The sequence below is a fragment of the Lacerta agilis genome, chromosome 6 (genome assembly GCF_009819535.1).
Source record: "Lacerta agilis isolate rLacAgi1 chromosome 6, rLacAgi1.pri, whole genome shotgun sequence".
In the NCBI taxonomy this organism is placed as follows: Eukaryota; Metazoa; Chordata; class Lepidosauria; order Squamata; family Lacertidae; genus Lacerta; species Lacerta agilis.
This window is the reverse complement of record NC_046317.1, coordinates 91,928,136-91,998,516: the sequence shown is the minus strand read 5'-3', so window position 1 is coordinate 91,998,516 and position 70,381 is coordinate 91,928,136. Positions and strand designations below refer to the sequence as shown.

Genomic DNA, 70,381 nt, shown 5'->3' with positions numbered 1-70,381 from the left:
TTACTGGGTTGCTCCAGCCACTCTGAGCAGCTTCCAACAAATATAAAAGCATAATAAAGCATTAAGCGTTTTTAAAAAACCTCTTCCCTATACAGGATTGCCTTCAGACAACTCGGGGGTCAGATAACTCCATACACTCCAACGTTTCTCCAGTGAAAACAGGGACATCCTAAGAAAAAGTGGGATATTCTAGGATCAAATCAGAAACCGGGATGCCTTCTCTAAATCAGGGATGTCCCTAAAAATAGGAACACGTGGAGGGTCTGCTTAAAGTAACTTCCTATAGTGTGTAAACTGACTCCGGAGAGCACTCCTGTCGCTGCCAGGAGGCTTTGTGCTCAGCTTCTGCTTGAGGCCTGATCCTGCAGGCTCTCCAGCAGGTAGAGATCTTGGTCCTGGGGATACACCGTTGTAGCACCACAGCAGCACCACTTGGCAGGTCTCTTGGGCATGTACCGCCTGAAAGGGGCATCAGCTGCTCACGGGCAGCTTCAAGCCGGGAGCAGAGCAGCTCAGCAGCTGCACCACAAACAGCTTCCACGCAGCATGAAAGGCACACAGCTCATCCACTGCCCTCCAACTTTCACGATGGCTTTACCGTCAAATCTCACAGGTTCAGCGATTTGACGGAACCTCTCCAGACTCATGGTTGCACGGAAACAAGGGCACCCCATGTGCCAACCCCACAGTTCCTTTGGCCCTCTCCGACTTCCAGGCACATGCCACTCCAGAGTCGGAGGCCACTGTAGGATTTCAACTCTGTCCCATCCAACTGCTCCCAGTGGCTGGTTTGGGCAGGATTGTTCTCCTTCCATGCCAGGATGTGTTCAGGGAATGCACCGGCGAAGCAAACTCATGCAACCAACAGGGTTGAATCTCTGCCCAACAGGTGGTGAGCAGAGGGTCCCATCCTGCAGGCTGCAGGGCCCCGCATTGCCAGTGCATTCCTTTGCAAGCATCGCACCCTGGGAGACTATGGAGGAAACAGTCCTGCCAGCTTGGAGCCTACCCAGAGCGGGCAAAGGGTGGGCCAAATTCTTACTCGCTGGAGCGGAATCCAGAGTGTAGCCTGCTGATATTTATTGCAAGGTGCCAGGGTGAGTCAGAGGTGACGCACAGGAAATCTTAGGTTTCTTTGCAAAGGAAAGGTGACCTTGCAGCCCCGGGAGAGAAAAGCAGTTACAGGATGTGCAAACGGCCTCTTTCTGTTACCAAGGATACCTGAACAGGTGAGAATGAACTTTGAATAAACCCCAAGCACAGCAGATGAGCTGTATGAGTCCAAGCCTATCAGGCGTGCAGAATACGTAGCTTTGAGGTTAACCACCTATTTTAACAGCTAATATTGGAATGTGTGGGACCCAGGTGGCGCTGTGGGTTAAACCACAGAGTCTAGGGCTTGCTGATCAGAAGGTCGGATCAGAAGGTCGGTGGTTCGAATCCCTGCCACGGGGTGAGCTCCCGTTGCTCGGTCCCAGCTCCTGCCCACCTAGCAGTTCGAAAGCACATCAAAGTGCAAGTAGATAAATAGGGACCGCTCCAGCGGGAAGGTAAACGGCGTTTCCGTGCGCTGCTCTGGTTCGCCAGAAGCGGCTTAGTCATGCTGGCCACATGACCCAGAAGCTGTCTGCGGACAAACGCCGGCTCCCTTGGCCTATAGAGCGAGATGAGCGCCGCAACCCCAGAGTCGGACACGACTGGACCTGATGGTCAGGGGTCCCTTTACCTTTTATTGGAATGTGTGCAGAGGAGGGCAACCAAGTTGTAACTCTGGGACTTTATGGTGAATGGCGGGTCATAAATAAACGCAGAATAAAAAGTCAGGGGGTCGCCTACATCGCCTTGAGACACCTTTGTCAAAGGTGATACACCTCCGTTGGCCTAGGGGTGGAATGGCAAGCTAACAAGAAACAACAAGATTTTAAACGACAGGGAGAAAGGAAGACCTGTCCAGCTAGGCTGGCATAGAACCCAGTAACCAACCTACCTTGGCTTGGCACAGTTCCCAGTGGGCACAGCTGCTTCCCCATTCAGACCTGGCTCAGTCCTGCCCATATCGAATACTGTTAAATACAGTACCAGGCAGTGTGGTGTAGTGGTTAGAAGAATGCTGGGACAGAACGGAGGTGGACCAGGTTGTAACCCTCACCCAGTCCCGGAGCTCAGTGGGCGACAGTGGCCAGTCACCGGACCTCAGCCCCCAAACCTACCACCCAGGTGGGATAAAAACAGATGGCGAGCCACGTACAGCACCTTGCGTTTGTTGAAGGGCAGGTGGGATAGAAATAAAACCTGACCTCCACATATATCGAGTTGTTGGCATCTGTCTGTCTCAAGAGACAAAGGGGGGTGGGGGTGGGGGCTGAAGTCAAACTGCTGTGTTAGCACTTCCCCAGGATGCAAGCCTGGGCAGTGCATATGGAGGTCCTGCGCTGCCCAGAGGACAAGGCCTCGCTGAAGGGGTGCAAAGGAAAGGAAATCGATACTTTTGGCACCTTTTCTTCTCCTGAAATTGTCCCACAAGGCAGCAGCGTTCCGGATTTTTTGTCAGGTTTTACTCCCAAAGTCTTTCTCATGCATCGTTTCGAGACACAGTAATTCATTTTTACTAGCAAACTGGACGTTAAACGAACCCCTTTCCAGTTCTGGTGTGACACACCTACGCACCACAGCAACCTGTCAAGACACACAGTTTGCAAAGCTCTGCTTCACAGCTTGTGCAGAAACTGCCTTCTTGACCATGGGACCCACAATTTGTCTCATCCACTGCATCTGCCAGAGCCTCTCTTTGCACAACCTAAGGGCTTGCACACCCTAAGGCAGGGGTAGGCAACCTAAGGCCCGGTGGCCGGATCTGGCCCAATCTCCTTCTAAATCCAGCCCGCAGACAGTCCGGGAATCAGCGTGTTTTTACATGAGTAGAATGTGTGCTTTTATTTAAAATGCATCTCTGGGTTATTTGTGGGGCACAGGAATTCATTCATTATTATTTCCCCCCCAAAATTTAGTCCGGCCCACCACATGGTCTGAGGGATGGTGGACCGGCCCATGGCTGAAAAAGGTTGCTGACCCCTGCCCTAAGGGCTTGAAACCCATCAGCTACCCTCCCCTGAAGTTGTTCCCGGGGTGTGTCAAATGCTGGCAGCTTCCAGGAGTCACAGGTGAGAGCTGAGGGCAGGGTGGGGACTCCAGGTGGACAAACTACCCTAGAAAAAATATATTAGAGGGTGATGTATTATTTACTGGGAACCTCCCTTCCCAATGGACTGGATGAGAAAGAGCTCTGTGACATTCTAAAGCTGGCATGCTCCTGGCACCAACTGATGTTAGGTGAGAAAAGAGTTCTGTGGCATTCCGAAACTTGCATGCTATCACACCATCTGATGCACTTTGGCTTAAAAAAAGGGGGGGAAGGGAAACGGTCTCTGGTTCTGTTTTGCATCTGTCATTGTCTGGAGCCAAGGGGGCTACAGCTGCTGCAGCCCAAGAGCTGAATTGTCCGGCCAGAGTTTCCTAGTGTTCCTCCCCATTCCCATCGCCCCCCCTTCCTTGCCCACCCCTTGTTCTTTTCAAGGAACTTTCTGAGAAGGCCTTTGAGGGAGGGGGGGGCGTGGAGAGGAGGATGGGTTGCTGGCCAGCTTTGCTCCAGATGGTCTCCCATTCTGCGGGGATCTTGCAGGTCCTTCAAATGCAGATGGCGAGGGTTTTTTTTTGAGCAGGTCCCTCTCTTTAGCATGACAAAGCCACTGCCTTCTGGGACCAGAAGTGGCCAGAAGAGCCTCTGTTCCAAGGAGGAAGGAGGATTAGGTGCTGGCTGAGAAAGGCGGGGAAGTTGTGGGGGATAAGGAAGGGAGGCGGTGCGCGTGTGAAAAACCAGTTCTGTCAAATTTGAACCAGAGACACCCAAGATGAGCATTGCGAAAAGGTTTTTTCCCCTCCCTTTCCTTTCGGCACCAAGGCTCTCTTACTGCAGCCTTGTGCAAATTCACCTGGGAGTTAGGGCGCTTCCAGGGGACCTGTCTATTGAGCACTCATCCCGATTTGTTCGCAGGGAGATCATGGTACCGTGAAACGGGCAGGTCCCAAACCAAGCGCCTGAAGAACAAGCCACGTCATGTCATGTAATGGATGCGCTTTTAAAAGGATGGGGTGCATCTCCCCACAGGCTGTTTAATGAGCGTTCAGCCTGATTTGTTTGCAGAGAGGTTAGATTATGTTGCATAGAATTGTTGAGTCGGAAGGGACCCCCCGGGGTCATCTAGTCCAACCCCCTCCAATGCAGGAATCTCAGCTAAAGCATCCATGACAGAAGGCCATGCAACCTCTGCTTAGAAACCTCCAAGGAAGGAGAGCCCATCACCTCCTGAGGGAGACCATTCTTCCTGATGTTTAGTTGGAATCTCCTTTGCCCCACATTGGGCTTGAACCCGGGACCACGGGTGTTGCTAAGGGGGGCAGGGAGGGGCAGCTGCCCCCCCAATCAATAAAAATAAATAAAAATGTACTGAGGTTCTGCACCCCTCTAACAAAAGCCCTGCCCACCCCCCAAAAAATCCTGGCTATGCCCATGTCCATGACTGAGATTAAGAGTCTCAACCTCTGCTGACTGAGCTGTCTCAGTTCCTGGGATCACAGGCGGAGCTGCATTTACTGCTAATTTACTGGCAATTTTTATTGCCAATCCCCAATATGGATTTACATATAAGCTAAACAAGCTATAGCTTAGGGCCCTAAACTAAAACAACAACAACAACTGGATGTACATTTCCAAAATATAAGATAAAAAATAAAATAAAATAAAACCTACATACAGCAACAGTGTTTTGTGTTGTGTGTAGGCTCCTATGATGTAAGTAATGGACCCCGCCTGCTAGCCTGCTCCCTAAAAGATCACTGGTTTGCTCATTTTGATATATAGGGTTTCTACATTCTGCATGGACTTTTCAACAACTTCTTTGATAAAATACATATTTTGTTATGTGCAAATGGATTTAGAGACCTGTTAGGTCCATAAATTACCATACAGCATATATTCGACACAAAAAACAGTGACAATTTGGACATTACCTTCAGTAGGTTAGGGCCTCATCCAACCTAAATCCGGCCCTGTCCCCACCCCACCCCTACACCCCACTGCACGGTTCAGGTCCCTGTGGGGAGATGCAGGAATCTGGATCAGACCTTCAGCCTGAAACAGCACCCTGGGGTGCTTCCTCTTTTGAAATGGGGGTGTCGTTGCAGACTTCATCCCCCATCCCAAAGACGCAAACCTTCGTTGTCTCCCAAGAAAAGATGGACGCCAAGGACCCCTTCACTAGAAGGGATATCGCCAGACCCCCATCCCTGATCGGCTGGCTGTCTTCCACATCCCAGGGGGGGGGGTTTGATTTAATGACCCTCTGCGTCCCTTCCAATGTGATGATTCTACGATCCTATGCACCAACCCTCCGCAATTGCTCACAGAAACTCCAGGAATGACAGTCCTGGAAACAGCTTCACAGAACCCCCTCTCCCCCGCTTTTTCACATCCCCCCCCCCCATCTGCATTGGCCTAGACCAGCTGGAGCCGAGCGGCCTTTCCTGGGATTTAGTCCAATTTCCTGCCCCTCCTCGCACAAGCCTTCATGCCTGTTTCCGACTCCTGCACCAGGCCCTGGGCGTCATCCGTCCCCTCCAGGGCAAAGCAGAGAGAGGAGCATGGCTGGTGCCCAGCGCAGGGTCCGTCCGCTCCACAGCCCCCCCACCTTTCGCCCCAAGGCCAAGCCACTCCTTTCAGCCAGGGGAGGTGCAGGAGGAAGGAGTTCCGTAGGGAATTTGCCATAGTTAGGGCCAATTCAGAGACGAGAGAGAATGTGGGAACTTAAGAGGAGCCTGCCGGATCGGGGCCATGAACTCATCTAGTCCAGCATTCTGATCTCACCGGCATCTCAGCACGAAAAGTGCAAGAGGCTCTCACCCAACGGGAGACTCTTATCCCTGGGAACGAAAACTTCCCAGTGTGTGGCTGCAGAGCAGAAGCTGCAGGATCTTGACCTTTCTGGGTCTTAGAAGTATTTACTGTTGGGGTTTTTTTCTTTGTAATCTTTGGTATAGACCTTGTTGTGAATATTGTGGAAATTGTTCGGTTTGGTTGAGTATTTGTTTAATATTTTATGTATTGTTTATGGCAAATTTTGTTTTGTTGTAGTTATGTATTTTTTTTCATATTGGAAGCTGCCTTGAGCATGGCAAGAAGTTTGGATTTGATATCCCGCTTTATCACTACCCAAAGGAGTCTCAAAGCGGCTAACATTCTCCTTTCCCTTCCTCCCCCACAACAAACACTCTGTGAGGTGAGTGGGGCTGAGAGACTTCAGAGAAGTGTGACTAGCCCAAGGTCACCCAGCAGCTGCATGTGGAGGAGTGGAGACGCGAACCCGGTTCCCCAGATTACGAGTCTACCGCTCCTAATCACTACACCACACTGGCTCTGAACCCTGAACTGAACCCTGGAAAGGAGGCATACAAATATAATTCTGTCTGTCTGCCTGCCTGTGGGGAACCCGCAACAGAACAATCACAGAATCATAGATTAACAGAACTGGATGGGACCCCAAGGCTCATCCTAGGTGCACTGGGCTCTCCAAATGGCTTTTCACTTTGGCCAGCCTCATTCCTCTCACCTTGAAGTTGGGGGTTCAAAGCGGGAGGGGAGCACAGCTTTCAGGTGTTTGGTAGCCATCTGTCTTGAAGGCTTTAGCTGAGATTCCTGCATTACAGGGAGTTGGGCGAGATGACCCACGGGGTCCCTTTCCAACGCCACGGTTCCATGTGTGTCTTCGGTTGCGATAGGTAAAGGTAAAGGTACCCCTGACCATTAGGTGCAGTCACAGACGTCTCTGGGGTTGCGGTGCTCATCTCGCTCTATAGGCCGAGGGAGCCGGCATACAGCTTCCGGGTCATGTGGCCAGCATGACTAAGCCGCTTCTGGCAAACCAGAGCAGCGCACAGAAACGCCGTTTACCTTCCCGCCACAGCGGTACCTATTTATCTACTTGCACTTTGACGTGCTTTCAAACTGCCAGGTTGGCAGGAGCTGGGACCGAGCAACGGGAGCTCACCCCGTCGCGGGGATTCGAACCACCAACTTTCTGATCGGCAAGCCCTGTGGTTTAACCCACAGCGCCACCCGCGTCCTTTGGTTGCGATGCTCTTGTGAAAAATCTGGGTGCGTGCTTGGTTTATTTTATTTTTTTTAGGCGCTGTGCTGGGGTGGTGGGTGACAGGGAGCCAGAGACCCGTCCTGGACTTTTACGGGAAGTGATAAAAAACTGGGCAGGCTGCATCTTTGCTGTCCAGCTGCCCCTGCTCTGGAAACATTCCTGGGGCTCCTGCAAGACAAACGTAGATTTCCTGCCAGAACAGGCGGCGTTTCCTCTTGCAAGGGAGGAGCAGCCCAAGTTTTCCCCATCTGGAGGGACCCCACCGAGAGAAGGAAGGTGGTCCGAACAGCTGGCCAGACAGAGTGGAGCCAGGCTTGCAGGGGAGTTGCAGAAGTTAAGGGGGGGGGGTGTCGAGCAGCGACCCAGCCTGGGAAGGGCTGTTATTGTAACAACCCAGGTGCTGGCCTGCTCTGGAGCGCAGCCAGTCAGAGGCAAAGGAGCAAGGGGGGGGGGGAGGGAGAGAGTTGCTGTCCTCTTTTGGAGCTTTACGACTCCTGTTCAGGTGGCCCTTTTGTAAAAGAGATCCACTTTTAATTAGGGGAGCCGCTTCCGTTCCCCTCCCTCCTTGCCTCCCTGCCGCCGCCGGCGCAACAGCAGTTTTCAAATTTCACACTCTGGAGCTCCTCGGAAGCAGCTGATCCCGCGGGAATCCCTCGAAATAAAAAGATCATCCCCTGACATATCCCCACTTTGCACAGCCACAGAGGATGCAGAGAAGTGCTCCTGCCCAACCAAGTTCCCATACCCTCCAAAATAGGGATGTAAATAATAATAATAATAATAATAATAATAATAATAATAATAATAATAATAATAATATACTGGCCACCTTACTGGGTTGCCACAGCCACTCTGAGCAGCTTCCAACATATATAAAAACATATATATATATAAAATCCACAAGCAGGATTCGAACACAAGACCCCGCCCTCCTCCTGCCCTTTCCAGCAAATGGTAACGGGAAGCTGCCTCCGACTGTGGAGGAAGAGCACAGCCACCCTGGCGACTGGCCTTCAATAGCCCTCTCCTCCTCCATGAATTTCTTCCATCTTCCTTTAAAGCCATATTTTAATGTTTTTAATGTTTTGCTGTGGTTTTATCATTGGTTGGAAGGCATCCAATGTTGCCAACCTAGTCAGGTGGGCGGCATATTAATAATAATAATAATAATAATAATAATAATAATAATAATAATAATAATAATAATAGTTGGTGGGGGTTGAGTTCTATAGTTTAACTCATGGGTAGGCAACTTAAGGCCCGGGGGCCAGATCCGGCTCAATCACCTTCTAAATCCGGCCCGCGGACGGTCCGGGATTCAGCGTGTTTTTACACGAGTAGAATGTGTCCTTTTATTTAAAATGCGTCTCTGGGTTATTTGTGGGGCATAGGAATTCGTTCATTTATTTATTTTTTCAAAATATAGTCCGGCTCCCCACAAGGTCTGAGGGACAGTGGACCGGCCCCCTGCTGAAAAGGTTTGCTGACCCCTGGGGTTTAACTATGCATCAGATGTCCACATGTTCTAGTGTTATGAGTGAGGGAGAAATACTTCCCCCTGTCCACTGTCTCAATGCCAGGCAATAATAATAATAATAATAATAATAATAATAATAATAATAATACCCTGCCCATCGGGCTGGGTTTCCCCAGCCACTCTGGGCGGCTTACAGAAGTCCGTTCGACTCCCAAAACCGTTCGAAAACCAAGGTGCTGCTTCCGATTGGCTGCAGGAGAGCCAGTGTGGTGTAGTGGTTAAGAGCGGTAGACTCGTAATCTGGGGAACCGGGTTCGCGTCTCCGCTCCTCCACATGCAGCTGCTGGGTGACCCTGGGCTAGTCACACTTCTCTGAAGTCTCTCAGCCCCACTCACCTCACAGAGTGTTTGTTGTGGAGGAGGAAGGGAAAGGAGAATGTTAGCCGCTTTGAGACTCCTTCGGGTAGTGAAAAGCGGGATATCAAATCCAAACTCTTCTTCCTGCATGCAATAGGAAACAGTGTTGGACGTTCGGCTTCCGAAAATGGTTCACAAACCAGAACACTTACTTCTGGGTTTGCGGCGTTCGCAAACCAATTTGTTCAGGAGCCAAGCCGTTCGAGTACCAAGGTAAAAGGACCCCTGACTTTTAGGTCCAGTCGTGAACGACTCTGGGGTTGCAGCGCTCATCTCGCTTTACTGGCCAAGGGAGCCGGCATACAGCTTCTGGGTCATGTGGCCAGCATGACGTAAACCGCTTCTGGCGAACCAGAGCAGCGCACGGAAACGCCGTTTACCTTCCCATCGCAGCCGCACCTATTTATCTACTTGCACGTTGACCTGCTTTCAAGCTGCTAGGTTGGCAGGAGCAGGGACCGAGCAACGGGAGGTCACTCCGTCGCTGGGATTCGAACCGCCGACCTTCTGATCGACAAGCCCTAGGCTCTGTGGTTTACCATTGTATATAAAACATAACTTTACAAGCTTCTACCAGGTCCCTTCTCCCTCTCCTTTCCTCTAAAGTAAGAAGCCCCAAACTCTGCAACCTTTCCTCAAAGTCACCTAGAATCATAGAACTGTTGATTTGGAAGGGACCCCAAGAGTCATCTAACACAACACCCCGCAATGTTGGAACCTTTCTGCCCAATGTGGGGCTCAAACCCACAACCCCTGAGATTAGGATTCTTCTGCTCTACCGACAGCTATCCTAGGAGTTGCTCTGCCTGCTTGATCTTTCTGTGGGCCCTTTCCCGAGCCCTTTCCAACTCCGCAATCTCCCTTTTGAGGAGAGGCGCCCAGAACCCCACCCGGGATTCCACAGATTTGTGTAACACACAGAGGCCTGGTTTGCAAGCTGAACTGCGGCTAGGTGTGGCCAAGCAAGTGTGACGTTGGCAGCTGTTTTTGGTTCCTTTCCCAGGCATCCCTAGCTTGGAGTTTGTCTCCTTCCTGGCCTCTGCAGGGCCCTCAAGGCCCAAGGCAGAGCTGGCCTGGGGGCCACAAGCGGCCAGTGGTCCCAAGGCCCCCACCACCATCCCCCTGATGCGCAGGGGCTCCCTCGGCTCTTGGCCCTGTCCGCCCGGCGAGTGTCGCTCCTGCCTGGGTCGAGCGAGGCCTGGCAAAGGCACATCTGGAGTCTAGACTTGGTGGCTCGGTGGGCCGGGTTTGGCTCCTCGGCGCTGCCCGTTCCCCGCTGCACACTGTTTGCTTAGCTGGAGGTCTTTAATTGGAATTAAAGTGGCCTCTCTTGTTTTTGCGGACACGAGCGCTGGAAAAAGTAGCTGCGAGTCATCGAAAACATCTGCAGGAGACAGTGGAGGGTCATTAGATGGCAGGGCGCGAGGCGCCAGCCTTGCTGCTTGCAGCCGCCGTGGGGGGATAATGGCTCAATACGGCTTTTGTGGACGGGCAGCCCAGCCAGCAAACATGGGCTGTTGATTCTGGCATCGGGCATCGCTGCCGGGATATAGTCCCGAGCGAGCGCCCGGCACTGCCCTGCCAGAGGGAGGGAAGGAGCAACGGAGAGATGCAGAGATACAGCCGGGGGGCCTGGCTCCCCTCTCTCCCCACAAATGTGGGGGGCAGCAGACCCTTGCGATGCTTGGATTCTTGGGGGAATAGGCAGGGGGAGCCCTCATGGCACCCACAGATGCCACGGGCAGCGAAATCACGCCAAGCCCTTTGGAAAACAGTAGCCAAGAAAGGCACCCGCAACGGGAACGGGGCCGGCCTCCCTCTGCCCCCTACATAATTCGAGCCCCATAGCCCAAGGCTAGAGGCTTCGACAACCTGGCGCCCTCCTGCTACTTTGGACTATATCAGAGCCTCCGGTGCAAAACAGCTGGAACACACCTGGTTGGCAAAGACCTGCCTCCTCGGCAAACCTTGCTGCTGAAAATTGCTCTAGCTGGGGCAAGTCAAGCATGGGCATAGCCAGGGTTTATTTTGGGGGGTGGCAGGCTTTATGTCGGGGGCTGGGCAGAACAGAGTTATCTGTGGCACAATTGGTTAGTTTGTTAAGTATGTTTATTTACTTGATTTAGGGGGAGGGTAGCTGTCCCCCTGGCTATGCCCACGATGGCAAGGTCTCTGGGCAGATTCTCCTCCCCGCACCCGGCACTTCACCAAGTGTCTTAGAATCGTAATCCTAGATTTGTAGAGTTGGAAGGGACCCCGAGGGATCATCTAGTCCAACCCCCTGCAACGCAGGAATATGCAGCTGTCCCATATGGAGACTGAACCCGCAACCTTGGCGTTATCAGCAGCGCACTCCAACCAACAGAGCTATCCAGGATCCAGTTATGTTTGTGATTGTGGCTGGGTTTATGCAGTGAAATTCATCTTTGGGGCTGGGTCTGCTGTGTTGGAGAACAGCATGCCTGCCACGTGTGTACTGACACCCGCCACCCCAATCTCTGAGTGGGGAGGGACTCCAGGAACTTAGCCAAGTTCGGTTTCCTTGGAAGGAAGGCCAGCAGAGACTGCAGTGTATTTAAGACATATGGCTTTATTTGCACAAATATACAAGCTGGGCACAGGTTGGAGGGGCTCACAGCACTGACACCCCAACAAATCTTGTTTCGCTGTTAGTCGCAGGTTTGGATCCAGCACAGAGCAAGCAGGTCTCTGTGGACACCCCAAAACTCTGACTATTGTTCTCCTACCTAGCAGCGAGTTTATGGGGCTGGAGGAAAAACAGGATTCTGAAACAAGCAGAGAGTGTCCCCAAGGACAGGAGGCCTCCCCAGATCCAGAAGGAAGCCCTCAAATTCATGGGGGAAATTGGGATGCGGGGATATTAGGATCGCTCTGCACTTTCCTACTCTTTAATACAGCATTAGGAATTAATTAATAGCACCCTCTGCATCATCGGTTGCATTGGTCTGTATACTCTTGCAATTCTGCTGTTATTGTTTTACCATTTTCACCTGCACTCCACCCGGAGACAGGTTGTAATAGGAAGTAAACAAATACTTTTATAAATAGAAGAATAAATGAATTAATAGCAGCCATGGATAGCTCAACTTGTGGAGGATAAGTGATTTTTTTAAAAAAATGGATGTTTGTTATAGAAACCCAATAAAAGCATTTACCGTATAAGGAGAGAGAAGATGAAGGTTAACTGCTGTCAAGTCACTTTGAGAGTCATCCAAAGTGGTGTCTTCCACTAGATCTTGTGGGAGTGAGTTCCACGGTTTAACCATGTGCTGTGCACAGAAATACTTCATTTTGTCTGCTCTCTGAAGCTTCCAATGTTCAGCTTCTCCAGATGTCCCTAGGTTCTAGGATTTTGAGAGGGAGAGCAACACCCCTCCACCCACTTCCACAGGGCCATTTATAATTTTATACGCCTCTTACATACACACACCCCCCCCCAGCTGATTTTCGCTCTCCCCTAAGCTAGAAGCCCCAAATGCTGTAACCTTCCCTCCTGGAAAAGTTTGTGATGACCTCCCAGTTATACCAGAAATAAACAGCATTTTTACCGTTTGGGGTGATGGCCCAGAATGGCAGGAAGTTAGAGGGTGAGTCCAATTCCCCTAATGCAGAGTAAATTTTGCAACAAGAGCCCTTTCCCACTTCCTGACCATTTGACCGTCATTGCAAGGATCAGCCGGAAGCAGCATCCCGCGAACCTATTTTTAGAGGCAGCACTTCCAGGGATGTCAACTTTGAAAGGGCTCTGTGCTCGTTTAACTCCTTGACTTTTTTTTTTTTGCACAGTTGTTTTCAGCGTTTGGTGGCAGAGGGCAGGCAGGTCCGCTTGGCCGCAGGGCACAGCTGGGGTCAGCGGGGCGGACACGTTAAATCTTGGCCCTGCTCGGCCGGAGACCGTCAAAAGATCGCCAGGCTTGGAGGACAGCTGGCCCCCCTCCTTGCGAAAACGGCAGGGGACGGTCCCTTGGAAACAGCCCAGCAACAGAAGGAGCCATTGATCTGAACAGGCCGCAGAGCCTTGTCCAGGGGGCAGAGCAGTTCAATAGGGGGCCAGAAGCAGCCCACCTGCATCAGGATAAACAGAAGGGTCAGTGTGGAGAGAATGAGGGGAAGGAGCTGCAGGAATCCTGCTGAGCCACAATGGGTGGGTGGGGGGCGGAGGAGAGAGGCTGCAGATGTTTTGGCTTTGGAAAGCAGGTCGCCCCCCCCCCTCCCAGCTGCAGATCTGAAGCTGCCTGGGCTGCACTGCGACGGGCAGGGGGTGGAGGAACCATTAACTACGAACCCCAAAATTCTGTTTGGTGCACCAATTGCTCAGTTGGCGGGGCGCTGCAGAACAAGGGTCGTCCCCCCCCCCCCCCCCGCTGCTGAACAGCAGCAAAACTTTGGCGCAGGTTTGGAGTGGATTGCAAATTTTGGGGTTCGTAGTTAATTAGCCTTCCCATACCACGACCCCATTTCCAAAGCACCCCGTCCAACTGTCCACGTTCAACAGCCACACACTGCTTTTGCTATGTGTGCAGGATCAGAGCCCGCTCCCTTGCAAAGGCTTTGCAAAGCTAAATCCCAATTAAAAACCAATCACAAACACACACACACCCAAAAATGGGGGCAGCAAATATCATCATCATCATTAAGCCAACCCAATTTCACAGGGCACACCCCGGCTTTCGAATTCAGCATAGGGGTTCCCAAACTTTTTCAGCTCCCCCCCCCGTTCCCTCAGGTCCACAAACTCATCCCCAGTGCCCCCCAACCCATTAAAAAGCATTATTCAGAATAGCAGGTTGCATGACCTACTAAGGAAGATAAGAGCACAATAAAGTTCAAAACGGTAACAATTAGCTGCACGTTTATTCTGAATCCAGCTAAAGCTATTTAGTTGAATTAATTGGGCAAAATTAGTAAACTTGTTCCAGTGAGAACAGTGTTTCAAAGACGGGCAAGTCGTTTACACCTCCAGTGCCCCCCTAGGGAATCCCGCCCCCCAGGGGACACTACCACCCACTTGGGAATCACTGATTTGGCAGGTTAGATGTTCAAATTTAAAAGAAACAGAAAGTGGGGGAGGGAGGAACAAGCATTTTGGTTTGTGGGAGCAGTCCTGGGCACAGCATCAAACTAAAGCAGAAGTTCTTTGCAAACTGCAAGAGGCTGGATATTTGCCTGGTGCAAAAGGTCTCACCTCTAGGTGTTGTTGGTTTCTTTTTTAAAGGCCTTTAAAGGTATTCTCCACTGAAGGCAGGAGGCAGCACTACACCGAGCCAGACTATTGATCCAGCCAGCTTGCAAGAGCTGTGCAACTTGACTTACAGATGCTAAGTTTAATTCTCAGGTGTGCCATGAGTTTACTAGATAGCCATTAGGTTGACCACTCACTCCCAACCGATCTGCCTTGCGGGCTGTTGTAACGGTTGCAGGAAAAGAGCGCCTATGAAGTTCTCTGAATGCTCAAATTATAATACTAATGATTTATGTATTGCATTTATATGCAAACTGTTTTCTCCAAGGTGGTGCATTGTTCCTCACCTCCTTGTTCAGTCTCCACAACAATCCTGTGAGGTAGCTTTGGCCGAGAGACAGGGACTGGCCCAAGGTCATCCAGGGACAGCTTCACGACCAAGTCTCTCCCAGGTGCTAGCCCGGTGCTCTAACCACTACTGGCTATTATTTATCACCATCATCATCATCATCACCATCATCTTGTTGTTGTTGTTCAGTCATTCAGTCGTGTCCGACTCTTCGTGACCCCATGGACTAGAGCACAAAGGCACGCCTATCCTTCACTGCCTCCCGCAGTTTGGCCAAACTCATGTTGGCAGCTTCGAGAACACTGCCCAACCATCTTGTCCTCTGTCGTCCCCTTCTCCTTGTGCCCTCCATCTTTCCCAACATCAGAGTCTTTTCCAGGGAGTCTTCTCTTCTCATGAGGTGTCCAAAGTACTGGAGCCTCAACTTCAGCATCTGCCCTTCCAGTGAGCACTCAGGGCTGATTTCTTTAAGGATGGATAAGTTTGACCTTTTCATCATCTAGGGCAGCAATTTGCCAGATGGATGGGCCGCCGTTTTGCTCAGCTTGCGATTTTGCAGGCTCACATCCTGCGAGGAGGGCCCCTTCTGGCAATACCTGCTTGGAACCAAATTTCTACCTGCGTTCCCATGCAGTCCTACCGGCTGGTCCAGAGCAGAGAGGGAGAGTTTGTTCTTCAGTTTGGCATTTGCCACCACCGTTCGCTCTGGGAAAAGCCCTGCAGCATCTCCCGGCTCCTGTCAACCTCGGGGCCAAAAGCACAGCGTGTGCAAGAGGCACAAGCTGTACCCATTTCCCCCACCTGGCACTTTTGATGAACCTGTATATGAGAACGGAGCAGGATCTGAAAGGTAAAGAACTTGTTTCTCATCCCTTAAGAGCAGCCTTGGACTATATTGCCAAATCCTGGAAGACCTTTCATCTTAACCATTTGGATGGCTGGTATTCAAGGGTTTGGGCAAGTTGCCCTTCTTGAAATGATACCTCCTGAACGAAAAGTATCTGAAGGGCCGAGCTCGAAGGACCTTTCTCTCCTTCCCCCAATATGGCATGAATTTTTATTTCTTATACAAATATTGAGGCTCATAGTTACTTGTCTATCTCATTTAACACTATATAGAACCTTTATTCTCAATAATGAAGAAGCTCACAGGTGGTAAATATGTCTATTTTTATACCTCTTCATTATTTTGTAAAGGGAATATTTGGTTGAGATAATAGGCTTGCTGATCAGAAGGTCGGCTGTTTGAATCCCCGCGACGGGGTGAGCTCCCGTTGCTCGGTCCCTGTTCCTGCCAACCTAGAAGTTCGAAAGCACATCAAAGTGCAAGTAGATAAATAGGTATTGCTCTGGCGGGAAGGTAAATGGTGTTTCTGTGTGCTGCTCTGGTTCGCCAGAAGTGGCATAGTCATGCTGGCCACATGACCCGGAAGCCGTACGCCGGCTCCCTCGGCCAGTAAAGTGAGATGAACGCCACAACCCCAGTCGTCTGCAACTGGACCTAATGGTCAGGGGTCCCTTTATCTTTATCCCTTTGGAGCTATTCTGTATCTCTGTGCATTCCTCCCTTCCGGTTGTGATGCTTTGTGGTTTACATATTTGCCTATGGAAGGAATGTCCAGGGGTTGAAAGTCCCATGGGAGTAACCTTGTTGTTTTTGTTTATATTTTATATATTGCGATCTTTTCTGTGAACTGCCCTGAGACCTCTGGGTATAGGGCGGTATGTAAATTCAATCATAGAATCCTAGAGTTGGAAGAGACCCCAAGGGCCATCCAGTCCAACCCCCTGCCAAGCAGGAAACACCATCAAAGCATTCCTGACAGATGGCTGTCAAGCCTCTGCTTAAAGACCTCCAAAGAAGGAGACTCCACCACACTCCTTGGCAGCAAATTCCACTGTCCAACAGCTCTTACTGTCAGGAAGTTCTTCCTAATGTTTAGGTGGAATCTTCTTTCTTGTAGTTTGAATCCATTGCCCCTTGTCCGTTTCTCTGGAGCAGCAGAAAACAACCTTTCTCCCTCCTCTATGAGACATCCTTTGATATATTTGAACATGGCAATCCATCCATCAATCAAATAACCTGGCATAGATACGAGACTCAAACCGCTGTCTTGGAACTGGGCACCATGCAGCCAGTGGCTGATGCATCCACCGTGCCCGGCTTCGATTTTTATTTTTATTGAATTGCATTCCTTCAAATTTGACAGCTGATTGATGTTTGCTCAGGATCACTTACTGACCAGTCAGTCAATGCAGCAGCTGGCTGAATAATTCTCAACTCCGTGAAGTTAAGCAACTCCCCCTGCTGGTAACACTTGTGAGATTTTGCAGGCGGTGTTTTCAGGCAACCTTGGCGCCCCCCCCCCATTGGGTTTCATTATCTTAGGAGGAAAGTCTGAAGTGTTTGGTGGGTTTTAATTTGAGAACAAATGGATCCACCCACCCCCACCCCCCCAAAAAAAGCAAAGGGGAGAGAACATGGTAAGAAATTACCAAGTTTCCATAGGGTGAATGAAAATGATGAGCAGTAGATTCAGGACAGATATTACTGTATTGAAATGCTCCTTGCATAGTTTCACCCCTAGCAACAAGTTCTGTCTCAGCAACAGGGTTACCTTTGCAACAGACTTCTTTATTAGACATGCTCTGAAGGAGAGGCTGCTACTCTGCCCAGATGGCTGAAGAGAAAGGGAATGGGAGTTTTGCTTTATTTTCCTTAGGCCAGCAGTTGTAGAAAATGGAAAGTAAATTCTTCAATAGATACTTTAATCAGAACTGGGATGGGTGAGCTGTTTATTCCCAAATGGGAATTCACCAGCAGATGAGCTGAGCTGAGAAAGAAGATTCTGGAAGACTCTCTGGGTGAATCTGCTGACTGGAAAAGGAACCCAAAGGATTGGCATAGTGCTCTGATAGCTATTTAGTTCCATAGTCTGTGGAACTTGCTGCCACAAGGTATCTGGTGAGGGCCACTGGCTAAATTCTGAGTTTATTTGAAGATGCGTACCCAACACTCAGATGGAAAGATCAGGAACTACTATTTCTGTGGCTGGAGACAGTGAATTTGCAACATTTGCTTTCCCCAAACTGGGGAAGGAGGAATCAGCCCTCCCTTGCAGGGTATATGCCCAGCATGGATGGAGAACAACATACTCCCAATCAATTATGTTCCACAGCCCAGCGGCAGACCACATGCCCCAATGTTCAAGCCCTGGTCATCTCCTGTTGAAAAGGGAACTTTTTTAAAAAAATTATCAGACCAGGAGAGACCCTTCATGGCCAAGTAATTCCAGAAAGGCAGGTGGATGAGTTTCCCCACAGGGCACCCTTTTCTTCTCTCCCTCTGCCAAATCCAAGATTGGTTTGAGAGGCTGGCCCGCCCTGCTTTCCGTGAGTCACTGATGGCCAAGAGAAGCCCCAGCAGCTCCTTAAGGCAGCTCCTGCTTGCACAAGAACATAAAAGTCTGCTGGACCAGATACCTCTGGGGAACCAGAAAGCAGGATTCAACACAAGTGCACCCCCCCCCTGCATTTTCCCGCATCTGGCATTCAGAAGCGGTGCTGCCTCCAACTGTTGAGCGCAGAGCACAGCCATCCCGGTTAGTAGCCATCGATAACCCTCTCCTCCTCCTCTAGGAATCTGCCCAATCCTCTTTTGAAGCTGTCTAGCTTTGTGGCAGTTGCCAGTCTGCTGTAGAGGCTAAGAGTGGTAGACTTGTAATCTGGGGAACCGGGTTCGCGTCTCCTCTCCTCCACATGCAGCTGCTGGGTGACCTTGGGCTAGTCACACTTCTCTGAAGTCTCTCAGCCCCACTCATCTCACAGAGTGTTTGTTGTGGGGGAGGAAGGGAAAGGAGAATGTTAGCCGCTTTGAGACTCCTTTGGGTAGTGATAAAGCAGGATAGCAAATCCAAACTCTTCTTCTTCTTCTTCTTCTTCCTGTACTGCCAAAGTCCATCAGTTTGCAAAGAGCTCCATGTTCTGAAGGCAGAATTGCACCCACAGCAAACACAGTCAACCAACACTCAAAACAAGAAAAAACCCATCATGATGGGGGGGGGGCAAAGAGACATTCAGAAAATATGCTGGAGAGCCAGTGTGGTGTAGTGGTTAAGAGCGGTAGACTCATAATCTGGTGAACTGGGTTCGCTGCCCCGCTCCTCCACATGCAGCTGCTGGGTGACCTTGGGCTAGTCACACTTCTCTGAAGTCTCTCAGCCCCACTCACCTCACAGAGTGTTTGTTGTGGGAGAGGAAGGGAAAGGAGAATGTTAGCTGCTTTGAGACTCCTTTGGGTAGTGATAAAGCGGGATATCAAATCCAAAACTCTTGACTCTTGTGTGAGACAGTTCCATAGTTTAACAGTGCCCCATTGCGGAGTTCCCTGACATTGACTTCCAAAATGAAAGCCACGTGCCTCCACCTCTGGGCCAGGCAGCCGCAGCAGATCCCCGCTCAGATCATCCATGAGTCAACATCCGCTCACTCAACACACCGTCCCAGCCGAGAACAGTGACCTCGTGAAAAAGACACTGCGGAGTCCATCCTGGTCCTTCAATAATTTTTTTTTGTTTTGTTTCGTTTTAATATGAGAAGAAGCAAATCCACAATACAAAATTTAAAAATCAGCTCAGAGTCTCCCTTTCTCTCCCCTCCCACCCCACCCTCCCCATTTTTTCTTCTTCCCACCAAGACAATGAACGGAGGTCGGGGGGAGTGGGCGTCAAAAGGCAGTTGGCGGAAGGGGTGAAGCTGCCTTCCTGCCCCCACCTGCCCCGTCCTCTCCCTCCCCTGGGGAACAGGAGGAGATGCAGGCAGGCAAGGAGGCAGGCAGGCAGGCAGGCAGGTCAATATATGGGCCCCTCCTCCTGCTTTCCACCCACCCCCTGCCCCACCAGTCTTCAGACAGATGCACACGTACAAACACACATGGCTGTTACACGATCCAGTTGCCTTTTAAAAAACGAAATTCACTTGCGATGGGGAGGCGGGGAGGGCGGGCGGCCAGCAGACGGAGCCCAGCCCGGCTGAGCGTCCCAAGGTCATTTCTCCTTCTTCCCTTCTTTGGCATCCCCCGGGGGCACCTCCTTGGGGGCAGAGTTCTCCTCGTAGCTGGGAAGAGACGAGAAAGAAGGAGGGGAGGGTGAAGTGGGGCTCACCACAGGACGGGCAGTCGCCTTCTCGGCAAGAGGCACAAGATCCAGCTGGGAGCTCAGCTCTGCCCTGGGAGACAAAAACTCCACGCAGAGTTAGTTGGGGGCAAGGGGCAGAAGTTCCCAAGCACAAAAGCCAAAGACCCCTCTTCCTTTTCTGAAACCAAAACAATTAGCCAAGTTTCTAGCCCTTAAGGCTCCGAAGAGAGGTATAGAAGCTATGTGGGCAGTTTCTGCAGAGAAGTGCAGCTGGGTGCTAGGAGAGGAACTGCACTGGGTCTACCTACTTAACTGTGATTCCTGCATTGCAAGGGGGCTGGGCTAGATGACCCTCGGGGGTCCCTTCCGATTCTATGACTCCATTATTCAATACCTTCGTCCCCTCCCCATGCCTTGCAAGAAAAGGCAAAAGGAGCTTAAGAAGCTTGAACTGTCCCAGAATTCAGACCTTTTTTCTGGGGGGCGGGGGGAGGTGTTGGATTAAGAGTTCCCCAGTGACACCATATTTTTCAAGCAGAGAAGGGACAGCCCTGCCCTCCTATCCCCCCCCAAAAGCCTTTGGCCCTCAGGCTCTTTGAGAGGTCACAGCAGCTCTGCAGCCTTCCCTGCAGTTGAAACGTGGCCTCTAAGCCAAGGCACGGTCCTGGCAAGGTTTTGCAAGTCAGGCCCATGAACAAAGCAGATACTCAAACCACGGCAGCCGGGGATGGATGGGGCACCTGAAGCAGAGAACGGATTCTCCTGGCCTTCCCTGGCTCTGTTTTACGGGGGTGGGGGACAGGAAACAGGGGACAAGAGTGGGGAGGGCTCTTAGCAAGAGGGAAAGCAGCAAACCCAGGGAATTCCCTCAACGCGTCTACGGCGTCTGGGTGGGTGTGTTCATTCTGCTGCACCAAGTGGGACAAGGGCAAGTCACGGTGGAGGCAGCCCTGTGCCAACTCTAAAGCAGGCTGTGCCAACGGCCGAGGGCGCCATTTTCCTGCGCAAGCCACGCTGGAGCCAATGAGGCCGGGCAAGGGCGCAAGGCAGCTCCGGAGCAGCAGAAACTCCCTGCTGGGTTGTGCCCGGGGCAGCTCACTGTGGGAGAGAAGGATCTGGCCCATTGGCCAGGCCATAGGAACCACTGGTCCTTCAAGCTCCTCAATGCCAACTCTGACCGGCAGCAGCTCTCCAGGGTTCCAGGCAGGCCTCCTGCAAGATGCCCCCGAGGATTGAACCTACAACCTTCTGCATGAAAAGCAAGTAATCTGCCGAGGTGCCTCCTGCCCCAGCTCCCCCACTGCCGATCTGACCCTTGGCTGGTTGCACTTCCACGCCACCTCCTGGCAGAAACAGTTCTACTGCAGAGGTGCCTCAGCGGCTCTGCATTTCACTGCTGGGTCCTCGTGCCGATTTTATGGGGCTCAGGGCTGTAGCCAATGCTAGTCCTACTCAGAGCAGATCCACTGACATAATAACTCCAAAACAAAACAAAATAAAAAATTCCTTCCAGTAGCACCTTAAGAGACCAACTAAGTTAGTTCTAGGTATGAGCTTTCATGTGCATGCACACTTCTTAAGATACACTGAAAGAAGTGTGCGTGCACACGAAAGCTCATACCAAGAACAAACTTAGTTGGTCTCTAAGGTGCTACTGGAAGGAATTTTTTTATTTTATTTTGTTTTGACTATGGCAGACCAACACGGCTACCTACCTGTAATAATAACTCCAGTCCATTTCAATGTATCTGCTCTCCATATATCGTATTTTTTCATGTATAAGACTAGATTTTTTTCCCTAATAAATTATGCCAAAAATCAGGGGGCGTCTTATACACAGATAATGCTGAGGCCATTTTCTTAAACCTGAGTCCCTCAAAATAGGGGGTATCTTATAGATGGGGAAATACGGTATATAACTTTTAAAAACCCAAATCATATTGACTAGCAACAGCTCTGCTGCATTCGCAAAAGGGTTTTCTGCAGCCCTGTCTGACAGGTTTAACCCGTGAACCCTCATCCCCAGCTGTTTCAGACTACAATTCCCATCAGCCCCAGCTCTGCCATGCCCCCATAAGCCCTAGCACCATATGCCTGTGTTGACTGGGAGTTGTAGTCCAGGCCCCCTGGAGAGCACCAGGCCAGAGACGAAGGGCCGAGGTGCAACTAGCACGTTATGGGGTGGTTGTGGGTGCACTTCTTGTTGTGTAGAAGTGGGGGGGAGGACCTATGCTTCCCTTCTGGGCATGCATTTGCAGAAGCGGCCAACTCAAGGGACCGAGAACCTCCCTCCCTGCTCTGCCCCCCCCCCGCCATTCCGGACAACGCTGGGGTCTAAATCTCGGATCTCCCCCTACCTGGCTACACAGGCAGGCCTGAGAGAGCTACATGGCGCTGGGGTTTTGCTGCCGGCGTCTGTGGGAGCAGGACAGTGTCTGCTGCATGGAGTCAGCGAGGCTGGACGGAGACCCGGAGACGCTAGGGAAATGGGTGAGCCTTGGGGTATGGGGCAAGATTTCGGCGGAGGATTCGTAGCTGCAGGGAGAGAGAGAGAGAGAGGGCAGAGAGGCGGGAGAGAGAGAGAAAGGGAAAGGCTTAGGAAGGGCGACAGGGAGAGCGGCTGCAAAGAGGGCCCGGGCCAGCATGGCCGGGCGACGGATGGAGAACCACCCAACGGAAGAGCCCCAGCCCCCCACTCCTCACCACCCTTGTTGCTATCCATCTGTCCTGACAGACAATGAAGTGCACCTCCAGGGTTGAAGTGAAACCACTGTGTTGGCAAATCCCCAGGGTGCAAGCCTGGGAAGTGTGGGTGGGAGTCCTGGGCTGCCCAGATGACAAGGCCCCCCTCTCAGCCTTGCTAATATGGCCCAAAGGAAAGCAGAACGAGACATTTGGCCCCAGCTTGGCTGCAGGAGTTGCCGGAAGGCGGCAGACAAGGCGCCATCCAGCCGTCTTAGGGACTCGATTTGTTTAGAGTTTGCTTCTTAGCCACCCTCTAGATCTCCCACAAGGCAGCGGAGGCTGAGGACCAGAGTTTTCCTTCTCCTGGATGGGCTACCTTGCCAGGTGGACGAGCCCCTTCTGCTGTAACCCCCCTGTCCCCAATACAGGGAGGAATGGAAGGAAGGAGGAGGAGATGCCAGCAACCTGCTTGGCTCAGGGAAGCAAACCAGGCGGTGGGAGAGATGAGGAGGAGGAAGAGGAAGAGGAGGAGGAGCAGGCTCAACTAGTGAAGAAGGCCGGGTTGCGGGGAGGGTGTCCTGCCTGAGGGCCCTCAAAACCTTGTAGCAGGCACTGCTCCATGGCTGCTCAGGTGAGAAAGGGGGAAGGAGCACAGGACCAAAGGCGGGACATGGCAGCCTGGCTCTGAAAGCAGCCGAGCCACGAAGCAAAGGCATTCTGAACCCTCAACGAGATGCTGCCCGGGTCTTTGTGCCCACAGGGCCCTGTTTCTCAGATACACTTCTCTCTGCAAGGAAGCTCAAAATTCACTGGAAAAGGGGTTGAAAGCAATTCTGCGCCCCCACCCCCAGCTATGTACAAATGTGCCCTGTGCTTCTGAGAAACACTTTGGCTTGGGTTTTCCTGTACGATGGCGAAAGGCAAAGGCCAGCCCTGACGAGTCCCTTGGACACATGGAGCTGGCAGGGACCAGCAGCCAGAGCGAAATTGTTCAGACAGTTGATGCAAGTTTTAATCTGTTTCCAGCCTATTGCTGTTTTAACTCTTTGAGCAACTTACTGTTGCTAATTTTTCTTCTTGGTGACTTTCCTTTTCGTAAACCGCTTTGACGGCGTGTGTGTTTTAACAATCAATTGGGTGATCTCCCAGGTATAAACACCATCAGTTGACCGAGGCCCTGCAGGGCAAGATATCAGGAAGGACCCCAAATTCCTGCCATTGACACCCTTCCCCCTTTGCCCCAGCCTTTCATTCAAAGCGGCACAGGCAAAAAACCCAACAACGGCAGACAAGGAATCCTCCAGGAACGGCTTGATCAGAAGAAAGGCCCCCTGGGGACTGAAGGGGGCAGGTACCCTCCTCAAAGCTTGCTCGGGGTGAAGGTCAGGGTGCCCCCCGAAAGGTGCGAAGCCAGCTGCCGTGCCACATCAGACCTGTCAGCACCCCCAGGAACTGGCTGCTCATCAAAGCCACCTGGAAGGGAGCAGCCGAGGGAGGCCGGACGACACCTGCCGGGATTCCTGGGGTGGGGGACCCTTCCGCTCATCACTCTCATCACCAGTTCCCCTTGCTTCCCACCCCCCCTCCAAATCCCACAGCACTTCCAAGGAGGTGGGGCAGGGAGAGGCACTCAAGGACTGGCACAGAACCACACAACTGCTTTTCCACATCCGCAGATTTCGCTGCCAGCTACCCAGGGACCCCACAGAGGCACTCGGGCACCTTTGCGAACCTGATGCGGAAATGGGGAGCCTGAACCACTTGCTCATCCCCCAGTTGTTGTTTGGGGGGGAACACCCCTAAATTATGGCAGACCCAGGGGTTTGGGGGATGAATGCGTATTTATTTGTGGGAGGTTGGCTGCCCATCACAGAGAGACCCTGATTCTAGGTGGCTCTGGCCCAAAAAAGCGAGAACAACTGACTCAGAGAAAGTTTCTTGGCTTGTCATCTTACCCCTAACCCAGCATGTTTGAAAGCTGGCTGAAGTTTAAGGGGGAGGATTTCATGCACATGTTCAGAGGCACTCCTCTACAGTTCAACATGGCTGGATCTAACAAGGCCCTCTGCTGTAACCTCCGCAACACTCAGGCCATCAGCAACAAGTTTTGGTGCCCCACGGGCAGTGTCTGCACAACGGCTTCACTACACACCAGGAGGCTTAGTTTGGTCAGAATCGAGTAAACGCTTCCAGATTGAACGCTAAATACATTACTTCTGGTAAATGAGCCACCATAGCTGCTAGAGGGCCGTGAAAATTTGTGTCCTGGGCTTTTTAGACTCGTCATGAACTATCTGAAACCAAAGGGGCACATTGGTTGCCAGATGTGAAATAGATTGGTATTATTTTCAGCTCTCCTACCCCACCATTAGTTCAAGGCTGCAGCTTCCTGCCCCTTGGGGTTTTATCCTCCCCCCATCCTGTTGAACTGGGGAACAAGGAGCAGGGCCATGCAGGAGAGGCAGGCAGAGCCACAAGCCCCAACCTCTTCCTGCCCAGAAGAATCACAAACCGCAGGTGCCTTGCCCACTCCTGGCATCCATGCCACTCTCAAAATGCTTTTACTGAGCACAGGAGAATGGGAATGCTTATGCTGCGGCAGATGTTTTGGTGTCGTCTCCGCCCCCCCCCCCCGATTTCCCTTTGGGGCATCTGCTTGGCCACTGTGAGAAGAGGATTATTATTATTATTATTATTATTATTATTATTATTATTATTAATACCCCGCCCATCTGGGCGGCTTCCAACAGAACACTAAAATGCAGCAATCTATTAAACATTAAAAGCCTCCCTAAACAGGGCTGCCTTCAGATGTCTTCTAAACATCTGGTAGTTGTTTTTCTCTTTGACATCTGATGAGAGAGCGTTCCACAGGGCGGGTGCCACTACCGAGAAGGCCCTCTGCCTGGTTCCCTGTAACATCACTTCTCGCAGTGAGGGAACTGCCAGAAGGCCCTCAGCGCTGGCCCTCAGTGTCTGGGCAGAACGATGGGGGTGGAGACGCTCCTTCAGGTATACTGGACCGAGGCTGTTTAGGGCTTTAAAGGTCAGCACCAACACTTTGAATTGTGCTCGGAAACGTACTGGGAGCCAATGTAGGTCTTTCAAGACCGGTGTTATGTGGTCTTGGTGGCCGCCCCCCCCCCAGTCACCATTCCAGCTGCCGCATTCTGGATCAGTTGTAGTTTCCGGGCCACTGGCCATGACCCAGCAGGTGTTTCTCATGTTCTTAATGGTCATGCTGGCTGGGGCTGATGGGAGCTGTAGTCCAAAGGCCAATTCACTGACTGGTGACAGATGAAAACGCTGATAACCAGCAGATGGGATGAGGACAGAGCGTCTCCAGTGTGGCACCGGTGGCATTCAGCTTCCTGGCTCGACCCAAACGCTCACAGGGGAGAAGAGAGGCTGGCTGGACCCATCCCCACCTGCACCTCTTTTCAGAGGCCTACTTCACACTCTGAAGACTGTCGGAGGGAAACAGGAGCTGACTCAGCTGTGCCCCATTTCCTGAAGAGCCCCGCAATCCAGCTGGATCTCGCGACTGCCGTGTGGCCGAAAAGCATCTCTTACCTGAACATCTCTGCCACTTCTCCCTTCACCAGAGCCACCAGGAGAGGGAAGCCGATGCAGGCCGGGACCAGGTACAGCAGGGCAGGCTGAGAGGGGGAAATCAAGGGGGGGAGCGTTAGGAGGAAGAGAGGGGGCTGGAAACAGGGTTCGGGAGACAGACACGGGCTGGGCCAAATTAGGGCACAGAGTGGAACTACAGGGGCACAGCGTTAGTGTGGAGGGCCAGGCTCGCCACATCGAAAGTCCGTTCACCATTTCACACTCACAAGTCTAAGAAAGCTGGAAGGTCAAGGGCAGAGTTACAAACCGACCACAAGGATTGCAGTGGGCCTGCAGGGGGGTCGGAGCTGCCAAGCCAAAGGCACCAAGCGGTTTAAGTGTCAGAGGCAGACCCCAGAGCTGGGCCTAAAGCAGCCCTTCCTCCAGATACTTGGGACAGCAATTCTCACCAGTCCTGGCTGGCGTTGGTGGGAGTCCAGCCTCACCTGGAGGCACCAGGTTGGTCTGACCCAGGAAGCTAGAGCTCAGGCCTCACGCTGGTGCAACAGGCCATGGGAGAGCACTGGCCTCTGGGGTCAGGCAAGCTGCTCTTCTCAAAATACTCGCCTTATTTGTGAAACGGAAAAAATTTCGGATGGTGGGAGCCGTTTGACAAGGGAACGGACTACCTCAAAAGGTGGTGGGCTCTCCTTTGCTGGAGGCCTTTAAGCAGAGGTTGGATGGCCATCTGTCTTGGATGCTTTGGCTGAGACTCCTGCATTGAAGGGGGTTGGCCTAGAGGACCCTGGGAGTCCCTTCCAAATCTGCAATTCTATGTTTCTGTGAAGCAGATCTCAGCTAGCACCAGGAACTTTCCAATGCAGTGCTCTTTGAGGGAGCCAAGATTTGAATCAATCTCCGTCATTATTAGCCTGGCTGGCAGAGGGTTCTTGGATGAAGGGAGATCACCATTTGCCTTCCCCCCTCAGGAAATGAAACCCAGAAGAGGGTCACCTACCATGCACCCTTAAAGCCAGCTAGGGTTGGGGCAGTCCTCTCTCTTTCTGGCCAGCTGGGTCAATGGTGAGATGCCCAGAGGCAAGCCTTCGCTGCTGTGCGGGGAAGTTTGCTTGGAAACCATGAGCTCTGTACCTTTCACAAGGGAGCAGCTGTGTGTCCAAGCAGGACATCTAGCTATTGTGATGCTGGTGGGCTGCTGGAACAGTGCCAAACTCCTCATTTCTCATCTGCCCCCCCCTTTCCATCTCCAATTCAAAGAACTTCCTGCTTTCCCAGAAGAGGCAACCGGCCGTTGCAGGCAGGTGGCCTTTGGACGCAGGTAAAGGCGGCTCACCTGGGCATGTTTGAAGGTGTGCATGATGAAGATGGTGAGGCCCAGCCCAAAAATATAAGCCACGAAACTGGTGTAGAAGTACGTGTGCGTGTTCCTCTTGAGGCTGAGTCAGGGAAGGAAGCACAAGTGGGCGTTACGGTGATCCAGGGGCAAGAGAAGGTTCCCTAACTGCGCACCCAACCCCACAAACAGGCGAGAAAAGTGTCTCAAAGAAGCAGGCACAGAGAGATGCCACCAGGCCACAAAGGTATGACCAGAGAAAACCTGCAGGGCCCTTGTTCCCCACCCTACCCTCCAACAACAGCCACTCTTGCTCCCAACTGGCATGTTTGTCAAGAGCAGACTTTCACAAAAAGGGCACCACTCAGCAATATGGGATTGCCAGTGGTGCTCTTTTCCATGTTCACTGGGGGGTGGGGGGGTGGACTTACCTGATGTCAAAGCGCAGCAGCAAAGCAATGAAGATTCCTGGTTCGGGTTGGGAGAAGAGAAGAGAGTGGAAGAATCACGGTTAGGGCTACAGGGAGGAGGCTGTGCCAGGCACCCACCCACTCAGCCACACTGCCCTTCTCAAGGCTTCCTCTCCTAATATGATCTGTGAGGCCGCAGCACCCCCTTGTGGCTGAAAGCAATACTGAGGCGATTCACTGGGACCTCTGGCAGGGATAGACAACAGGTCATACAGCTCTTAGGAAAGGGAAAAGGAAGAGAAGAGCTCTGCTGGATCAGGCCCATGGCTCATCTAGTCCAACATCCTATCCCACACTGCAGCCAACCAGAGGCCTGCAGGGAAACCCTCAAGCAGAATACAAGCCCAAGAGCCCTCCCCTCTTGTAGTTTCTGGCAACTGGGGAAAAAGCTATGTTTTAGCAGAGGCTGGAATGTAAACATTCGCCAGGATAACTCACCTGCCAATCTTCTGGTGTCAAAATAGGGCCAGGTGATTGGCAGGTGGATTATTCCCTCCCACCTCCAGGGAACTGGCCTATGGTCTGCCCCCCACCCTGCCCTGCCCTGGGCCAAAAAAGGTTCCCCACCCATGCTCTATGGAGTGTGGGACGATCAGATGACTTTCTAGCTCCACTCCATTTCTCTGCTGAGCTTTCTCCAGGTGCCTCCTTCTTTCCAGCCGACAACCAAGAGCAGCAAGCGAGAGCCAGAGGGGCCGTTCCATCACACTGAACCATCGCATAGTCACACACTCCCTGATCGCCTTACCTGGGATGACAATGTCCCCCAGGCCCAGCATGGCAAAGTTGTCAGCCTCCAAGCCTTTCTCTAGAAGATCTTGGGGGAAAACCACTGGGAAAAAGGAAAGAGGGGAGAAGCGGGGTTCAGCCCATGGCAGGAGAGAGAGTCCAAGTTTGTCATTCAAAGGCTATGGCAGGTTTGCTTTAAACACACACTGGTGCCTCTCCAGAGGCAGCTTCGAAACAAAGCACACACAACACATTACTATTAAAACAATTTCACGTTGAGGAGAAGTGAGGCAAACCGCAGACTGACAGGAGATCCAAACAGGCACCTTTTCTGCCCAAACTTCCTCACAACGAAGTTTCATCAGATGGATCTTGCACTTTTCATAGATGCCGAGAGAGTGGAAGCGGAAGAGGAACAATGCTCTGCTCTCCTGGGGCTGCCTCTGCCGTGGCTCTGCTGCTTCTAATCTCCCACAAACAAACGCACCCCAAGTATGGCAAATACCAGGCAGTCCAAGGCAGTCTCATGTAGGTGCTCAAAGCATGTTGGATCCAGTTTCAGAAGGTTAAATCCAGCACTTTGGCCTGGAAACATACAGTGGAATTGGTGCAGGACTGGCTAAATATGCCGCATGCCTCACCCCTCTCAACAGCCACCCTTGTGCAGTATATTCCTAAGGTTGGCTAGGATGGGATCGTGAGCACCCAAAACAGGCAGATATTTGAAGATAGCTATCATAGCTCCTCTTTTCCAGGCTAAACATACTCTCTCAACCATTCCTCATAAGGCATGGCTTCTAGAGCCTTGATCATCCTAGTTGCCCTAGAGCAGACATAGGCAAACTCGGCCCCCCAGATGTTTTGGGACTACAACTCCCATCATCCCTAGCTAACAAGACCAGTGGTCAGGGGTGATGGGAATTGTACTACCAAAACATCTGGAGGGCCAAATTTGCCTATGCCTGCCCTAGAGCGACAGGCCAAGAAATGAGCTCTGTCTTTCCTCGCTGGGCTAATATTGCTCAGCCAGAAGGGGTGGACCAGATCCGACCAACAATCTTTTGACAGGTGGGCGGAGCTGCCCAGCAGTCACATGACACCAAAGTGAATGGACTCCAAAGCCACGGCAGCGAGCCTATACTTGCCTCTCACACCTGAGGTCAGGGTTGGGGCAGGAAGGAGTGGTTTTGAGGGAACTGGCATCACAGGCCAGTTCAGGACCTCTGTTGGGTTGAATTAGCCCCACAGGATGGAGGTTTCACATACCCTGCTCCACAACAAAGGTTTTTTTCTGTTGCTCAAGCTGCAGTGTGGCTCAGCTGGCCACCGCTCATGCCCACTACTTCTGCCGCCAAAGGTTTAAAAAACCAGGTACTCACATTTTATGGGCGCCTCAAAGGACTTTGCAACTGTCACCATAACATTGGTGCCAAAGACCTAGAGAGGAAAGAAGAACGGTGTGAAAAATGATGACTGCAGCTTAAGCATTCACACCACGGCAGCCACCCGACGGAGACCAGGCCTTCCTTAGGAGAATAACTGTCTGCAACCAGGAGTGGGGCACCCATTCTGCTCTCCCAGAAGATTCATAAGGAATCCTCTCCGTTAACTTTCAGGAATCTCTTGAAGACTTTTCCATGCTGAAAGGCCTAGGCAATTGTTCAATGTTTTCTTGAGCAGCCGGTCATTTTAACGATTGTGCTTTACTGATTTTTAACATTTTTCAAAACGATATTTTGATATTGCTGTACACAGCATTTTATGGTGCACAGCAACATTACAGAGCATCCAACGAGGGCTTGGCAGAGACCAGGGTTCGAATCCCCACTTGGCCATGAAGGTCACTGGATGCGACCCCGGAGCAGTCACTGCCTAACTTGCAAGGTTGTTGTAGGGATTAAAGTGGGGGGGGGGGGGAGAACCACGTGTGCCACCTTCAGCTCCTTGGCGGAAAAGGCCGAATATGAAGGTAAGAAAGAAAGAAAGAAAGAAAGAAAGAAAGAAAGAAAGAAAGAAAGAAGAGAGAGCTGGTAACACAAGAATGTAAGAAGCCACACGGTGGCATGGACTCACTCTGCCACAGATCCCCAAGGAGGAGCCAGTGTGGTGTAATGGTCTGACAGGGACCAGGGTTCCAATCCCCACTCGGCCATGAAGCCCAGCGGGTGACCCCAGGGTCCAGTCACTGCCTCCCAGCCTACCCTACCTCGCAGGGTTGTTTTGAAGATAAAATGGGGAGGAGGAAAACTACGAACACCACCTCAATCTCCTTGGAGGGGAAGCGGGATATAAATGCAGTAAGTAGAAATAAAGTGTTTAGAGAAACCCTGAGAAACCAGCACCTGCTTACCCAGAAGACATCGTAGACGAAGAGCCCCCCGAGGAGGATGCAGCCGGTGCTGACATTGTTCAAATGCAGCAGCTCCACCCCGTTGAGAGAGAAGGCCAGGCCAAAGAGGTTGTTGGCAATCCAGTGCTGGGAGAAAGGAAGGGAAGGTTAGCACCCAGCATATTATTATTATTATTATTATTATTAATACCCTGCCTTATCCCTGACAGGCACTCAAGGTGGCTTACAGATACCGTATATACCCAAGTATAAGCCGACCCGAATATAAACCGAGGCACCTAATTTTCCTACAAAACCTGGGAAAGCTTATTGACTCGAGTATAAGCCGGTTCACCTTTGCCGCTGTGGAGGAGGAGGAGGAGGAACGAGCAGCCCGAAAGCAGCCCTTTGGGCTGCTCCTTCCTCTTCCTCCTTTGCCAAGTTTGCATTTATGCGAGCAGTTCAGGAATGGAACAAGCTGCCTGGGGAGAGTAAAGAACCGCCGTTCTTGTACGCTTCTTAAGGAATGGTTGACTGGGGAGAGTGGGTGGCGACACGAGCGAAGAGAAAGGGCTTCTTTCTCGCTGCCCCCACCGCCCACCTCACTCAAGTATAAGCCGAGGGCAGCTTTTTCAGCACAAAAAATGTGCTGAAAAACTAGGCTTATACTCAAGTATATACAGTAAATATAAAAAGGTAAAAACAGAGGGGGGGAGAACCATCATTAAAAGCAATTAAACACTGCTAGGGTTAAATCTCTTCTCTCCCTCTCCCCTCCGAGATAATTACAATAAAAACAGCACCAGCACAGCTCACCCCCTTGCCTCCTGCCCCCCATGCACGCCCAGAATTTAAGGCAAACAGAAAAGTGGTGCCCAAGCTTTGCCAGGTGCTCGGCGTACCTTTCTCAACAGGTACCAGACTCCAACGATGCTGCTCATGGCCAGGCACACGAGGTCCTTGCTATCGAACTCGTAGTTGACAATCTCTGCAACAAAAGCCACCACGTCGTTTTCACCTCTATCAGCCTCTTTTAATACAAAGCAAGAGTAAGGGATAGGCAGCGCCCAGGCACCCTGGCAAAGAGCTAAGAGAACCGAAGCTTGTTTTCGCACCTATTATTATGAGCTCATGAAGCTGACTTAAGACAAGACCGCTAAGCCACCTAGACTGTTGAGGGTTCGCAGGCAGAGAAAGAAAGAGAGAGAGAGAGAGAGAGAGAGAGAGAGATCTTACCCAGCCCCACTCTCCAAACTCCAGTGAATGGAAATGGTGGATCTTGCAAATAATGCACGCTGCCATTGAGCTATGGGCTGGGGGACGGGCCATATGCTCTGCAAGCAGAAAGACCCACTTAAGAGAGGTTTTAGATATTCAGCTGATTCTCTGACTGTATGTAGTTGTTTTATCTTTTATTATTATTTAAAACACATCATGCTGCCTGTGTGTGCACAGAAACAGAAACAGCAGGTGACGACTGGAAGACAAGGGTGCCTAGGACACTTGCCCAGTATATTGGCCATATTGAAAGAATCGTAAACTCCAGGGAGACCTCACTAGCCAAAGCAGAAAACTGCAGGCAAGGCTACTGATGGCCTTCAGGTTGGGGAAAATCAGGAAGCAACAGGCAAGCCAGGGGAAATGTAGGATTTGCACAGGAAATGCTTCAAGCTGGCTGGCAGAGAGGGACTTACCTTCTTTACTTTCCCCAGAGCCCTGAGTGAAGAGAAGCTGGTACTGCTTGTTGGGAAAATTGACCGGGAAGAATTTGTTCATCACGGGGCTGAAATCAAGAGCAGAGAAGGGACATGGTGACTCCTGAAGAACCATGGAGAGAGGAGGGCAGTGGGGTGTCACCCATTAAGCATTCCTGCCAGCCTCAAGTTTAGCTCAAAAGCCTTCAATAAGTGTCCGTCCCAGTCAGGTGCCTAATGCACACACATGCAGCAGAAATTGAGCCAAGCTTTTAAAGAGGCACACACAAAAATTGGCTCCAGGCAAGGAAGTCTTGCAAACCATGGTTTCTTTTTCCCCTTTAGGGACACGTTTTGTACTTGAACGAAGTGAGCTAGTACCCTCTGTGAGGTTATTTGCAAGGCTGAACTAAGCCTAAACCACCCTCTGCCGTTGCCTTTAAGGACTGGTCAAATAACCCCCTCAGGGATGTCCTTTTTCATGACAACAAAATACGGGAGGAGGTCATGTTAAAGAGCTGCTACCTGTACGAAGAGTTCCCAGCATCATCACCAGCCCCACGCTAAGAATCAGCTAAAAAGGGAGGCTCAATATTAAGCTGACCCAGAGAGCTTCATTTTGAATTTGGTAAGAAACAGCCAATTTATCAGCTGCACTGTGCATCTTCCATTTGAATCCTGATGGGGCCTGGTGGGAAGGGAGGGGGGCAGGTATGAGTGGGGCCTTAATGCCGCCAAAGGCATTGTTGTTGTTTTTTCTACTGAGATGCAGAGACCCTGGAATCAACCAGCAGCACCTCCTCATTAAAAGCACTGTTCAAAGAGTGGGTATGAACTCCTTTTTCAAGAAGGCACAATTTGGCAGGGATTTTAAGAAGACTGAGCCATGCCATTATAGATGCCAGTATCATCCTGCCTATTGGGTGTGGTGCTTTTGCAGAACAGTGACCGTTTCAACAAAGATACAAAGCCAAGGATTTTTAAGCAGATCCCTTTGCCAAAGAAACGTTTCGATTTGCCTTTTCACCCCGTGAATGGCACTGCAGACTGAAGTTCACTGGCCAGGTGTGTTACGTTCCTGTCTCCCGTGACAGAGGGAAGCAGAACACCCTGAAAAGGGCACTTGAAAAGCACTTCCTACTTTTGCTTGCATGGCTCTTCCCTGCCTGGAATGCACCCTTCAACTCTGATAAAATGCCCCTTGCCAGCTGGGATGGGAGGACAGAGAGGCAGTAGAAACTAGGCTTCTGCATTAATTGTTCCAACCACATTTGCTTATGGTCCCACTCACTGCTGGCATGTGGCCTTTGGGAGGAAACGCAGCCCTCAGTCTGAAATACCCTGAGCTGCAGAGTCAGAGACTTGCTACCAACCTCTAGCTCTGCTAACAAACCTCTGATCTCATCCCTTCTCCTCCTCATCCTGAAACGTTAGTTGGTTCAAACAGAGGAAAATTATCACATAGCTGAGGGATGTAAGAACAGTTTTGGAAGCAGCCAACTCTGGAATAATATTAGCTAATAGTGTCCACTGGGAACGCCCCAACGTCCCAAAAGCAATTTCTGAAGAGATCTCTGGCTTCGTTTGTTCTAGAGCGAGAAATGAAGGGAAACTTATTGAGGGGTGTGGAGAGAAGGAAGAACCCTGTAATGGCAGGAAAGAGCTGAGAGGAACGAGGGATAACTCTACTAGATTAAGCTGTATTGCCCAGGAGCCACCAGCCTACCAAGCACAGGCCCTCTAATTTTGCTTTAAAGAAAAATGCCAGCGAAGTTGAGGCTGTTTTGCTGCAACCAGCAGGGTTCAGATTTTTCTTTTAAATGGCATCGCAACACACAGTATTCAAGCCATCTGCTGTTCTCCTTTTACCTGATGGTGTGGGAAAGGGCAAGGATCCCCAGGACAAAGAAATACATGGAGAGCAACAGGTTGATGTATTCTTGAGAGAATATCTAGAAGACAAGAAAAACCAGTCAGGTTAAACAACCTGCTTTCTAACTATGCAACGTGTCAAAACAGAGGAAGAACATCCCGGAAGCGTAATTACTGCTTTTAAACTTTCACATCTAAGCCAGAAGGCCATAGTTTTGCTTCCTTTTAATTTCTGACAAATTTGAGCAGCTCTCCAGATGTTTAGGACTACAACTCCCATCAGTATATGCTGACTGTGGCTGATGGGAGCTGTAGTCAGAAACATCTGGAAGGCATCAGGTTAGAGAAGGCTCGTCTTATGCCAGACCAGGGGTCTGACATAAGTATGGGGGTGCATCATCTCTGCCCAGTCTCATAGACCAGATCACAGGATTTTCTTCTCCCCTAGGAGAAGTGTGTGTATTCTTTTTCACGAATTTTCTAACAGCGCTGCCTCTAAAGGTTAATTCTGTGCTGGTGGGGAAGAAGTTCTTGACCGGAAAAACTCTGTGATAATTACAATGAAAGCTTTCTAATGTTAGAACCAGTAACCAACTGTTCTTTGGTCACCTTGATCACTTTTGCAGTTGTTCCTCACAAAGGCCTCCATTCTCCTGACCTCCGACACATCTTATCTGCGTATCTCTAAGATACAAATGCTGTGCGGTGAACAAACAGTCACCCTGGAAACACCAATTGCCAGTTAGAATTATTCCATTTCCTTTCCTGCCAGTACAGGCTGTGGTTGCCAGCTTCCCAAGGCTGGCATCATCTGGTAGAAATGCAGCAGGAATCCAGGAAGTTAACAATCTCCGAGGCCAATCCATCTCGTCTATGACAAAGACCTTTCTATTTCAGCAGGCATTTCATGACTTTAGGATCAATTTCAATTTATTTTATCCAGTGTGTTTCCTGTAATCCAACTGTATACCCGACAGAAATTCTGGTGATTAAGCGGTATGCAAACAGCTGGAATGAAATGAAATTATATATCCCACCACCCATTTGCACTTGAAATGGCTTAGGCAAGTGGTCACAAGAAGGTGCCTTCTACAGCTCCATCTCACCCCTGGCATCTCCAGGATCTCCAACAGAGGTGCTCAGCCTTCCTACCACAAGAGATCGGCGACGGGGAAGAATTCAGAACCAACCAGAATCCAAGCCAGAATATGACTTCTGGTGGGAATGGAAGCATGTCAATTTCTGCACACCTTCCACACCCAGGGGTTTCCAATGTCCCAAACAAGAAGATCAGCACCCACTCTGCATGCAACCAGATCAGAGGAGGCAATCTGGACTGGCATGCTAGGCCTTGCCTTGCTCCAAGGTTTCCTGGATGCCAGTCAGGAGAACAGCACTGGGGCAGTATCCACAGGCCTGGAGCACACTGTAAAACTCATTTCATGCTGCAATCCACTCTGGACTTTTACTGGAGCTAAATGGATCTATCTTCCCACTTCACCTAAACTTTTCAGAGCGCAGCTTGGTACCTGCTGCGTGCAAAGCAGATGGTCGACCACTGTGCGAAGGGGAAGGGAAACAGGCAACGCAGAAGATCAGATCAGCTCCACTCTCTAGCCTTTCCAACTACTACTGGAGGCCCTGCTCTGTCCCATCCTGTGGGTGGTGAAGTTGATGAGCATGAGCAGGCATAGGCAAATTCGGCCCTCCAGCTGTTTTGGGACTGCAACTCCCATCATCCCTAGCTAACAGAACCAGTGGTCAGGGATGATGGGAAGTGTAGTCTCAAAACATCTGGAGGGTCGAGTTTGCCTGAGCATGAGGAACAGAGCCATATTGGTGGTTGTGGAGACTGGATTATGGAAGACGCACACACGCACGCACACACAGCCAAGCAGGGATGCACCAGGCACCGTCTTTGCCTTTAGACAATGGGTGGATTTTTTTTATTTATTTCGGCTAAATAAAGCTGCTGCTTCTTATTAATTTTGTCTGGTATGCCACTTTTAGATATTTCTGTTCTTTTAAAACATTATCCCGTTGTCTCAGTTGATATTTTCAATGGTGCTGCCTTTATCCTTCCATTACACTGCTTTTAATTTTGTGATTCTCTGTTTCATCCACTTTACTAAGTACATAGTTTTGGGAAATCCTGAATAGAAAGGCTGGATAAAATATCTAAAAGCTGGAATTGTCCCGTCCCCCCCAAGTAGGCTATATTACACTGTTTGTACAAGCAGACCCTCCTCTTATGCAAGAAGCATACCCAGTCTTTTTGAAAGCTGGAAACCTCGGGCTGGCAGATCCAGGAAATGAAAGACCTTCTACCAGCATCGGACAGCATCCACCTGCAAAATGCTCAGCAACCCACAGCTCCTAGAGGCCCGATGGAGACACCACACTATTCCGAATACTTCGGACAGAAAGGTTTCTGCCACTTCCCCCTCCCCAGGAGCGATTCTGCTTCCTCTACACCCACAAAAGGGAGAGTTACTGGATTAGCTGTCAGCGGCAGAAGACTGCAGTAAGATCCCCAGTGGTTTTACTTACTTTGAAGAAGACATAGAGGCCTAAGAGGGTGCAGCTGGCAACGATAGGAAAGCGGGCAGCATCTCGGCTGGTAATGGTCTCCGGCATATCCGAAGCATTCTAGAGGAAAAGTTGGTCAAATGTTAGCCCCTTAGGGCGGGAAGGATACCTTATTCAGAACTCTAGAAGTAAAGATATGAAGAATACAGGAAGAGCCTGCTGGAACAGGCCAATGGCCCATCTAGGCCAGCATCCTATTATCCCCTTAGATGCCTTTGGGGATAATAGGATGCTGGATTCAAGCACAAGGGCCCTCACCCCTCCTGTGGTTTCTAGCAACTGATATTCAGAAGCACAGCATTGCCGCTGCGGCTGGTAGCCTTTGATAGCCCTCTCCTCCGCCAAGAATTTGTCCAATCCTTTTTAAAAAAGCCATCTAAATTGGTAGCCATCATTGCCAGGTCCTATGCATTGCATGAAGGAGGACTTTCCTGTACCTGTCCTGAATCTTCCAGGATTCCGCTTCACTCGATGTCCACGAGTTATAGTGTTACAAGATAGCCCATCAGCCTGGACAGTGACCAATGCACTCTTCCCTATTTCCCGCTGGAAGCAGAATAACTGCAATGTAGGGCAGATATTGCATTCACTTTAACCACATCTGCTTTTACAGCCCTCAGGAAACTTGAGCAATGGGGTTGCCAGGCACTCTCGGAGGCAAATTACTTTCCCTATTGGAATGCGTCATATGGAAATTTGCTCTGATGCACTCACACAAACACCTTTTTTATTGTTTTTCAGCTTCTTGTTCTGAAGACATTTTCGTGACAAATACCTTTCGATGCAGCACTACATGGCAAGTTGAGGTATCAGCCTGCAATCATTTTGGCACTTTTTAATACAACCTGGTGGCTCAATCCACCTGCTCCTTAGAGTGGCTGGGGAAACCTGTTGTTGATACTATATGAGGCCTGAAATAGTCTGTGGACAGCGGGCATCCCTTCCAAAATTCAGAAAGGGAAAGTGAAGGAAGTTCCCCTTGTGCTTCCAAGCTCATAACTTCTGTGAGTATGTTTGCAAGGCTGAATTATACCACCTCTGAAGAAAGTAACAGGTCTGACCATCTTGGGCTGGAGCCACCAACCGATTCCAATATTTATTTATGCCAGTGCCCTCCCCACCGCTTCCAACACTAAAACAACAGAGGTTAATTATGTATCAGGTGAAGTATTTCCTTTGTCTTAAAACTGACTCCTGCCAGCCTCAGTGCACGAATCTTACCCACATGGATTTTTCTTTCTTATCTTCAACATTCACAATTTCATAAAGGGAAACGTACAGAAAGGTGCTAACGTAGCATATGCAAAACATGAATTCTCTACAGAAGCAGCTCCCCAGCAACACAGCTAGCCACAACTGCCTGCCCAAGGAAGCACTCAAGCATCAAAGGAGGAGGGGCATGCTTTCCACTCTGGCCCTGTTGCCTGCTAACACGTCAGTTGGCCTCCTTCCTTCCTTCCCAAGTTCTCCCCAAGGTGCACGCTCAAGAGCAAAGGAACAAAAAGTCCTGTGCTAAACAGGCCAACACTACTGCATGTAGCAAAGGGACTCCTCTTTCAACTTGGAAGGGAAGAAACACTTGCTGGAGTGCATGCTTTATACAGACACACACACCCCACCCCACCCCACCCCAGGAGATACCAAGGAAAGGAGACAGAACTGCCGGGGTAGAAAATGCAGAGCTAGATGGACCAATGGCCTGATGCAAAACTCAGGAGGCAGCAAGGGAAGGTTGCTTTAGCTAAGATTCCTGCATTGCAGGGGGTTGGACTAGATAGCCCTCAGGTCCCCTTTCCATTCTACAAGTCTATGGTTCTATGCTCTGGACATGCCCAGAAGTAAAAAAAAACATTAGACAGGGCACCTAATTGCAGCATGTGGGGAGAACATGCCACCACCACACTACATATATGCAAAGATGGCCCTGCTTTCTAACACAGGCATTAGCACACAGAATCACAGAACTATAGTTGGCTATTCAGGAACTGGGAGGAAGCGAAGACGCCTGCTGCAAGCCCAAAGACTGGAGGGGGTGTCAGGGATTATTATTATTATTATTATTATTATTATTAATACCCCGCCCATCTGGCTGGGTTTGGCTTCCAACAAAAGATTAAAAATACATTAAAACACCAGTCATTAAAAACTTCCCTAAACAGGGCTGCCTTCAGTTGTCTTCTAAATGTTAGATAGCTGTTGTTCTCTTTGACATCTGGTGGGAGGACGTTCCACAGGGCGGGTGCCACTACTGAGAAGGCCTGGTTCCCTGTAACTTGGCTTCTCGCAGTGAGCAAACCGACAGAAGGCCCTCGGTGCTGGACCTCAGTGTCTGGGCAGAACGATGGGGGTGGAGAAGCTCCTTCAGGGAGTCCAAGAACACAAGAACCCCATGAACGTAATGCCCCTCTGCTCCCTCTCACCATGTGCTGCTATTCAGAGGTAGACTGCCTCTGTGCACAAAGGCTCCACTTAGCCACCATGGCTAACCACAGCCAACGGCACCAACCTCCTTCACAAGAAACACGGAACCTGCTTTGACAGCGGAGCGGGCTCCCTCAGAAAGGGGTGTACTCTCTTCCGCAAGAGGCTTTTAAGTAGAGGCTGGACGTCCACATGGCAGGGGTTCTTCAGCGGCCATTCCTGCATTGCAGAGGGTTGGGCTGGATGGCCCTTTGGGATCCCTTCCAGCCCTATGTTTCTATGGGACTCAAGCCATTTACCAAAGTCAAGCCTTTACCAAAGGTGTCATGGGCTTTGAAGACACTCAAACTCAGGACGCAAGGGAGAAACATGCTAAGAGGAAGGAATGCTTGGCAAATCCACACCGTGATCGACTCCTGCCCGGAAACCAATGTCCCCACTGTGGAAAGACGTGTGGATCCAGAATTGGCCTCCACAGCCACTCATGGACTCACTGTTAAAACCGTGTTTATGGAAGACAATCTTACTCGGCTACGAGGGGTCGCCAAAGAAGAAGAAGTCAAGCCATTAGGTCCACATGGCCCAGTACTGCCTGCACTGACTGGCAGCCGCTGGATGGAACTGCAGGCGGAGGATCCTTCGCAGCCCTACCTGGAAATACCGTTTCGGGTGCACTGAACCGGGCCCCCGTTTTGCATGCCAGGCAGATACTCTCTACCCACTGAGAGCTGCGTCTCCCCCCTCGAGTTTATCTTCCTCCACAAGACCAGCATGTCTCGTGGAGTTCCGCCGACCCATGGTGGGAGCGGGCCGCGGCCTCCCGCCTCAGAGAGGGAGGGAGAGGGTCCTGCCGGCCGGCCTGCCTGCCCTCGCCGCCCCCCCTGCCCTGCCCGTCCCGCCTCACCTTCCCCTTCGCGCAGGAGACGGAGCGCAGCGCCCCGAAGAAGATGGGCAGCAGGGCCATGACCACCAGGCTGCCGTAGGCCAGCGCCATGCCCTCCGGGGTGGCTGGAGGCCGAGCCCCGGCCGCCCCGGCCGTGGAGGCCCCGCCGGCCCCGCTCCCGTTGTGCGCCTCGGCCTGCTCCATCGTCTCCAGTCCCCAACGCAGTCCGCACTTCCGGCCCGGCGCAGGCGGCCTCGGCGGCGCCCAGGGACACGTTCCCTTAAGGAGCCGGAAATGCGTCGCGGCGCGTGCGCGGGCGGCGGGTGGATTGGGGGGCGGGCGGGCGGAGGCCCCGCCCCTTGGATACGGCGCAGGGCCTCTCCGTTGCTAAGGGAACCAGGCGCCCGGGCCTGCATCCCGCTTTTGGGGAGGGGAATGGAAGGATGCTGAAGGCGGAGGGAGGCCCCTCTCTCGCCTGTCTTCCGTTTGTCCTCGGGTTTATTTTAAGTTATTATTGTTATTAATTGCAATTAGTCTTTATGAATTGTATAAAAACACACTGAACACATTTATTAAATTTGTAAAAAATACAGAAACGATTACTATCATTATTTATTAATATGATTTATTAAATGTATACAGCGCTCTTCATTCCAGTAGCACAGGGTGGTTTTCTGTATAAAAGCACAGAAAAACACAAAGCGTAGCAACCGCAGCAACCGTCCCAGAGACCTCTCTCGTTTCGTAGCCTTTGTATTTGTTTGTTTGTTTGCTTCATAAGATCTATAGGTTGCTTGGTTGTTAAAAACAAAAACAAAACACCCAACAACACCTCAAAGTGGTTTACGAAAAGATAAAACCGAAAAATGGGGGAAACTCACAACCCTACTTTAAAACATGCAAAAGTTCAAGTATTAAAACAGATTAAAATTAACTCGACTTTTCTTGTCTAAGCCGTGATGTTTAATCTCAAGAGGCAGGGAGTTCCAAAGTTAAACAATAGGGTTATAACAAAAACGAAACAGGTATTCTGTGGCACCTGCAAAAGTGCCGATTTCACCAATCCAAGCAGTCAATAGGGAAAATGCAAGGCAAGGTGGACTAATCCACACTGCCTAGGTTCCCCCCCCCCTTTTTTTAATAAGAAAGAAATCTGTCCCTAATAAATGAATTTGGAAGGCTGTGTTGCATTCTGCATACAGTGCACAGTTCTAGCCACCCAGGCACAAAAAGGTATTGTAGAAGTATAAAAATCTGGAAAGGTGACCCCAAAATATTCAGTAGGCTCTTGCGTGGGGTTCCCAGACTGTGGTCTGTGAGTTTCATTCCAGGGGGTCTGTGATGTGTCTGGTTTTGTGTTGGAGGCTTGAGGTGACGGATTCATCATGTTAAATAATTCTCAGTGAGTTCTTTGTTACTGTATTTTCATTGCTTCTTTTATTTCCTATATTGCATTTTATTGCATCACGATTTGAGTTCTGTGTAATACAACGTATAATTCAATAAAAAGCAATGTGTAAGATATAAAAGAAACAACAAAATTACACCCAGCCATTAGCATTGTGCATTAGAAGTGCTACAACAGACAGAAAAGTCTTCTGCCATTAGCCTCAGCAATTTCCAAGTGGGCTGTGGAGCAAAAAAAGTTTGAGAACCACTGCTCTGAAGCATCTTCCATAAAAGGAAAGCATAGTGTGTTTGGGGCTTTCTAGTTTTGTTTTTCAATTTTTAAAAAGGCAGTTGATGGAGGTGTACCAATTTATGCATGGAGTAGGGAAAGGTAAAGGCAGGAGATTCAGTACAGGTAAAGAAATAAGCAGCTTTTTCTCACGGCATAGTTTTAGTGTGTTTCTGCCTGTGTTGCAAAGTTACACATTGCTCATAACTGCTAGCCTAGATGCCTTTAAAGTGGAATTTGACAAATTCGTGGGGGAATCAGTCTGCTAATGGTTATTGGTTGTGATAGCCACCGTATTCGAGCAGGATGCCGGTGGTGGATGGTTCCTGACTTTATGTTCTGCGTATCTATAGAAGGATCTGACTGACCAGAAACAGGATGGTGGACTTGTCCAGTAGGGCTTTTACTTTTACACACACACTTCATGTATTGAGCAAAGTATCGCTAGTCCATGAAAACCTATGCCACACTAAATCTGCTGGCCTTTATGGTACTACAATGCGCTGATCTCCATTTTTCAACTGATCAGTTTAAGACTGAATTGTAGGCGTCCTGAGCAAATTTGCTTCAAAATCTGTACCTGGAAGTGGGTTAGGGCAGCAGTTTTTCCACCAAGAACTGCTTTCCTCTGCCACTTGACACAAACACACACAAAGGGAAATTAAAAATTTCAAAAAATCAGAAGAAGTGTGCATGCACACAAAAGCTCATACCAAGAACAAACTTAGTTGGTCTCTAAGGTGCTTCTGGAAGGATTTTTTTATTTTTTATTTTGTTTTGACTATGGCAGAGCAACACGGCTACCTACCTGTAACTACACACAAAGGGCTATGCTTGTGTCTGATCAGCTCTGCTGGAGCCTGAGAGAGACGGAGATGGAGATGAACTGGAGAAAAAGGACACTTCTTGGTCACTCAGGACCTACTTTCTCCCTTTCGGTTCTTCTTCTGCCATTACTATCTCAACCAAGGGCGTTTGATCACTCTACTCCGCTTGGAAGTCTCCAGCTGAACCACTCGCAACACAAGATCGCTGGTGAATCAAGTGACAGCAAAGAGGATGTGGAACAGAGAAGAAAACAGTGGCCAAGACTGGCTCCCTTCCAGGGCCAGCTGCAGGTTTGTAGCTGGGCTGGCTGGGACCGGCGGCTGTTGTTTCCCAAAAGATCTGGAGAGCTCCAGGTTGGCAAAGGCTGCTTTGGGATGATCTTCTGATAATCCTCATAGCCTCCAGAGGGCAGCACAAACCCACAGCATGGACCGGTCAGTCATGATGCCAAGAGAGACCATCCCAACCTCAGAGTGTGCATACCCTTCAACATTTCTCCGATGAAAATTAGGGACGTCCCATTCCATAATGATAATTTTACTATTCATACCCCACACATCTTACTGGGTTGCCCCAGCCACTCTGGGCAGCTTCCAACATATATAAAAACATAATAAAATATTAAACATTTTTTTAAAAAAACTTCCCTGTACAGGATTGCCTTCAGACAGGGAGTCGGATAACTCCATGCCCTCCAATATTTCTCCAATGAAAATAGGGATGCCCTAAGGAAAAGTGGGACATTCTGGGATCGAAACAGAAACCAGGATAGCTTCTCTAAATCAGGGATGTCCCTGGAAAATAGGGGCACTCAGAGGGTCTGCCTGTGTTTGGGTGCTGTGGAGTTAAATAATCTGCATTTTTCTTTCCCATTGGTGTTGTTTTAATTTTGGGATAGGCTCCTGTTTTGTCAACCTTTTGGAAACAACTGAGCATGAAAGAAAAAAAAAGTTGGGAGTGCCTGCCAAGCCCAAAAGATCACTAAATGCTAACATAACAGAAGTGAGTTTGCCCAGTGACATAGTCAGACTATTTAGTACTTTATTTCCTCCTATTCTGAAGGCTTGGTGTGGATTATAAAGTAACAGCAAAACTCAAGCCAAAAAAAAATGAATACAAGAAAACAATGCTATAAAACTAATACTTTTTTGTAGGTTAGAGTCTATAATTGCAGAATAATATAGAAAGTGTGTGTGAAAAACAGCAGCAGAACAAGTTCCCAACATTATTGGATACAATAATGAGGGATAGCCTCCACACATCCAAACTATCACATGCTCTTCCCTAACCTCAGATTGCAAGGGGGGAAAGACAGAGACTTCAGTGGCAGGCTGCAATAATTATTTATTTATTTATTTATTTATTTATTTATTTATTTATTTATTATTATTATTATTATGCCCACCTGACTGGGTTGCTCCAGCCACTCTAGGAGGCTTCCAGCAAATTATAAAAACCCAGTAGAACACAACACACTAAAAACTTCCTGATACAGGGCTGTCTTCTAAAAGTCATAAGGTTGTTTATTTCCTTGGCATCTGTAACTGAAATATGTATCTGGGTTCATTGGAAAGATGAACCTCAAGAATGAGCAACGCCACAACCATCAACCCATTTCACAGACTCTTCCTTGGGCTGAGTGGCGCACGAGTGGAATGCCTCATTGCCGCTGGAACAATTAAACCCTTTGGGTGCTGTACCTCGTGAGAAGCTATTTGTGTGAGGCTTCCCATAGTTTAAGCACTCTCAAGCACATCACTGCCTTCCCTCCGCCACAAAACGAGACCAGGAGTCGCGTACGTGTGGCTGAAATAGGCCAGGCAGGCTATGCAGAAAGCCGCTTCACACAAGCAGATTCCCACAAGACGGCGCACGGCTCCGTTTCCAATACGTGAATCTTTCTGGCCACCGCTCTCGGAGACCTTCTCCTCTCTAGATCTACCTGGGTGCCATTTGTGGCACAACCCCGAGTGACGTAGTTCCCAGTGAAACTGCCTTGTAAACGAAATCAAATGTTCCACATAGCTGGACGGGAGCCAAGGAGCTCTGGAATATTGGCTGCAATATGTATTTTCTTTCGGAATACTTCCCCCCTTCTGGGTTGCTGGCAAGACAGTTGTGTTTGTGTGCACGCACGCAAATTGTGTCACCGTTTCCTATCCCTCTGTGCTTCTCGGTGTAATGTAATCTAGCCTCTCCTGTTACTCAGAAGTCTGTGGCTATCAGCGGATCGGGGCTCCATCTGCTTGCAGAGTGACTCCTTTCCTTCAACTCTTCATGAACCCGACTTCATAGGTGCCAAGGGCTTGTGGATTCACACCGCAGGCCATGTTTGCTTGTCTATCCTGAATGCCAACCTTCTATTAAGAGAGGCGGAGGCATCTTGGCATGATCCCATCACTGGCTTCCACAAATGGTCGTGATGACCACTAACTCACAAAGACAAGCTCACAAAGGCATCAATAGGAGTATAGCGTCTAGATCAAGGGAGGTAATAGTACCACTATATTCTGCTCTGGTCAGACCTCACCTGGAATACAGTGTCCAGTTCTGGGCACCGCAGTTCCAGAAGGATACTGACAAGCTGGAACGTGTCCAGAAGAGGGCAACCAAAATGGTCAAAGGCCTGGAAACAATGCCTTATGAGGAACGGCTTAGGGAGCTGGGTATGTTTAGCCTGGAGAAGAGAAGCTTAAGGGGTGATATGATAGCCATGTTCAAATCTATAAAAGGATGTCATATAGAGGAGGGAGAAAGGTTGTTTTCTGCTGCTCCAGAGAAGCGGACACGGGGCAATGGATTCCACCTACAAGAAAGAAGATTCCACCTAAACATTAGGAAGAACTTCCTGACAGTAAGAGCTGTTGGACAGTGGAATTTGCTGCCAAGGAGTGTGGTGGAGTCTCCTTCTTTGGAGGTCTTTAAGCAGAGGCTTGACAGCCATCTGTCAGGAATGCTTTGATGGTGTTTCCTGCTTGGCAGGGGGTTGGACTGGGTGGCCCTTGTGGTCTCTTCCAACTCTAGGATTCTAGGATTCTAAGGCTCTCAGTAGCTACTAGTCATGATGGATAAGTCCTGCCTCCCATGTCAGAGGCAGTGTGTCTCTGAAGACCAGTTGCTGGGAATCGCAAGTTGGGCGAGTGCTGTTGCAGTGCATAAACTACGGAACTCACTGCCACAGGACGCAGTGATGGCCACCAACCTAGGTGGGCTTTAAAAGAGGATGAGACAAATTCATGGAGGTGAGGGATATTGAAGGATGCTAGCCATGATATTTGGCATGAGTTTGGCCAAACTGCGGGAGGCAGTGGAGGAGAGGGGTGCCTGGCGTGCTCTGGTCCATGGGGTCACGAAGAGCCGGACACGACTGAACGACTGAACGACAACAAAGCCATGATATCTATGTTCTCCCTCTACTGTTGGAGGCACTATGCTTCTGAACACCAGTTGCTAGAACCTACAAAAGGAAAGAGTGCTGTTGCACCCGGGTCCTGCTCGTGGGCATCTCATGGGGTCATCTAGTTGTCCACTGTAAGAAGGGAATGCTGGACTAGATGGGCTTTTTGTCGAATCCTCCTGCACTTGCTGCAATGGGCTGGCCTCTGGAAATTGCTGGTCCTACAATTTCAAAGCCATATTTACATTCATCCCCCCAGAACAGGCAAAACTCTCCAAGCTCTCCAGTTTGGAAATGGACCGGTCCCCTCTCCATGCTCCTGGAACATCCTCTTCACGATGCTTTCCGTTTCTTGCCTCTTCTTGACTTGTTGTCGTCGTGACCCCATCAAAATTCTGAATGGACGCAGAACCTGGGTGAGGGAGAGGGAGATTCTTCCGAAAAGCACCCTTAAAAAAAATGAAAAGTCCAACGATCTATTTTAAGGCCCTAGAAGGGATGATTCATCATTTCACATTTCAACCTAAGAGCAGAGATAAAAAGGCTCAAAGGACCGTTGGCTCTGTTTTGTTTATTGAGGCCTGGCCTTTTTCCTGGCTCTTTCCATTGGACAAAAAACCACCCATAAATTCTCTCGCACAAGTCCCACTGAAGTGGAAAGAAGAAGTCGCCTCGCACTGAGTCAGAGCCTTGCACCATCTTGCTCAGTAAAGGGCTGGACTTTGGTATTTGAAATCTCAGCGGTGCCCTGTAAGAGCTCAGAATTTGGCACCCCACCCTACTCTCGCCTTCTGTTCTGCTCAATCCACTACGTCACAGTTGCGATGCCCTGCAGCGCCCACTAGGCTTCCGCTGCCCTAAACCCACCTCTGCTCAGTATTGTCCTCACTGACAGACCGCAAATCTCTACCCCATTTCAGACGGAAGCTAGCGGGTGAAATTGCCAGGCTGAAGCCCGTGGAGGGACCTGGGTGTTGCTGTCATTCCCCAACTGTCTCTGTTTTTCCTTTCCTTTTCCATGGATGTCTGAGGTTGCTGAGGTTGCCTCAAGTCCCCACCTTAATAATAATAATAATAATAATAATAATAATAATAATAATAATAATATTTATACCCCACGGCTCTGGGCAGCTTCCAACATAATATAAAAACATAATAAAATGTCAAACATTAAAAACTTCCTGAACAGGGCTGCCTTCAGATCTCTTCTAAGTGTTGTGTATTTCTTTATCTCCTTGACATCGGATGGGAGGCAATGTTGTGTTCTGGATTAGTTGTAGTTTCAGAGACACCTTCAAAGGTAGCCCCGTGTAGAGCGCATTGCAGTAGTCCAAGTGGGAGATACTGTATATACTTGAGTATAAGCCTAGTTTTTCAGCACATTTTTTGTGCTGAAAAAGCTGCCCTCGGCTTATACTCGAGTGAGGCGCGCGGTGGGGGTGGTGAGAAAGAAGCCCTTTCTCTCCGCTCGTGCCGCCACCCGCTCTCCCCAGTCAACCATTCCTTAAGAAGCGTACAAGAACGGCGGTTCTTTACTCTCCCCAGGCAGCTTGTTCCATTCCTGAACTGCTCACATAAATGCAAACTTTAGACCCCAGAAGGCAGAAAGCCTATCAGTTAAGGAAGTATTAAAACCCCACAGGTGCTCATTTTCCCTGGCTCCTGCTTAAACAGGACAGGATCCCAGCCTTCTCTGTATAACACAAGGGAACATTGCGCTGTGGGTTAAACCACAGAGCCCTAGGGCTTGCTGATCAGAAGAATGGCGGTTCGAAACCCCGCGATGGGGTGAGCTCCACAGCAGCAAAGGAGGAAGAGGAAGGAGCAGCCCAAAGGGCTGCTCGTTCCTCCTCCTCCTCTTCCTCCACAGCGGCAAAGGTGAACCGGCTTATGCTCAAGTCAGTAAGCTTTCCCAGGTTTTTGTAGGGAAATTAGGTGCCTCGGCTTATATTTGGGTCGGCTTATACTCGGGTATATACGGGTAACCAGTTTTACCTCATTGGGGACCAGGGAATCCCCCACTCCACCCCGTCCGCCCCCAAACAGTACTTCTGCCTTGTCGACAGCAGCGAAAAGAACTGCAGCTCTTAAGCAAACCAGCAGAATTTCCAAATAAATGACTTTCTAGCATTGTAGTGCCCGTTTTTTCTTCAAAGACAGATAATGGAAGATCATACCAAGTTTTAGGGTATTCTCAGGTGGGCGCCATCACCATTATAACAAAGGAGGCGTTCGTGGTGAGTTCTGGCACCTTCCCCCCCCCCCCGAAAAATAGCACTGGCTGGAAGGCACCAGGTTTGCAAACGCTGCTCAAAGTCAATAGGCTCTTGCCTCCATAAAGGATGAAACAGACTGAAAAGAAGAGGCAAGCCTACTGCAAGGCATGCAACCTGGCTGCAGAGAGAAGAGGAGCTCTGTGGGAGTGTCAGGTTGGCACTCACTTTCTTTGCTCCGCACTCTCCCTGTGCAAGCAGAGCCGGTGCGTCCATTAAGGCGAACTAGGCAATTGCCTAGGGCGCCAAAATGGATGGGGCGCTGGCCAGGCTTGGGGGGGGGCAGGCTAGCAGCAGCTTCTCCGCTGTAGCGGAGAGGTGCTGCTTGCCCCCTACACCACCCCAGCAGGCTTTGGCGGGGGGCGGGACGGGCGAGCAGCAGCTTCTCCGCTACAGCGGAGAAACTGCTGCTTGCCTCTCCACTCCCCACCTCCTGCTAAAGCAGGCTTTGGCGGGGGGGGGGGGCGCCAGAAGGTGGTCTCGCCTAGGGCGCACCGGTCCTGTGTGCAAGCAACCAGCTGGGCTTCTCTCTCTCTCTCTGCGGCCGAAGCTGCTGCCCTCAATAGCCATCCAAGATGGGAATCGATCTTACAACAGGCTGAGCGCCGTGACCAGAGGGGAAGAGGCTTGGAGCAGTGCCAACCCCAACGAAATGGTTCGTCGGGCCACTTGCCAGCGCTTTGTTTTAGCTGCTTCAACACGTCCCTGGTTTATCCCCGATAAGTAGCTACGATAAAATCAAAACAGCCCTGGCCGCAAATCCGCCGGGAAGGTCTCTTGCACAAGGGAAACCGGGGTGGCGTGATAGCCATCTTCAAATATCCAAAGGGCCGTCACGCGGAAGATGGGGCAAGCAAGTCCCGAGTACGGGAGCTTGTTAAGGGTGCTGGGAATTGTAGCACCACTGGGTGCTGTAACATGGTTCTCTTTGTGTGTGTGTGTGTGGTGGGGGTGCTTCAAAGGTATGGCGTGCATGCAGACAGCCTGGTTTGTACATGCAAGCACATACACTTTGGGTCAGACCTGTTGCCGGTTTGCGGCTCCCAGCAGTTTGGCCAAGGCATAGATGTCAACCTTTTCCTCTTTTTTTGCAGGAAATTCCCTTATTATAGCATTGGGAAACAGCAGGGAGGGTTGACAGTTATGTATATGGCAGTGGGGAACAGCAGGGTTGACAGCTATGGGCCAAGGTGGCTGGCGGACCTCAGGCCAAAAAAGGTTAGCCACCCCAGTCACATCCGCTTCGCCTCCCCCTCCGCCCAGCCGCTATCTCCCCCCTGACTTGCTCCCTTTGGGCCCTGCATTTTTCTGAGCTAGACCTCACTCTTTCCACTCTGCCGAACTCCTTTTGCCAATTTTCCATCAAGGCAGCTGTGCTCCTTTCCTCTCCTCCCGGCCCCCCCACCCACTCCTTCTCACCTCCCACAGCCGGATGAGAACATGGATATTTTCCTTTTCGCGGTGGTGGTGGTGGGGAAGAGTGAGTGGGGTTGGGGGGAAGCAGCCCAGGCATCTCTAGGATGAGAGGCCCTTCCATGCCTGGGGTGCATGAAGCCGGCCGGATCTGTTGCGCTGCGAGGCTGGAGGAATGGAAGGCAATTTTGGAGAGAAGCATTGAGGCTACAGTTCCACTCCAACAATAACAAGACTCTTGACGGTTTACAGAAACCCTGTTCCAGCGGGCGGCAGAGCTAGCCTGGGGTTGTCCCAGGGATAGAACCACAGAACGGTAGAACTGGAAGGGACCCTGACAACCATCTAGTCCAAACCCCTGCAATGCAGGAATATGCAGCTGTCCCATACAGGAATCGAACCTGCAACCTTGGCATTATCAGCACCACGCTCTAACCAGCTGATCCATCCACACATGCCAGGCCAAAAAGAAGCCTCGGTTTAGGTCAGAAATCACAGAACCATAGAATCCTAGCATTGGGTGGGACCCCCAAGGGTCATCCAGTCCAACCCCCTGCAATGCAGGAAATCTCATTTAAAGCATTCCTGCTTTAAAACCTCCGAGGAAGGAAGGCTACCCGAGTTGGTGGCTGTCACTGCATCCTGCATCAGTGAGTTCCATAGTTATAATTATGCACTGCTGAATCTTATTGGCAAGAATCTGGAAGGGTGAAGAGATCCCAACAGTGGAAGAATGGCAGATGAAGTTAATGGACTACATGGAACTCGCTGAACTGACCGCTAGAATCCGAGACCAGAGGGAGGAGACGGTGTCGCAAGACTGGAAGAAATTTAAGGACTACTTACTTAGATGTGTAAAATTGAATGTTTGAGTATTTGAGCAGAATTAATTAGAAGAAATGGCTTTAGCAGGTTAATGTGAGATATAATTGTTCAGAAGAAATTTGTGATGTGAATGATTTAATGGTATAAGAATATTTTAAGATATAGAATATAAGGGAAGATTTATATTGGATAAGTAAATTTAAAGATTATTAAGAGATTTGGTAAAGGTTAATTGAAAAAGAAATAAAGTTACCTAAAGAGTATATATAATTTTAAAGGCAGTGGAGGGAACAGGGGAAGTCCCCTGAAGTTAAAGACAAGAGGAAAAAAACAAAGATAGGTGTTGAGTAAGGTTTGTATGTGATTTTTTATTGTATTTTGTATTTTGTTTATTGTATTTTGTATTTTGTTTATTGTCTATTATGTATTATGTTTCTATTGTGTTTATGTTTGTGTAATGTTGTCTTTTCATTTTGTTTTATTGGAAAATAATAAAAAACCTTTTAAAAATAATAATAATTATGCACTGCTGAAGCCACCCTGAGTGCCCATGCTAGAATTTGCAGCCATCTCCTGCCAGGCCAAAACGTCTTAACAGTTGATTCTTATCAAATGCCAAAGTCTCGCCCATCCCCTGCCACCTTGAGAGGGCCAGGCAAACCTGGGGAGGTTCTCTGCTGGGCCTGGGACACCAGAAACTGGTCCAGGCATGGCAAGGATGATCAGCTGCTTGTTTTTTGTGACACGGAGAGTGAGAGCATAGTTGCCTTTCTCCTCCTGACAAGATTAATGTCTGCGGAGTGCCTCCTCCTCTGCTCTGCTCGCCTCCTTAAACAAAGCCTGGCTGCTCCCACCAGCGATGGAAACTTCTGACCTGACCCTGGGAAGGAGCCGATCCCTGAGCTGAAATCAGCCCTGCTGGCTCCGGGCCCCGGTTTTTCCGATTAAGCCACCCGTAACCTCTCCCTGCAAAGGCAGCACGTTCCCCGCTTCCCCTCCCAAGGGGGAGAAGCACCACCAGTTTTGCGACCACCGGTTTTGCTTTCGCTTGGAGGAGTAAAAACAGGAGACTCGACCGCAGTTGCTTTATTTACAAATGTACAAGCAGTGCCTGCTGGAAAAAAGCAGACACTGACTAAAAGTGAAAAAGGAAAGAAAAAGGCGGTAGATTCCCAGAAAACCATTTGTACAGTTCTAAACACACACACACACAAACAGACATACCCTTTCCTGGAAGCTTGCAGCACCAGTTCTGAACACAAGAAGAGACCCTCCAAGTTCCCCTATTTTCCAGGGGCAGTCTCGGATTTACAGACGCCATCCTGGTTTCTGATTTGAGCCTAGAATGTCCCGCTTTTCCTTAGGATGTCCCTATTTTCAGCAGAGAAATGTTGGAGGGTATGGAGTCGTGCGACCCCTTGCAAGCCAAGGAGATAAGAAATTATACAATATTTTGAAAGACAAGTGAAGGCAGCCCCGTATAGGAGAGGTTTTCTTTAAAATAAATAAATAAATGTTTTAATATGTTTTCATTTATGTTGGAAGCCGCCCAGAGTGGCTGGGGCAACCCAGTCAAATGGGCAGGATATGAATAATAAAATTATTATTGTTGTTGTTGTTGTTGTTTGTTGTTGAATAAGACCTCCCTATTTTCATCAGAGAAATGTTGGAGGGTATGCAAGAACCCTGTGGATCAGGCCAGTGGCCCATCTAGTCCAGTATCCTGTTCTCACAGTGGCCGACCAGATGCCCCCAAGGGAAGCCTGCAAGCAAGATCCGAGCGCAACAGAACTTGCCTCACCTGTGGTTTCTAGAAATTGCTATACAGAGGCACAGTGGCTCCGACGATGGAAGCAGAGACCAGCCATTTTGGGTAGTAACCACTGATTATTCCTATCCTCTGCAAATCTTCCATCCAAGTTGACTCATGCATCACACTGTTGACTCATGTCAAGTTTGTGGTCTACCAAGACTCCTAGATACATGGGAATCTCATGGGAGCAAATTCTCCAACAGTGAAGAAGGAACATAGCCATCACAACTCTCGATGGCCTTATCACCCATGAATTTGCTTGATTTTATTCTAAAGCTACCCAGCTTGCTAGCCATCGCCGCCTCCTGCAGAAGCGGGTTCCACAGTTTAATGATGCACCTTGCAAAGAGGTCCTGAAGGAGCGTCTCCACCCCCCATCATCCACCGAGATCCCGCTTCTGGTGGTTCCCCTGCTGCAAGAAGTGAAGTTACAGGGAACCAGGAAGAGCGCCTTCTTGGTGGTGGCGCCCTCCCTGTGGAACACCCTCCTGTCAGATGTCAAGGAAATAAACAACTATACAACCTTTAGAGGACATCTGAAGGCAGCCCTGTTTAGGGAAGTGTTGAATGTTTTAACGTTTTATTATGTTTTTACATATATCGGAAGCTGCCCTGAGTGACTGGGGCAACCCAGTCGGATTGCAAAGTTATTTATTTTGTCTGCCCTGAAGCTTCCAGCCTTCAGCTTCGTTGGATGCAGTCCAAGCTCTACTGTTATGAAAAAAAGGGCAAGATTTCTCTCTCTCTCCCACCTCCCCACCATGCATAACTGTCTCTGCACCATGGGTAGTCAAGCTAAGGCCTGTGGGCCAGATCAGGCCCAATCACCTTCTAAATGTGGCCCGCAGACGGTCCGGGAATCAGCATGTTTTTACATGAGTAGAATGTGTCCTTTTATATAAAATGCATCTCTGGGTTATTTGTGAGGCCTGCCTGGTTTTTTTTTTTAATATGAGCAGAATGTTTGCTTTTACAGTGGTACCTGGCAAGATGAATGCCTCGCTAGACGAAAAACTCACTAGACGAAAGGCATTCGCTAACGAAATGGTGACTCGCAAGACGAATTTCCCTATGGCCGCGACTCGCAAAACGAAAACGTTTTGCGGTTTGTTTGTTTTTTCGTCAAACCGCGCTTCCTCCAACCGTGCTTCGCAAGACGAAATTTCCGCTGTACGACGGCACTCGAGGAACGAATTAATTTCGTCTTGCGAGGCACCAATGTATTTAAAATGCATCTATGGGTTATTTGTGGGGCATAGGAATTCATTCATTCCCTCCCCCCGAAAAATATATAGTCCGGCCCCCCACAAGGTCTGAGGGACAGTGGACCAGCCCCTGCTGAAAAAGTTTGCTGACCCCTGGTCTACACCTCCAGCATGGTCTCACCTTGCTCACTTCTAAATCAAATAACACCAAATGATGCAGAGTCGCTTGAACCATTTCCCCATTTCATACGGCGCCACTACGGATGCGCAATCTGGCCCTGCCAATCAGAGAGATGCTGTCAAAAGAAAGGCATATTCCATGTCTGTACAAGAGGGAACCCTAGCCTGGCATTGTAGTCCTATTTCAGAAACATGGCGGCCAAAAGGATCGAGCAGGATAACGGCCTGTTCTGGGCTGCTTCCAGAGCAAAACCGTGGGCGAGAGCCTGCCATCTCCCCCAGAATCCGCACTATGGTCCCAGTTCGATGAGCCGCCTCCCGATGCAGTCAGAGGTGTTGCTCCAAGTCCTTCCTCCGCCCCCCAAAATGGTTCCGGGAGGACCCCGCACATCTCCCCCGCAGTTTTTTGGCTTCTCCCTATCGGAAGGCCGTGTCCTAAGAGACCCTAGCAAAGAAGAGAGAGTTTGCGAATGCCTACGGACATGTGGGAAGGAAGCCCGGGAAAAACCCCTGGGAAAAAACCCAGAGTCAAGAGCGGGAGGAGGAAGAGGAGGAAGAGGAGGAGAGCGGCATCCGGTTCGCTCAGAGCACGGAGAGGTCATGGCAGGACTTGGAGCGGACTTTCAGCGCCACCTTCTTGCTGTTGCGAGCCACCAGCCGGTCGAGGAAGCGGCGCACCTTCTTGGTGAGGCTCTCCTTGCGCTTGTAGAGAGACATGCGCCTCTCGTTGGCCTCCTTGCTGTCGCGGCGCAGGCGGATCTGCCGCACCACCCCCTCAAAGAGCTCGGACACGTTGTGCTGCAGGGCGGCGGACGTCTCGATGAACTTGCAGTCGAAGACCACGGCGCAGGCGCGGCCCTCTGCCGAGAGAAAAGGGGCAGCCGGTTAAGAGATGCTCCAGGCGAGGGGCAGAGAGAGAGAGACCCAGAGAACGCGATAGGAATCATAGAATCATAGAATCCTAGAGTTGGAAGAGACCACAAGGGCCATCCAGTCCAACCCCCTGCCAAGTAGGAAACACCATCAAAGCATTCCTGACAGGTGGCTGTCAAGCCTCCGCTTAAAGACCTCCAAAGAAGGAGACTCCACCACACTCCTCGGCAGCAAATTCCACTGTCGGACAGCTCTCACTGTCAGGAAGTTCTTCCTAATGTTTAGGTGGAATCTTCTTTCTTGTAGTTTGAATCCATTGCCCCGTGTCCGCTTCTCTGGAGCAGCAGAAAACAACCTTTCTCCCTCCTCTATATGACCTCCTTTTATATCTTTGAACATGGCTATCATATCACCCCTTAACCTTCTCTTCTTCTCCAGGCTAAACATACCCAGCTCCCTAAGCCGTTCCTCCTAAGGCATCGTTTCCAGGCCTTTGACCATTTTGGTTGCCCTCCTCTGGACACGTTCCAGCTTGTCAGTATCCTTCTTGAACTGTGGTGCCCAGAACTGGACACAGTATTCCAGGTGAGGTCTGACCAGAGCGGAATATAGGAGAGCCTGCTGGATCAGGCCAATGGCTCCACGAGCCCACAGTGGCCAACCGGATGCCCCAGTAGGAAAGCAGCAAGCAGGATTTGAACACAAGAGCCCTCTCCTCTCTCCTCCTGTCCTTTCCTGCAACTGGTATTCAAAAGCATTGCTGCTCCAACTGCGGAAGCAGAGCAGCGCCATCCCAGCTAGTATCCTCTCCTCCAAGAATCTGCTTAACCCTCTTTTAAAACCAAGGTTGGTGGCCATCGTTGCCTCCTGTGGAAGGGAGTTCCGTAGTTTAACTATATGAGGAAGTCCTTTCTTTTATCTGTCCTGAATCTTTCAACATTTAAGGGTAGGCCTTCCCATCTCTGGACCAAACCCAACACCAGGAAAACCCAGCTGCAAAACCTAAAATGGACACCCTCCACAAATGGGCGTAGCCAGAATTTTTGTTAGGGGGGGCAGGCTATGGGGGCGGGGAGAACCTCAGTTAGCTAAGTATTTTTATTGATTTTTTTTTTAATTGATGGGGGGGGGGTAACTGCCAGGGTCGTCTTAAGTAAATCTGGCGCCCTGGCACGAAGATCTCTCCGGCGCACCTTGCACTCCACCGGGCAGAGCCAGGCGCAGCAGGCAGCCAGAGGGTGCAGAGGGGTGCGTGGGGACGCTGCCAGCTGTGCTCTGCCTCTGCCTGCTTGGCTGAAGCAGCGGCGCGGTGCTGCCGTCCAGGGAGCCTGGCTGCAGCGTCGACGGGAGGCTTGCCGACAGCCTCCCTGCGTCCGCAGCCCGAGAAGAGGTGGGCGAGAGCGGTGCTGCTGCCGCCGCTTCAAGTCCCTCGTCTGGGGGTTGGGGGGGGGAATGGGGCGAGGGGAGCAGCCAAATCGAGAGTACCCCTAAATCGCCGCCGCTGATCGCCTCCTCCTGCCTTCCCATGCCCTCCTCCAGTCCTGCGCAGTGGCAGGATGCAGAAGCGCTCCGGCGGCCTATTGCGGCACCAAGAGGAGGGGCGGCTGCCGGGGATCGTGCCCGCCTCTCAGGCAGGGTGCACACACCAGCCAGGGAGGGAAGGAGGGAGGCAGGGCTGATTGCTGCGCGCCCAGCTTGCTGCCGCCGATCGTCTCCTCCTGACTTTCCCCTGGCGGGGGGCAGGCTGCCACCCATACTGTGCCGCCGACGTGGCCCCGGACCTCTTCCCTGTCGCCCTCCAGAACGTGGCGCCCTGGTGCACCGCGCCACTAGCCTTTATGGCTAAGACTGCTCTGGTAACTGCCCCTCCCTGCTCCCCTGGCTACGCCCATGCCTCTATGTGAGCTGTTTATTCAGGATTCATCCTAATCTGCTTGCACAAAGTTTACGAGGGGGTTAAATTATATCTGGTCTTTATAGGGTGGCAACCCTGAATCCATCCTAGTATCGTCGTGTTCGCACATCTACATCTTCCCGCTAATTATTCATTCACCCCAAACTTCTCAGTGCATCTCAGTGTCACTTTCCAAATGGCAAAGGGCAAAACGGGTTTTTTAAAAAATTGATTTGTTGCACTTGGGCAAGTGAAGACTTTAATCCACTTTAAATGTGCAAATGGGGTCACGAAGAGTCGGGCACGACTGAACGACTGAACAACAACAACAAATGTGCAAAGTGTCAAGTTCTGGTACACGTTCCTTCCTTCTCACAAAATACTGTCAAGTCTGGAGGCACCCTCGGTTATTTCTAGGGATTAAAGTAATCTAAAGTCGATTAATCAAATGTGCTTTGATCAAGTCTGTGTGCAAACATTTGCTTTTGGCCAGGAGGGCAGGGGGTGCTGTGGGGAATCACGCTTTCGTTTGCTTCCAGACATTCCAAGACATCTCGGGGGAAGGTTGTGCTATCAAGTAGCTTTCATTTCTTTTAAAATTATGTGCCATACTTTTCTGTGTATAAGACGCCCTCATGTATAAGATGCCCCCTATTTTGGGGGACTCAAATTTAAGATAATGAGGGAGGTGGCACAAAGTTGTTGAGCTTGTTTGGGGGGGGTTACCAAGGGTTCTTGAGCTTTTTTTTTAGGGGGGAATGCCGGAAATCGCTCACCCACACGCATCGCAAAGTCCGCATCATGTCTGTCCCCTCGCCGGCAGAAGCTGCCAATCGCCCGCCCAAATGACACAGCGTCAGACCCTATGCACAACCTAGCCGCGTATAAGACGACCCCCACTTTTTAGCATGATATTTAAGGAAATATCTGCTGCTCCAGAGAAGCGGACACGGGGCAATGGATTCAAACTACAAGAAAGAAGATTCCACCTAAACATTAGGAAGAACTTCCTGACAGTGAGAGCTGTTGGACAGTGGAATTTGCTGCCAAGGAGTGTGGTGGAGTCTCCTCCTTTGGAGGTCTTTAAGCGGAGGCTTGACAGCCATCTGTCAGGAATGCTTTGATGGTGTTTCCTGCTTGGCAGGGGGTTGGACTGGATGGCCCTTGGGGTCTCTTCCAACTCTAGGATTCTAGGATTCTATGAAATAAACCTAGTCTTATACACGGAAAAGTATGGTATGTATTTCACAGTTTGAAAACCACCTTTCAGGACACATTGCTGTGGGAATGTTCAGGGACGCAGGAGAGGATATATTGCTTTATTATATCCCATTCCAACTTGTGTTAACAGGATCCAAAATTTAGCAAAGTTACATTCCCCTTGTAAACTTACACAGCGGATGTGTTGCTCAGGCTCGCTAAAGCCTCTATAATAACTGTCCTGGTAAGGTAAAGGTAAAGGGACCCCTGACCATTAGGTCCAGTCGTGTCTGACTCTGGGGTTGCGGCGCTCATATTGCATTACTGGCTGAGGGAGCCGGCGTACAGCTTCCGGGTCATGTGGCCAGCATGACTAAGCAGCTTCTGGCGAACCACAGCAGCGCACAGAAACGCCGTTTGCCTTCCCACCGGAGCGGTACCTATTTATCTACTTGCACTTTTGACGTGCTTTCGAACTGCTAGGTGGGCAGGAGCTGGGAGTGATCAATGGGAGCTCACCCCGTTGCGGGGATTCGAACCGCTGACCTTCTGGTCAGCAATCCCTAGGCTCTGTGGTTTAACCCACAGCGCCACCCGCGTCCCTCAACTGTCCTGGTATTTCCCCCTTATTCCCTCCTAAAAGATAAGACACGACACAGTCTTCTATAAAAGTACAAAAAGAGTTTACTTACACATCTGTTCGCAATAGGATCCCAGAAGGCAGACTTGGCTTAGAAAAGTTACATACATTTGGAGACTATTCCATAGAGATAGCTCATATGTCCAAGCCAAGAGAGCATCTTTGGCTAAGCATATGATGCTTCCTCGTCGAAGTGTAGTCAAAAGAAGAGAGAGATGGCGGCCAGTCTTATGCCTTTTGTTACCTGCACAGGTGAGGCCACACTCTAGTCACATGTAGAGGAAGTCTGTCCCAGCCCAGGAGAAACAGGAAGTTCCGACTGGCTGGTCCAGGCATCCCCTTCTATGTCCACTCTAGGGATCAGTTAAGGTAGGTAGCTGTGTTGGTCTGCCATAGTCAAAACAAAATTAAAAATAAAAAAAATCCTTCCAGTAGCACCTTAGAGACCAACTAAGTTTGTTCTTGGTATGAGCTTTCGTGTGCATGCACACTTCTTCAGATAAGTGAAGGAGAGTCCAGCACCTTCCGGGGTGGAGTGTGTCCTGAGAAGGGGCTTAATGTTCCTGGCCGTTCCTCCACCTGACTGCTCGTTACTCGTCCCAACATCCCTGGGGAACGATCTCACAACTGGAGCTGGAACGAGGGGAGGCTGGTCCCTGGCATGGAGGCACTTTGGGAGGGAGTTCTATCTTTTGTGATGAACGTGAAACGCCACCCCCACCCCCCGGTGGATTGTAGGCTGAGATTCTGAGCCGAGTGTAGATTGAAGGTGGAGCTAAAATAATTGGATCATCATATGGAGGGAATCTTCTACATCTCCGGCTCGGCCTGATGGTGGTAGCTAAACTCAGGCAGAGGTTTTCTCTACAACTCGGCGGAGGCAGCAATAGAGCACCCTCATAGTTATCTGTGAGTAAGCGGTGAACTTCTGATCTGGAAGCCCAACGTGTTTAAAACTCCATGGAAGGGGAAGGCCATTTGCAGCAAGGGAATGGGAAGTGTTTGGGGCTGCAAGGGCAAGAGTTGTTATAACAGCAGCAAGGAGTCTTGCGGCACCTCAATGACTCATGGTCTTATTATGGCGCCACCTTCTGTGGGCTAGAGCCCACTTCACCCATCTCCCTGACTTGCTTCTTTCTCCTTTCAGGTAATTGATGGACTGGTGAAAGACATCACCTCTTTGCACAAGAACCTCATAATGCTCCATCACTCCACTGGGGATCCGCGGGAAGTGATCTTCGCAGACGTCCTCCTCCGTAGACCCAAGTAGGTCCCTCAGCCTGTGTCCCAAGCAGCAGCATTGCTTTCACGCTGAGTGAGCCCTGGGGGGTGTGGTGCGTTGCATTGGCCAAGGGGCTGCACCAGAGACTGAAAAGCAGGGAGAAGCAGGGAGAGGAGCAGGGCAGCTTTCTAGCAGGTTGCAGGGTGGGATAAAGGAGCACTCTGAAAGAAAGTAGGTGCACCTGCAGCTTCATAGTCTCTTGCGGGACCCTGTTTTTAGGCAATGAGAGTTGACGGGGCCACTTTGGTTCCTGTCCTCCTTTCCAGCTTCCTGCTGCCAATTATAAGGACATAAGCAGATCCTAGTCTAGGGCTGGGCAATATCTGGTTTTCAGCAACATGATAGATCACCAGCTAAACATTTTTGTTGTTGTTCAGTCGTTCAGTCGTGTCCGACTCTTCGTGACCCCATGGACCAGAGCACGCCAGGCACGCCTATCCTTCACTGCCTCTCGCAGTTTGGCCAAACTCATGTTAGTAGCTTCAAGAACACTGTCCAACCATCTCATCTTCTGTCGTCCCCTTCTCCTTGTGCCCTCCATCTTTCCCAGCATCAGGGTCTTTTCCAGGGAGTCTTCTCTTCTCATAAGGTGGCCAAAGTACTGGAGCCTCAACTTCAGGATCTGTCCTTCTAGTGAGTACTCAGGACTGATTTCTTTGAGAATGGATAGGTTTGATCTTCTTGCAGTCCATGGGACTCTCAAGAGTCTCCTCCAGCACCATAATTCAAAAGCATCAATTCTACGGCGATCAGCCTTCTTTATGGTCCAGCTCTCACTTCCGTACATTACTACTGGGAAAACCATAGCTTTAACTATACGGACCTTTGTCGGCAAGGTGATGTCTTTGCTTTTTAAGATGCTGTCTAGGTTTGTCATTGCTTTTCTCCCAAGAAGCAGGCGTCTTCTGATTTCGTGACTGCTGTCACCATCTGCAGTGATCATGGAACCCAAGAAAGTGAAATCTCTCACTGCCTCCATTTCTTCCCCTTCTATTTGCCAGGAGGTGATGGGACCAGTGGCCATGATCTTAGTTTTTTTGATGTTGAGCTTCAGACCATATTTTGCGCTCTCCTCTTTCACCCTCATTAAAAGGTTCTTTAATTCTTCCTCACTTTCTGCCATTAAGGTAGTATCATCAGCATATCTGAGGTTGTTGATATTTTTTCCGGCAATCTTAATTCCGGTTGGGGATTCATCCAGTCCAGCCTTTCGCATGATGAATTCTGCATATAAGTTAAATAAGCAGGGAGACAATATACAGCCTTGTCGTACTCCTTTCCCAATTTTGAACCAATCAGTTGTTCCATATCCAGTTCTAACTGTAGCTTCTTGTCCCACATAGAGATTTCTCAGGAGGCAAATGAGGTGATCCGGCACTCCCATTTCTTTAAGAACTTGCCATAGTTTGCTGTGGTCAACACAGTCAAATGCTTTTGCATAATCAATGAAGCAGAAGTAGATGTTTTTCTGGAACTCTCTGGCTCTCTCCATAATCCAGCGCATGTTTGCAATTTGGTCTCTGGTTCCTCTGCCCCTTCGAAATCCAGCTTGCACTTCTGGGAGTTCTCGGTCCACATACTGCTTAAGCCTGCCTTGTAGAATTTTAAGCATAACCTTGCTAGCGTGTGAAATGAGCGCAATTGTGCGGTAGTTGGAGCATTCTTTGGCACTGCCCTTCTTTGGGATTGGGATGTAGACTGATCTTCTCCAATCCTCTGGCCACTGCTGAGTTTTCCAAACTTGCTGGCATATTGAGTGCAGCACCTTAACAGCATCCTCTTTTAAAATTTTAAATAGTTCAGCTGGAATATCATCACTTCCACTGGCCTTGTTGTTAGCGAGGCTTTCTAAGGCCCATTTGACTTCACTCTCCAGGATGTCTGGCTCAAGGTCAGCAACCACATTACCTGGGGTGTATGAGACCTCCATGTCTTTCTGGTATAATTCCTCTGTGTATTCTTGCCACCTCTTCTTGATGTCTTCTGCTTCTGTTAGGTCCTTTCCACTTTTGTCCTTTATTGTGGTAATCTTTGTACGAAATGTTCCTTTCATATCTCCAATTTTCTTGAATAAATCTCTGGTTTTTCCCATTCTGTTATTTTCCTCTATTTCTTTGCATTGCTCGTTTAGAAAGGCCCTCTTGTCTCTCCTTGCTATTCTTTGGAAATCTGCATTCAATTTCCTGTATCTTTCACGATCTCCTTCGCATTTTGCTTGTCTTCTCTCCCCCGCTATTTGTAAGGCCTCATTGGACAGCCACTTTGCTTTCTTGCATTTCTTTTTCATTGGGATGGTTTTCGTTGCTGTCTCCTGTATAATGTTACGAGCCTCCATCCACAGTTCTTCAGGTACTCTATCCACCAAATCTAAATCCTTGAACCTGTTCTTCACTTCAACTGTGTATTCATAAGGAATTTGATTTAGATTGAATCTTACTGGCCCAGTGGTTTTTCCTACTTTCTTCAGTTTAAGCTGGAATTTTGCTATAAGAAGCTGATGATCTGAGCCACAGTCAGCTCCAGGTCTTGTTTTTGCTGAGTGTATAGAGCTTCTCCATCTTTGGCTGCAGAGAATATAATCAATCTGATTTCGATGTTGCCCATCTGGTGATGTCCATGTGTAGAGTCGTCTCTTGTGTTGTTGGAAAAGAGTGTTTGTGATGACCAGCTTGTTCTCTTGACAGAACTCTATTAGCCTTTGCCCTGCTTCATTTTGATCTCCAAGGCCAAACTTGCCAGTTGTTCCTTTTATCTCTTGACTCCCTACTTTAGCATTCCAATCCCCTATAATGAGAAGAACATCCTTCTTTGGTGTCATTTCTATAAGGTGTTGTAAGTCTTCATAGAATTTGTCAATTTCAGTTTCTTCAGCACTGGTAGTTGGTGCATAAACTTGGATTACTGTGATGTTAAAAGGACTGCCTTGGATTCGTATCAAGATCATTCTATCATTTTTGAAATTGCATCCCAGTACAGCTTTCGCCACTCTTTTGTTGACTATGAGGGCCACTCCATTTCTTTTACGGGATTCCTGCCCACAGTAGTAGATATGATAGTCATCCGAACTGAATTCGCCCATTCCTGTCCATTTTAGTTCACTGATGCCTAGGATGTCAATGTTTATTCTTGCCATCTCATTTTTTACCACATCCAGCTTACCAAGGTTCATGGTTCTTACATTCCAGGTTCCTATGCAATACTTTTCTTTACAGCATCGGACTTTCCTTTCACTTCCAGGCATATCCACAACTGAGCGTCCTTTCGGCTTTGGCTCAGCCGCTTCATCAGCTCTGGATCTACTTGTACTTGTCCTCCGCTCTTCCCCAGTAGCATGTTGGACGCCTTCCGACCTGAGGGGCTCATCTTCCAGCGTCATATCTTTTATATGCCTGTTGTCTTTGTCCATGGAGTTTTCTTGGCAGGGATACTGGAGCGGCTTGCCAGTTCCTTCTCCAGGTGGATCACGTTTGGTCCAAACTCTCCGCTATGACCTGTCCATCTTGACCTGTCCATAGCTTCCCTGAGTAATTCAAGCCCCTTCGCCACGACAAGGCAGTGATCCATGAAGGGGAGCTAAACATTGCTATATAACAATATATCACCATGTCTGAAATAAGGTGGAGCTAAGCAGAGACATTGGCCGGCTTCATGGTTTTTCCCGCACCGTGATTTTTGCCAGCACCTGCTCTTGTGATTCGCTGCCCCCCTGCATGAGGCAGGGGAGAGCTGAGCCGGCAGAGTTGCTGCAGGAATTGAGAGTAGCATTGGCTGGCTTCACGGTTTCCCCCACATTGTGATTTTTTGCATGCATCAGAAATTATGAAACCGATGTCACAATATGGACTTCAAACCAGTTTTGGACGGTATATCGATATATCACCCAGCCCTAATCTAGTCTCACAGAGGCATGTGAGAAACCCGCAAGCAGGACCTGAGCACTCGAACCCTCTCCCCTCCTGTGGTTTCCAGCGACTGGCATTTAGAACATAGCTGTCAAGTTTAGGATTTGAAAATAAGGGATCAGTGCCCTCCCCCGTCTACGGTTCTCGGGGACACAGTCAACGCCGTGGTAATCCCCCCAGGCTACAAATTTACACCAGGAAAGAGCTCCCAGGAAAGAGAAATCAGGGCAGAGAAAAGAAAGCACTTTATCCATGCAGTGCACGGTTAACCTCTGGAACTCCCTGCCACAGGGAGCAGCGATGGCCACCAACTTGGATGGCTTTAGAAATGGATGCGGCAAATTCATGCAGGAGGAGAGGACCACTGATGGCTTCTGGGGCTCAGGGCTGTAGCCAATGCTAGTCCTACTCAGAGCAGATCCACTGACATAACTCCAAAACAAAATAAAATAAAAAATTCCTTCCAGTAGCACCTTAGAGACCAACTAAGTTTGTTCTTGGTATGAACTTTCGCTTGCTTGCACAGTTCTTCAGATACCAGATACCACTCTAGGGATGTTGTACTAACTTGACTGCTCCCGTGTTTCACATCCCACAATTGCCGCCACAAGGCAGCATAGGATAAATTGATTTAAAAAAAAAAAAAATACAGCATACCACCAAACTGCCTTCCTCCCTGCTTTTCTCCCTCCCCCCTCCCCCCCCAAATAAGGCAGGATGCCTCCCGAGGCCCCATGAGGCTCCAGCCCAAGCCCCTTTCCACCCACCTTCCACAGAAACCTCTCGGGAGCGCACCAGGTCTGTCTTGTTCCCCACCAGGATGATGGGGATGTTCTCTGCCTGGCGGGTCCTGCGCAGCTGAATCCGGAGCTCGGAGGCGCTTTCGAAGCTCCCCCGGTCGGTGATGGAGTAGACGATGACGTAGGCGTTGCCCACCTGCATGCAGTAGTTGTGGAGCCAGTTGTCTTCTTCCGGGGCCTATGGGAAAGGAAAAAGGGCAACTTAGCAGGGCTCCCCAGGGCAGCAGCAGCGGTGGCCCTGGGAAGCGCCAGAGGGAGGGTTCAAACTGGCGTGGCCCCACAGCCTACAGAGATAAGTGCCCCGCATTTATTAGTGCATCTGTAGTACAAATCTACGCTGTGAGCTTCACACCGAGAGTCAGGGGAGAACACCAAGCCAGAACTTCCGACCAAAACTGAAAATCTTCATTTCCCATGGTTCCCCACGAGCACATAGTGGTGTCGATCCAGACCAGCGATTTCCAAAGTGGGTGGGATTGCTTGGGGGGGGGTGCTAAGAGGCAAGGGGGAGCTGGAGGTATAAATTACCCAGGGGCGTAGCAAGGTAAATTGGTACTTGGGGGCCAATAATTTTTTGTCACCCCCCCCCCCAGGCATGGGAAGGTCAGGTGGTACCCGGTGTGGAAAATTTCTTGTCAACCCCCCCATTGATTCCCGCCCCCCCCAAATGGTTTTACGTTATTTCCTATTTTCTTACAAAGGAATAATAACAAGTAATAATAATATCCCGCCCTCCCCGGCCAAAGTCGGGCTCAGGGTGGCTAACATCAGATACATAACATTGGTATAAAATCAAACAAGAATTAAATTACCTCCTAAAAACATCTCAAAATCAAATTAAAGTCTAATTAGATGGCTTTCCACGGGGTTAGGGTTGGGAACAGTAAGTGTTCTCTGAACTGAAATTTCAGCCTTCATGACATAGGAAAACAGCCAAGTGAACAGCTATTTTGGTGGAGGAGGGTCAAGATATTAACCAATATGCATGAAATTTCATATATAGCTATATAATCCCTAGTATAGTAGGATAAGACCTTCGGAGCAGGCATTTTCAAAAAAAAATATTCAAAAAAAAAATCAAAAAATGTTTTTTTTAAAAAAAATTTGTTCCTTGATAATTTGTCATCCCCTCCATTATGGAAACCGGGGCGGCCCACCCCCCTCGCCCCCCCTTGCTATGCCCCTGAAATTGCCACCAGACTTTGACAAACTGGTGGCCCTGGATCAAGCCCCTCTGTTTTGTTGCGTTTAAACTAAATAGTTTTAATTGGATTTTGAATAAAAGTGCAATTAATTTGTTACAGGCCACCCTGATCCCTGCACAGAATTCCAGGAGTCTTGGCCCTCAACTAGGGGCTGTGCCCCTTTGGAGAATTGAAGACATGGCAGAGACAGTTGTAGCTTTAATAAAATGTGATTTACTCACATATTTAAACTTGAATTTAGAGGAAGGGAGTCTGTATCCTACAGAACTGGCATCTCAAGTGGGGCTTGTTCCCCACGGCAGGGCAACACTCAAATCCAAGGCATCTCTCCCAGCCTGCCTTCAGCCAACCTGCCCAAGATGGAGCTGAGTCTTTCTTCTTCCTTCCCAGAAGAAGCTGAAAACTCTCTTTTCCTGTCAACTCACACTCAGTTACCCTGACAACCTTCCAGATCCCCAGGACCATTCTCTTCCTTTGCCAATGGCCCTCAATGGCTCTCTATTGCATGGGTAGGCAAACTAAGGCCCGGGGGCCGGATCCGACACAATCGCCTTCTAAATCTGGCCCGCGGATGGTCCGGGAATCAGCGTGTTTTTTACATGAGTAGAATGTGTCCTTTTATTTAAAATGCATCTCTGGGTTATTTGTGGGGCATTGGAATTCGTTCACCCCCCCAAAAAAATAGTCTGGCCCCCCACAAGGTCTGAGGCACAGTGGACCGGCCTCCTGCTGAAAAGGTTTGCTGACCCCTGGACTATGGAGTTGCAGTGCTCATCTCGCTTTCAGGCCAAGGGAGCCGGCGTTTGTCCACAGACAGCTTTCCGAGTCATGTGGCCAGCAGGACTAAACTGCATCTGGCGCAACGGGACACCATGATGTAAGCCAGAGCAGTGCACGGAAACACCGTTCACCTTCCCGCCGCAGCAGTACCTATTTATCTACCTGCGCTGGTGTGCTTTCGAACTGCTAGGTTAGCAGAAGCTGGGACAGAGCAACGGGAACTCACCCCATCGCGGGGATTCGAACCGCCAACCTTCTGATCGGCAAGCCCAAGAAGAAGAGTTTGGATTTGATATCCCGCTTTATCACTACCTGAAGGAGTCTCAAAGCGGCTCACATTCTCCTTTCCCTTCCTCTCCCACAACAAACACTCTGTGAGGTGAGTGGGGCCGAGAGAATTCAAAGAAGTGTGACTAGCCCAAGGTCACCCAGCAGCTGCATGTGGAGGAGTGGAGACGCGAACCCGGTTCACCAGATTACAAGTCTACCGCTCTTAACCACTACACCACACTGGCTCTCAGAAAAGAGGCTCAGTGGTTTAGACCACAGGACCAGGCTAGGATCATGGCGGTCAGAGGCGGGAGAATACACATTTCTGGCTTCTGGGTGACTGAATTGTCTGCTCTGCTTCAAACAACTATCCTCCTGCTGGAAGTGCCATTGTCCTTTTTTACACAAACACAAACACACACACACACACACACAAATGCACAGCTGCCCTGTCTGTCTGCAGATTAAAAGCTCCTGCCTCTGGGCCCCGTTTGACACAGCCTCCCTGTCGATCCGTCAGTGGCCTATTCCTGATGCCTGGGGAGCTTCTCTTCCAAACCATCCCAGGCTGCCTGCTCAGCGCAGCGGAAGCAACACAGAACCGACCCAAACAAGATGCCGCCCCGTAGGAACAGGAAAGGCAATGGCAAGGTACCAGCCTGGTCCTGCAGGTGTGCTGCATCTGGACGGGGAATGGAAGCAGCCTGGCTTCGTCCCTGCAGCTGGGTGCGAGGATAGCAAAAACACTTTTCTATTTGGAAAGGGTTAGGCGGCCCTGCAAAGCTGCAAAATGGAACTATCCCGGGGATCCAGGGAAGGAAGGAAGTTTCAGCTCATTTATGCTGCCTAAGATGGATGAGTGTGGCTCTCTAGACCTCTCTCTCTGACGCTTGAGACGCTGCCAGGCACTTCCACTCTCCCAGCCTTACAACAACCCTGTAGGATAGGCCGCTCTTATCTCCATGCAACAGAAGCCTGACTAGGGCAACCTCCAGATTCGAAGGGGGAACATTGCAGTCTTTTCCAGCTGTGCGCCTCTCCGCCCAGCCGGCTCTCAATCTAATGGAATGTTTTGCACTCGTTTTTAATTGATTGCTCCCCAAGCAAGGCTTTTGGAGATGAAGCAGGCATGACAAATGTAAACCGATCAATGGATGCTCCCACATGCAACGCAGGCAGAAACTCACAGCCAGCACTCCAGCACGGGAAAAAACCCCACACACAAAGTGCCACACTGGATCATCTGGCTCAGATTTCACCGGTCCGGTGTCCTTCCAGATGTTTTGGAGTGGTGATGATGGGAATGGTAGTTCAAAAAGTTCTGGAGGTATTCGGCTGATCTGGCTGGCTAGGCGGGTGTCCCCTTCCTCCCTCGCTGCTCCATGTGCGTCCCTTCCGAAGCTGCACGCTCGGTGGAAGAAGATAGAATCCTAGAGTTGGAAGCATTCCTGACAGATGGCTGTCAAGCCTCCGCTTAAAGACCTCCAAAGAAGGAGACTCCACCACACTCCTTGGCAGCAAATTCCACTGCCGAACAGCTCTCACTGTCAGGAAGTTCTTCCTAATGTTTAGGTGGAATCTTCTTTCTTGTAGTTTGAATCCATTGCCCTGTGTCCGCTTCTCTGGAGCAGCAGAAAACAACCTTTCACCCTCCTCTAGATGACATCCTTTTATATATTTGAACATGGCTATCACATCCTTTTATATATTTGAACATGGCTATCATATCACCCCTTAACCTTCTCTTCTCCAGGCTAAACATACCCAGTTCCCAGCTTCCCTAAGACAACCATCCCAGAAAGGAGTGTACCGTTCTTCGGTCAAGGGTATATGATAGCTGCGCTCCCCTGCTAGAACCTCCAAACAAGCTCAAAAAGTTCTGGAGGGCACCAGGTTGGCGAAGGCTGAGCTAGCTTGCCATGTTTCCTAATAATGGTGGCAAGCTGGATACCTTGGGGAGGGTTCTAAGAGGAGCAGAACAGGGCCATTCACTCTTTGTTGCTAAAACCCTGGTGCCTGCTAACCAGATCTACGCCTTTTCTGAAAATGAATGAGACCCTCTGTTAAAAGCAGGATCTCCTAGCAGATCTCTCCTCAATTTAGGTCATTTGTCCAGCACTTTTAATAAGCTGCCCATGTTCCCATGCATAATAATCACTTTTGTGTTGCACCTTCCGAGTGTGCGTCAAACAGCCAGAGAAGGTCATACTCCCACCAGGCTCCTCCTCCCTGCAATGTCACCTGGCATCAGCTATTCCATCAGGCTGCATCAGCTATTCCATCAGGCTGCAGCAGAGGAAGAAAAAGGAAGAGCTTCTCCATCATCTTAAACAAAATTAAAAATTAAAAAAATCCTTCCAGTAGCACCTTAGAGACCAACTAAGTTTGTTCTTGGTATCTGAAGAAGTGTGCATGCACATGAAAGCTCATACCAAGAACAAACTTAGTTGGTCTCTAAGGTGCTACTGGAAGGATTTTATTATTATTTTTTATTTTGTTTTGACTATGGCAGACCAACACGGCTACCTACGTGTAACTCCATCAGCTTAGTTTAAGAGAACAGCAACTTTTTGCTCTTCCTCTCCTTGAAGCTCTCCCTGCTTCATTTAGCACCATATTCCATCTCCCCATTCTATGAATCCTCCTTGCTAGTCCTGCAATCTAGTCGTGATCTCAGCAGGAATCTATCAAGATCATTGGCCTACCCGCTTCTCAGCTTCCCAGGTGTCAATCACCATCAGCGTTGTCTCCTCGCCGTCCACCGATAAGGTGCGCTCGTAGGTATCCTCTGAAAAGAGCAGACAAGGTCAGGATCAGTCGTGGACGGTCACCCTGAAGAACAGAAGTTGCACCTACCCCGGAAAACTTCATTGGGCCCAGCGCACGATACTTTATTCATGCAGTGTGTCGTTAGACTGTGGAACTCCTTCCCACAGGAGATAGTGACAGCCACCAACCTAGAAGGCTATTATTATTATTATTATTATTATTATTATTATTATTATTATTATTATTATTTGTACCCTGCCCATCTGGCCGGGTCCCCCCAGCCACTCTGGACGTCTTCCATCAAATATTAAAATACATTTAAAATATCACGAATTAAAAACTTCCCTAAACAGGGCTGCCTTCAGGTATTTTCTGAATGTCAAGTAGTTGCTTATCTCTTTGACCTCTGATGGGAGGGCATTCCACAGGGCGGGGGCCACTACCGAGAAGGCCCTCTGCCTGGTTCCCTGTAGCTTTGCTTCTCGCAGTGAGGGAACCGCCAGAAGGCCCTCGGCGCTGGATCTCAGTGTCCGGGCAGAACGATGGGGGTGGAGACGCTCCTTCAGGTATACAGGACCGAGGCCGTTTAGGGCTTTAATGGTCAGCACCAACACTTTGAATTGTGCTCGGAAATGTACTGGGAGCCAATGGAGATCTCTCAGGACCGGTGTGATGTGGTCCCAGCGGCCACTCCCAGTCACCAGTCTAGCTGCCGCATTCTGGATTAATTGCAGTTTCCGGGTCACCTTCAAAGGTAGCTCTAAAGGAGGACAAGCCAAATTCAGCGAGGAGA

At 49.9% G+C, this 70,381-nt stretch overlaps 2 protein-coding genes across 6 annotated transcripts in view; both read right to left on the bottom strand.

Annotated features, from left to right (window-relative positions):
- Window positions 1–19,679: 19,679 nt before the first annotated feature.
- HM13 (histocompatibility minor 13) lies at window positions 19,680–40,622 on the bottom strand. 4 transcript variants are annotated; one of them, XM_033153845.1, is made up of 13 exons: window positions 40,383–40,622; window positions 37,019–37,117; window positions 34,466–34,548; window positions 32,597–32,685; window positions 31,805–31,890; window positions 30,924–31,049; window positions 29,953–30,010; window positions 28,593–28,676; window positions 27,806–27,842; window positions 27,375–27,477; window positions 26,042–26,127; window positions 22,141–22,318; window positions 19,680–19,763 (listed from the first exon to the last, which is right to left on the bottom strand). In XM_033153845.1, the coding sequence occupies exons 1-12, from the start codon at window positions 40,563–40,565 to the stop codon at window positions 22,168–22,170; spliced, it is 1,185 nt and encodes a 394-aa protein (XP_033009736.1). In that variant the 5' UTR covers window positions 40,566–40,622; the 3' UTR covers window positions 19,680–19,763; window positions 22,141–22,167. The 4 variants fall into 4 exon arrangements, with proteins under 4 accessions (XP_033009736.1, XP_033009735.1, XP_033009738.1 ...); XM_033153844.1 differs by having other exon boundaries at window positions 31,805–31,932; window positions 40,383–40,620; XM_033153847.1 differs by lacking the exon at window positions 22,141–22,318 and having other exon boundaries at window positions 40,383–40,612.
- A 13,880-nt stretch (window positions 40,623–54,502) lies between these two features.
- Window positions 54,503–70,381, bottom strand: part of REM1 (RRAD and GEM like GTPase 1) — a 23,897-nt gene continuing 8,018 nt past the window's right edge. The window contains exons 3-5 of one of the 2 annotated variants that reach the window (XM_033153842.1): window positions 69,525–69,607; window positions 64,532–64,742; window positions 54,503–54,833 (exon numbers count right to left, since the gene is read on the bottom strand). In XM_033153842.1, the coding sequence (XP_033009733.1) occupies window positions 54,556–54,833; window positions 64,532–64,742; window positions 69,525–69,607 (572 nt within the window). In that variant the 3' untranslated portion in view covers window positions 54,503–54,555. The remainder of the gene's footprint in view (window positions 54,834–64,531; window positions 64,743–69,524; window positions 69,608–70,381) is intronic. The other variant, XM_033153843.1, reaches the window with a different exon arrangement.

Bases quoted from the DNA above. Each gene is read 5' to 3' on its own strand.
- HM13 (XM_033153844.1), bottom strand. From the start codon at position 40,565: ATGGAGCAGGCCGAGGCGCACAACGGGAGCGGGGCCGGCGGGGCCTCC. The intron at 32,686-34,465 runs GTAAAAGGAGAA...TCTTGATTTCAG, and splicing joins GCCCTTTCCCACACCATCAG to CCCCGTGATGAACAAATTCT. The intron at 22,319-26,041 runs GTAAGAGATGCT...CTCTCCCTGCAG, and splicing joins GAAGTGGCAGAGATGTTCAG to CTACGAATCCTCCGCCGAAA.